Genomic DNA, 72,089 nt, shown 5'->3' with positions numbered 1-72,089 from the left:
TTAGAACCAGGGCTATGTCCACATGAGATACTGAGTATATTTGGGATCTCTTGAGGCTATTGTAGGGGTAAGGTGCTTTATCTTGGGTATATTAGAGTTCAGTTGGGCACCCTAGTACTTGGTATATTACTAGGAGTCAAGCTATTAATAAAAAGGGATTTTCAGTCTCTGATACAGTACAAATGGAAATATCCTAAAAGGCTTCAGGCTGTCTCCACTGATAGGAAACAAGAAGAAGAGTTATCCGATGCCAGATCTGTTAGAAATAATCTTCAGCTGTATTATATACAAAGCTTCAACATATATGTGGCCGCTTCTAAATGCCAGCGCCCTATCTGGGTATACAAACCGCAGCAACAGGAGAATAGCTAACGGCCAGCTCCGGTATTGTAATGGCGGCAGATTCTCTTTTGGAAACGACAGAAGCATGGGCTCCCAGTCTCGATCATCTAATTCGGCTGCTCCTCCAAAATCAAGGGCCAAACACTTATAATGCACCTCAGTTGCCGTGTAGTGCAAATTAGGGCTAGGCGATTGTTGAAATGTTGAGTTTAGTGTAGTCCCCATCAGTGTTGCCATGTAGCTCTCGGCGATCACCCAGTCTGCAGGCCTCTGTATTGTGTGCTCGGTGAAAGGTGGGTGATTTTGGCCATAAAATGTAAGCCCAGGATCAGCATTATAGCCGTTGACAGTGGGAGTCGGTGAGATGGTAGCAGCAGGCGCTTCCGAGGTTGCTCCTTCAGTGTGACTCCGGTCTCCATGTTATCCGGTATATGACTGGTCTCTCCCCTCATTGCCGCTTCTAGAGTATCTGATAGATAAAAAAAAACTGTTATCCAATTGTCGATCCAAATCTTGCAGTAAAGCATAAAGCATCTTATGAGACTCCTCCATGTTGAGTGTAGCTTAGTATTGGGAGTTGGATAGGTAAAAAGTAACTGTTGTACTCGGCGTGCCGGGTGAGGGTGCCGAGAAATCTATGCCCTAAGGCCGTGACAGTCTGGATCAGGGTGTAGACTCAATAAATATCACAAAGCTTGGTATTTTCCTGTCCAGCACACCTTTGTGTAGTTAGCTGAACAAGGTTTTACAATATATGCAGCTTGATTTCTTTGATAATTGAGATATTGAGGGTCTCAGGATAGAGATTGTTGAATTTGCGTCCTCACCCGGTACTGCCTGGACACGCCCCCTTCCTCAAGCATTTTGCTTCTCTGAAATTAGCCTGTTTACATCTTAGCTTATGTCTATCAATTTCTGGATATAATGTTATATTCATATCTCCAGCTATAATTAGATTCTGGCCTAAGAATGGTAATAGTTTTTGTTTCATTTGTTGCCAGAAATCTATTTCTAGCCCATTAGGTCCATATATGTTGCAGATAGTCCAGACTGTATTTTCTACCTTTAATTGTATTATTATATATCTCCCTGTAGTGTCCAGCTCTTGTTTTAAAATATTATAATCCAGATTTTTATTTAAGAGAATAGCCACCCCCCTCTTACGCTTACTACATGGTGTAGCAATAATCTCCACTATCCAGTTTGTTTTTAGTTTGTCTATCTCTGCTTTTTTTAGATGAAGTTCTTGTAAACATATAATATCTGGATTGCCTTTTTTGATCATTCTAAGTACGTTTCTACGTTTAACACGGGAGGTGCCATCATTCTAGCCATTTACACAGGGGGGATGGACAGGAGAGAGAGACGTGGGAAGGAGAGAGAGAGAGAAAAAAAAAAAAAAGGATACTCAGCCCCTCCGCCAAGGCCTCCCCACCCACGTTCTTTGTCACAACTGTCATACCCACACAATCTCTTTGTCTGCTATCCTCTGAAAAAAAATTAAATTCACAAGTAATTTATCTTTCATACTACAATGTTATTTTCTTTGCAAAATGTCTTAGCTTCGTCCACCGAATTTAAAGCTACGGTGCCATCCATACTGAGTACTGTAATTTTTGCCGGATATCTCATTGTTGCTCTTAAAGTGAATGTAAACTCGGGTAGCTCGCAAGAGTTTGGCGAAACAGTTAGGTTTAAATAACATGAGTTTAATTCATGATTTTTTTTTAAACATCATATGTACCGTCATTTTTAATCTTTATATCCTTGCATCTGTCATACGTATCCTCCGCCCGGCATTTTCGATTAATCATTGTCATTTTTAGTCACGCTCCTTACAACCAATAATGTTATTAACCACGGGGGGACCCACCCCCTTTATATGTCATCACGCATCTGTATTGCGCTTGCGTTTGACAGCTCTACCGATCATCTTATATGAAGCTCGTTCACATTTCGCGCATGCGCATTTGCCAACTTCACAGACTTCATTCATTCTCCAAATATTATAGCGCCCGGTAAGTATATTTTGAAATGGGCTCCGTATTCTACAATAAGATAACAATAAATCCAAAAGCTATAAGTTATATATTTATACATTAAAAGATTTATGTTATGATTGGAACAATTTGCAAATATCATCATATATATATATATAAATGATAAAGTTTATTTCATCCCTTTATTATCTAATGAAACGTCTAAATATTATGGAAATTCGGAGGAGATGATTTGCTTCTATAGCCAACAATAGTATTCAGTGAATGTATTCATTCACTGAATACTATGTTGATTGACAGCGGATTTCGGGGTTTGACGCATGCGCAGTGTTGAGCAGAGACGGGAGCGCGCATTGCCACTACGTAAACAGCGGGTGGGACCGCTGTATATGTAATATTGAACAGAGTAAGGAAGTTGAGAGTGGGAGGAGCAGGTATACACAAATAACGATGTTTGCAAATGTATATAAAACTTTTATTATACATCTTATGACAAAATGAAAGTTGCACTTCGTTTAATATACTTATTAGCTATTTACTCATACTTTCTGAACTTAAAAAATTGACATTCACTTTAAGCCTGCTTTGATTAATCCCGTACAGTATGGCGCCATAGCTTTCCGTTTGGTGGAGGTTTCTAGAGAGAAGTCCTGAAATAAATACACCTGCTTCTGTTCTATCATAAGTGGTTGGTTAATCCTATACTGCCACATAATATTTATCTTATCTTGAAAATTTAAATATTTGATTAAAACCATACGTGGACGTGTGTTACCCTCTTGTGGTGCTCTATAGTGTCCAATTCTGTGTGCCCTTTCAACTTGTAGTTTTTCCTCCTGCAACTGCATTCCTATCAGTTTTGGTAGGGATATTGACCCAAATTTTAACAGGTCCTCGAATTCCCTGGTCTCTGGTAGACCCACTATTCTTACGTTGCTACGTCTAGACCTGTCTTCAAGATCTTCTACCTTTAGCTGTAGAGATTAAATCTGGTCTGCCTGTGAACTTATATCCGTTTCTTGTGTATATACTTTGTCCTCTAGGCCAGAAACCCTATTTTCTACCTCAGTCATTCTGGATGAAAATTGTTTTACATCCTGTGCTAGGTCCACTATCTCTCTCTTTATAATCTCGAACTGTGGTAATATCAGATCAGCTAATTGATTTATGGTTAACTGAGTCTCTGTGTTCTTGCCCGTATTTTCTGTGTCTGTTTCTACAATGCTTTCATGCAAAGATTTCAATTTTTTGTCTTTTTTTATCGGCATATTCGGTGACCTATTTTTCATACTTATCATATATTTATCCATATACCAACTACCAGGCAGCTCCAACAAGGGGAGGAGAGCACCGTCAGAAAAAGAACCACCATACAGATTTCCACCTTAACCCTTCAGTGGCTACCGGTCTCTTGTGTCCCTATTAATGGATATTACTCTCTAAGATTGTGTCCCTGTCTATCTACCTTTATCATGAGTGTACTGTTTACATCAAGTAAAGAAATTGCTTCAGTCCCTTCTTCCTACTTATATTCCCCTCTTGGTCATACTACTTTAACCTTTTATAAGTGTTGCGCATGCATATTATACTTTAAATCAAATCAAAACATTCTTAAAATCAAAAAGTTCAAAATTAAACCACTTATACCCTCAGTGAGGAAATCTTTTCTTCTCTATATGTGAACACAGTGCCTACGCAGAGTTTACTTTACTCTGCTATTTTATCTCCTTACTGTGCTGCTTCTACAACCTCCAATGTATTATTCTTTTGTAGTTTTACAACTATCTATACAGCTCTATAATACATCAATACAGTATAATACATCAGGACATTCCTAAAGATCTTATATCATTGTTATACACCATGCATTCCCTATACAAAATATATACATAACCATTCCACAGTACATAAACCCCCCCCCAATGTATGGATAGTGACTCTTTTTGAGGGTTTTTATAAGTACTGTCCAGCTTATGTATATAACGGCTGCTCTTCACTCCCACATTCCTCTTTTTCCACATGCTGCGTATAATAAATTTCAGCAAGGTATTTGGGAGAACCCCCGCAATCCACCTCTATTTGTATATACTGTTACACTTTAATTTTTATTTTGTCCCTTGTGAATAGCTGATAACCAAGCCTTTGTATCTTATGGCTTTTTCTTGCCGTTTGGTAAGGCAAATGCCTAAATATAGATCAGTCTGCAATGTTCCTTTCTCTATGGCAATGTCCCCTTATACGGGCCAATATATCTCTGCAAGCAGGTGGTTTCCAGATATCTTCAACTCAGTCTGCTCCTGAATCTTTCCTACTCCTGTTTTCTGTTTAGAACCCAGGCAATTATATATGCTCTATACGGACTCCTTCATTTTTATGGGCCCATCTATTTCTAATATCTTCTGCCTGTTCTAAAAACCAAAAAAACAGTCCCAGCACAATGTTTGCCTTCTGGCTCCAGCATTTTGAATCTCTAATATGATAGGCTTTATCTCTTTACAACTTCTCTTTCAGTCACTTACTCCAAGCATCCAGTCTCTGCTTGATTTTTAACACAGACACACGCTACACAGCAGTTATATTACAGTGTTACACTTAATGTTACTTGCGATTTTTTTGTGCCTCAGATTTTTCCTTCTGCAGTGTTTTCAGCTCTTTGGCGGTTTCCTTATACTCTAGGTCACTTCACCGTTTGTTACCTTAGACCCACTTCAGTCACGATACCTCATGTCCGTCGTGCGCCTATACCAGGTACTTGTGTTAATACGGGATTATGAAGATTTGCGGCTATCTCCTTGGAGTCACGCCATGCTGCAAACCGCTCCGTTATCCGTGCTGGCTGATTGCTCCTTTTCCGGCACCTTGCTGTGGCGTGTGTCTGGGCCAGTGCCGTCCGGCCACTGTACGGCAATCTGTGGACTTCCGTCTACTCTGCTTACCCGACTGCAAGCCGTTCCCTAGGCAGAGCTGCTGTACCCCGCAAACAGGAATCTGTAGATAAGGCAGAACTTTTCTGGCTTTTTCTTTCACTTGGCTCCACGAGCCGTTCAGCGTCTTGCTGCTTCTCTTGCCATGCCTACCGGAAGTCTAGCCACAGTCTTGTTACAGACGTGTTGTTGATGGAGGACATGCGGAGCTTTTTAACTCCTATGCATTGCCACAGCCCTTCGGGGTCCACCCTCAGAGAACGACTCGACCGACAGGTAGCAGACTACCTCGTCTTAACTGCAGATATCGACACTCTGAGGAGCGAAAAACCCCTTGACTACTGGGTATGCAGGCTTGACGTGTGGCCTGAGCTATCCCAATTTGCGATAGAACTTCTGGCCTGCCCCGCTTCAAGTGTCCTGTCAGAAAGGACCTTCAGTGCAGCAGGAGGTATTGTCACTGAGAAGAGAAGTCACCTAAGTCAATAAAGTCTAGATTACCTCACCTTTATTAAGATGAATGAGGGATGGATCCCGAAAGGACATTGGGCGATACATTAGAGTAAAAAAGGCATGATGAGATGAGCTGCCTTGGGCTAAAAATGATCCACACACTGCTGTATTTTATCTTCAAGTGCCGGATGACTTGCGTGACTTATCCGCCAGCAACTAGGGTTCAAGCCACAATGTTTTAGGGGACTTCTGCCTGGGAAACAACCATCAATTTTTCTGGCCGCTGCTACAGCAGCGGCTGCAACAATACCTAATTTTTCAGGCATGTGTACGTGCCAAATTTTTCTGGCCTCTGGTGCTGCACTGTGGCTTCAAAAACAAAACCAAAAAAAAGACACTTAACAGGATTAAACTGATAGGAATAGTACTACTTAACACACCACTCCTATCTGGTGGCACATTAGATTGCACGCGCAGTGCCCCAAATTTGAAGTAGGAGGACCGACCAAGCATCTTTTTCCATCTCCCGGTTCCTAAAATCCATGCCATATACATCTCCCCCGATAGGGGGAGTAACAGGTATTAAACTGATCAGAATAGTACTGTTTAACACACCACTCATATCTGGTGGCACAGTAGATTGCACGCGCAGTGCCCCAAATTTGAAGTAGGAGGACCGACCAAGCATCTTTTTCCATCTCCCGGTTCCTAAAATCCATGCCATATACACGTCCCCTGGCGCCGCAACTGCCTCTGGGAACCTTACCATGGGTCCCAGACTGCACGTCTTGTAATTCTCTGTCTGGGAAATTTTATATCTATCAAATCTATCTATTTATCTATCAAATCTATCTAACTATCTATCGTATCTATCAAATGTATAGCATCTATTGATCTATGCAATCTATGTATCTATCTATCTCGTGGCCGGACTGTTTTGTGACAGCCACTTGTGTTTCGGCCAAATGTCTGTCGGACAAAAGAGGAAGAGTTGTGGTCACCATCACCACCAGAAACAGCCTTATCAGCATCGCTTGCTGGACCTGCGCCAACGCTGGAAGAGGATTGTGAGGAAGAGGAGTCAGAGGAGGAATGTGGCTTTGAGGAGGAGGAAGACCAACCACAACAGACATCCCCGGGTGCTTGTTGTCACCTATCTGGTACCCGTGGTGTTGTACGTGGCTGGGGGGAAGAAGATACCTTCAGTGAGATCACTGAGGACGAGGAATGTGACATGAGTAGCTCAGCATCCAACCTTGTGCAAATGGGGTCTTTCATGCCTGTTGAGGGACCCTCGTATAAAAAGGCTGAAGGAGAACGACCTGTACTGGGTGTCCACGCTACTAGACCCCCGGTATAAGCATAAAGTGCCTGAAATGTTACCGAATTATCGCAAGTCGGAAAGGATGCAGCAGTTCTAAAATAAATGAAAAAGTATGCTTTACACAGCGTATAAGGGTGATGTCACAGAACAACGGGAATCTAACAGGGGAAGAGGTGAAAGTAATCCTCCTCCTCCCATGACCACGCCGGCAAGGACAGGACGCTTTACAGACGTGTTGTTGATGGAGGACATGTGGAGCTTTTTAAGTCCTACGCATCGCTGCAGCCCTTCGGGGTCCAGCCTCAGAGAACGACTCGACCGACAGGTAGCAGACTACCTCGCCTTAACTGCAGATATCGACACTCTGAGGAGCGATGAACCCCTTGACTACTGGCTGTGCAGGCTTGACCTGTGGCCTGAGCTATCCCAATTTGCGATAGAACTTCTGGCCTGCCCCACTTCAAGTGTCCTGTCAGAAAGGACCTTCAGTGCAGCAGGAAGTATTGTCACTGAGAAGAGAAGTCGCCTAGGTAAAAAAAGTCTAGATTACCTCACCTTTATTAAGATGAATGAGGGATGGATCCCGAAGGGACTGACAGTGGGCGATACATTCGACTAAAAAAGGCCTGATGAGATGAGCTGCCTTGGGCTAAAAATGGTCCATACGCTGCTGTATTTTATCTCTGAATGCCGGATGACTTGCGTGACTTATCCGCCACCAACTAGGGTTCAAGCCGCAATGTTTTAGGGCACTTTCCTCCTGGGAAACAAACATCAATTTTTCTGGCCGATGCTACAGCAGCGGCTGCAACAATACCTAATTTTTCAGGCATGTGTACATGCCTAATTTTTCTGGCCTCTGGTGCTGCACTGTGGCTTCAAAAACTAAACCAAAAAAAAGGCACATAACAGAAATTAAACTGATAGGAATAGTACTACTTAACACACCATTCCTATCTGGTGGCACATTAGATTGCACGCGCAGTGCCCCAAATTTGAAGTAGGAGGTCCGACCAAGCATCTTTTTCCATCTCCCGGTTCCTAAAATCGATGCCATATACACGTCCCCTGATAGGGGACGTAACAGGGATTAAACTGATAGGAATAGTACTACTTAACACACCTTATAAAAATGCAGAGAGAGGCAACGCAGAGAGAGGAGTCTGAAGAAGAGGAGTCAGAGGAGGAAGGTGGCTTTGAGGAGGTGGAAGACCAAACACAGCAGGCGTCCCAGGGGGCTTGTTGTCACCTTTCGGGGACCCTTGGTGTTGTACATGGCTGGGTGGAGGAAGAGACCTTCAATGACATCAGTTAGGACAAGGAACGGGACATGGCTAGCTTGGTATCCAACCTTGTGCAAATGGGGAGTTTGCGGTTGTGCAAATGGACTGTTTGCGATTGTTTGCGGTGCGTTAAAGGGACAGTCTAGGCCAAAATAAACTTTCATGATTCAGATAGAGCATGTAATTTTAAACAATTTTCCAATTTACTTTTATCACCAATTTTGCTTTGTTCTCTTGGTATTCTTAGTTGAAAGCTTAACCTAGGAGGTTCATATGCTAATTTCTTAGACCTTGAAGCCCACCTCTTTCAGATTGCATTTTAACGTTTTTTCACCACTAGAGGGTGTTAGTTCACGTATTTCATATAGATAACACTGTGCTCGTGCACGAGAAGTTATCTGGAAGCAGGCACTGATTGGCTAGACTGCAAGTCTGTCAAAAGAACTGAAAAAAGGGGCAGTTTGCAGAGGCTTAGATACAAGATAATCACAGAGGTTAAAAGTATATTATTATAAATGTGTTAGTTATGCAAAACTGGGAAATGAGTAATAAAGGGATTATCTATCTTTTAAAACAATAAAAATTCTGGTGTAGACTGTCCCTTTAAACAGGGAGTTTGGTCTGTCACTGTGAAGCGGGCGTAACCCTTACACTACCTGATCGATACAACATCATACCTGATGTTTTAAAACACGTTATTTCAAACAATTTAGGAATGCTAGGTGATCTATGCCCTGTATGGCTTAAAACCAGACTCTGCATCAACTATGCAATTTTCCATGGGAGTTTTGCCATGGATCCCCCTCCGGCATGCCACAGTCCAGGTGTTAGTCCCCTTGAAACAACTTTTCCATCACTATTGTGGCCAGAAAGAGTCCCTGTGGGTTTTAAAATTCGCCTGCCTATTGAAGTCTATGGCGGTTCGCCCGTTCGCGAACAGTTGTGGAAGTTCGCGTTCGAGAACCCAAATTTTTATGTTCGCGACATAACTACTGACAGGTGATTTGACTGCTCTCATAGTGCAGAATTAACCCTTTTAAGCAACAATGTTTTACACCCATCCATTTATATGTTGGAAGAAATATTATGTGCATTAAAATATTATTTACTTCTATTAGTTTAGCATTTTAAAAGACATCTCTGCACTTTCTTAGTAATATGTGTCTGTTTATATTTTACATAACTGGTCCGTGAACCCCCATTTGAATAACCCACTGTCTGTTCATAAACCAATCACCAGTACTTTGAGAGAACAATGGAAAATTAACATTTTATTACCTTATCTCTTCTATAACCCACTGGGAGTGTAATTTCTTCTACTGGCTAGTTAACACAGATTGGCCTTGAGGCCAAAAACTTTTAGGATGGGTGGGGATACCACAGGCTAAATCAACTATTTCAAATGCCAATATAAGAGTTATGAAATACTTGTAAACAATTTAATACACTCCAGCAGGTAAAGTGGATAATTGGGAACAAATTAAAGGGGAGAATTTTTTGAGTAAACTGTCCCTTTAAATTGAAAGAATTGGGATCTGTAAAAAAAACAAACAAAAAAAAAAAAAACAGCCACGCTGAAATTTTCTGGTAACAGTTTTTTTTTTTTTTTACCATTTACTTGTAATACCAAATTGTGCACTATTCATAGTGCAGGGCAACAATATTGATATTGCACCCACCGCTATTAGTAGGGCTCCACTAATCTAGACAACTATTTTTATGTGGAGTTATTTGCTGGCTTTTAAAATGCCTGCCATCTGCCTAATAGTGCACTAGTAGAAAACATACTTCTATAATAAATGTTCTATGATGCAAACAAGCAGGTCTATCTGTTGTACATAGATATATTGACCTGCCATCTGTGAGAAACAGTGGGGACAGAAATATTTATTGCAGGATAAAAAAACACAAAAAGGATCTCAGAAATAAAGAGTAAAATGAGGAAAGTGACCTAAAATCTTAGTCTTAGTTACTTATAAATAGGCTTACCATAATTTTTAGAGGTGAAACTGGGACCACCTGGTGCGGTGCCAGTGGGGGTGTGGTCAGGAGCGTGGTCAAGGGGGCGTGGCAATTACCAGTCCTTTTAAAGTAGTAGCTTTTACGTGTGTAATGTTTCGTGGATACGCTACCCTTCTTCAGTCAAACAAGTGAATCACACAGTTTAAATAGACCATAACACCACCCCTAGTGAAAAAGGTACCATTACGTTGTCATGGTAAATAAATCATTAATCTAAATCTCAGATTCTAAATAATGCCAAACATCAAGCATAATTATCAATTTCACAATTTAATATCTGCAGTGTAATATGTGTTTTATGTGTCTAATTAAGGAACAGAGCCAAATACTGATAAGGCATAAATACAACATTGAATGAAAGAAACACGTACCTGCTAACGCTGTTTAAGAGGCTACTCTATACCATAACGCAGGAAGATTATAGCCAAAATGCTATCCTGCATGAAGTAAAGCAAGATCCAGGCCAAAAATCCTGCGTGTCTGTACTTCCTAGTCATACCCATATGATTCCCCTAAAGGTGTATTACCGGCAATATCACCAGGGGTCGGGGGGGGGGGGGGGGTTAAATTCTAAGAAAAATTAACCAAGTAGTACTACAAAATTAAAAAAAAACTATGCTGCTCACTGTATTACTAAATGTAAACTTTGAAGGACACGAATGTTAAGCTAAGCAGGGCTGTATGTAACAAAGTACCAGCATCCAACTATGCTGGAGAGTCACAGTCCAGTCATTTTGTATAATGTGTCTGGGTATCAGGCGGTCTGAAACCCGGACACATGATTTGAAACCTGGAGGTGGCAACCCTACTGGGACAGAATGAACAACTGGGTGGGACACTGGGACAGCACCTCCAAACCGGGACAATCCCAGTAAAAGTGGGACTTCTGGTAAGCCTACTTATAAACATTATATAAGAAAAGGATGCCGAGTGATAAGTTACTAGCTTTTGACCGAAAATGCTATTGTAGCTTAACATACATAACGTCATTATAATTTTTTAACATTTTTTAGGACAAAATAACCATAGCTAAATTAAATACGTCAATTCATAAATCTGAAAACAGCCGGTTCTCTTCACTCACAACACTAACTTCGTGCAATTGTCGTAGTAGAATCCGATGTATTTAGTTTAACATTGCATTTCAGCAAACCCTAATGAGCGATGCACTCGGTATACATCGCAGGAGGTTAAGCAAAGGTTAACGCAACAGTGACCTCTTCACCTTAAGAAATGTTACACTAATTTTGCGCACGCCCTCTTATTTTTTTTAAAAACTGGCAAAACCACGCCCATCTCCGATTTTCTGTTTTGACAGTGCCTTTCGCTCAACCAATAGGCTGTGCTCTTTCCTTTATTAACCTTCTTCCAAAAACCAGCTAGCCCTGGTAACGACCATCCTTAGTAGCTGGAACTGAGAAGGGGCGTGTCATCATGTCATGTCAAGACCTATCATAACGTAGGCACTATGCTTCACAGTTGACATATTTTTTTAAAAAAACACAGGCTAAACCACGTGGGGTGGTGACGTCACCGACACCGACAGGAGAAAGGCGTTTTAGCCGATTATATACAAGAGCACTTTGGTGGCCGTTGGTTGTTCTTATGGTCAGCTGGACACTCACCTGGTGAAAGTGATTTACGCGGACAACCCGTTAGTGCTAAAGGCGGGAAACAAGAGTATATAAGGAGGTGAGTAATCTGAAAATTTCAGTCGCGTCTCTGTTTCCCTTGTGTGAGCATCCTCTGACTGAGAAGAGGATGCACCTGTCAGAGGTTGATTCACGCTGATGCTTGTCCGAATCTCATACTCATAAACAAGCGCAGACTCTTAGGAGCTGCCTGGTATAAACAAATTATTGATACCACCATGGTCTGCTTTCTATTATAGAAATGTTATTAGAAAACGCGATACAATAGGATGCGCTCAGCTACTGAATATATTTCTCGTTTTTTCCCCATTTGTTTCGTATAACTTACTCTTGTATACGGTGATACTGTATGTTGTGTTTTTGAATTGTATGTGCTATATTCAATACGGATGCTTCTTGCTATTTTGATTTTATTAGTTTGCCACTGGTATATTGTGCATGTATTGTTTTATCTGATATGTGGCAATTAATAGCAGCATATAATAACTATTACAGAATTGGTGCAGTCTTATGCCACAGTTGGTCGAATAAGAGTGGTAAAACGATTATATGAACATTGTTTTAGGAGTTATCTTGAGTAAATTCTTCACACATCCAGCATCAATATGTAATATAAGTTGTATAGATGTATTTAATATCATCTTCTAGAACTGTATATATCTAGGGGACACAATCAAAAGTAGAAGAGGGGTCGCTAATAACCACTCATGCACAAAGCATTCACCTGTATCTGTGTTTGTGTATTTACAGCGAACTCAAACGACCAGAACAAAAATGAATCGAATGTTCTAACTTTGCTCTGCAACTTCCTTTAAAGGGACACTGAACCCAAATTTTTTTTCTTTCGTGATTCAGATAGATCATGCCATTTTAAGCAACTTTCTAATGTACTCCTAATTATTTCTTTGTTCTCTTGCTATCTTTATTTGAAAAAGACATCTAAGCGTTTTTTTTTTTTTTGGTTCAGGACTCTGGACAGCACATTTTTATTGGTGGATAAATGTATCCACCGATCAGCAAGGAGAACCCAGGTTGTTCACCAAAAATGGGCTGGCATCTAAACTTATATTCTTGCATTTCAAATAGATACCAAGAGAATAAAGAAAATTTGATAATAGGAGTAAATTAGAAAGTTGCTTAAAATTCCATGCTCTCTCAGTGTTTTTCAACCAGTGTGCCGTGAGAGATCCTCAGGTGTGCCACGGCAGACTGACAACAGTGTGACATATTTTTTAAACTTTGCTTGTTTTTTTACTCCCAGTGCAGGGGTAGTTTGTAGGAGGCATGGCATAACAGCACAATACATACAGTATGTGTGAGTTTGTGTGTGTGTGTGTATATATATATATATATATATATATATATATATATATATATATATATATACATGCTGTATTAGGTTACAATGTGTGATTTTTTTTTTTTTTTTTTTTTTTTTTTTAATTTTGGGATGGTGGTGTGCCACAGGATTTTTTAATGTAAAAAAGTGTGCCACGGCAAAAAAAAAAAAGGTTAAAATCACTGCTCTATCTGAATCATGAGAGAAAAATTTTGGGCTCAGTGTCCCTTTAATGTATAGTGGGCTCTCAAAGGTGAAGCAAGCCCTTTTAATCCCACAAGACCCTACATAACTGCTCTTGAAAGTTGTGAGCACAAGGCAGTCTGAGAATTAAACATCATGCTCCACTGGGTGCCCAGGACTGAATGGAGTCGGCATTAACCCTTTCAGTGCTAATGACGGCTCTGAGCCGTCACAGAGTTTCTCACTCTGGTGCTAATGACGGCTCAGAGCTGTCACTAGCACTCTCCCAACTTGAGGGAGATCTGGGGGCTCCTTACTGCTCCTACCCCGGCGATCATTCCTGTAGAGTGACAGGCATCGCTCCATATGAATCGCGGTGACGTCACGCGCAATTACGTGATAACGTCACCGTGCAACTTTATACTTAACAATGTTAAGTATAGGAGGAGGGGGCATGCTGCTTAGAAGCCTGTATCTCAGGCATCTAAGCAGTTACAGACCCCCATGACCCACTGTTGGAAAGGTAATCACCTAACCTTTCCAACAGTGTAAGTCTTGGGAGTCTGTATAAAAAAAAAAAAAAGTTAAAACATTTTATTTTCAAAAATTAAAAAAAGAAAAAATATTAGCACCCAGGTGGGAAATGGCTTAGCAGCCAAAGGGTTAAAGGGACATGAAACCCACATTTTTCTTTTATGATTTAGAAAGAGAATGCAATTTTAAACATCTTTCTAATTTACTTATTATCTAATTTGTTTTATTCTTTTGATATTCTTTGCTGAAAAGCATATCTAGATATGCTCAGTAGCTGCTGATTGGTTGCTGCACATAGAAACCTCGTGTGATTGGCTCACCATGTGCATTGCTTTTTCTTCAACTAAGGATATCTAAAAAATGAAGCAAAATAAATAATTGAAGTAAATTGTAATGTTTCAATTTCTATTCTCTATCTAAATCATGAAAGAAAGATTTTGGGTTTAGTGGCCCTTTAATATTAATTAATAATTATCTTTTATTTACTGTATTTAAATATTAATATCAAGTAAATACAGGGTTTATAATAGTGTGGGTTATAGAACCTAGTTAGGCCTATTTTTAATAGTAATTCTCAAACAACCAGAAACTACACTTATCCGGAATCTACCAATCCCCATGGGTGCCAGTTAACTGGGAGTTTACTGTGTGTGTATTTACACTTGGAAATATATAATATAGTAAGGGATCACAGTTTCAAGACACACAATGGGATCCATTATACTAGAGATGGTAACACATTTAGTAACAAGGTTTGGGCCACGTAAAAAGGGACATACTACACCAGAATTTTTAGTATTTTTATAGATAGATAATCCGTTTTTCTTAAGATATGGAGAGTCCACAACGTAATCAATTACTAGTGGGAATATCACTCCTGGCCAGCAGGAGGAGGCAAAGAGCACCACAGAAAAGCTGTTAAAGGGACATTAAACCCCAATTTTTTTTTTTCATGATTCAGATAGAGAATACTATTTTAAACAACTTTCTAATTTACTTCATTTATCTAATTTGCTTAATTCTCTTTATTCCTTCCGGAAAAGCTTACCTAGATAGGCTCAGTAGCTTCTGATTGGTGTCTGCACATATTTGCCTCGTGATTGTCTCACCCCTGTGCATTGCTATTTCTTTAGCAAAGGATATCTAAAGAATGGAAGCAAATTAGATAATAGAAGTAAATTGGAATGTTATTTAAAATTGTATTCTTTGTCTGAATCATGAAAGAAAATGTCTGGGTTTAATGTCTCTTTAAGTATCACTCCCCTACCCACAATCCCCAGTCATTCTCTTTACCTTTGTCAATGGAGGAGGTGAAGTTTGATGTCTGAAGAAAATTTGATTTCCTTTCGCTACAAGCAATATTTTTGGGTATAGCTGTAGTCCACGTCAATCTCTGCAGTAGAGTAATGGTGCCTTTAAAGCAGTTAGAAAGTTTTGAGGTACTCCTTGCTTGGGTTTTCTAACCTATTTGCTGCCCATGGTATAGAAAGCCAGAATAGGTTTACGCTGTTCTTTCTTTTTCTACAGGTCTCTGTAAGGGGTGTGTCCTTTCATGCCTTGTGAGCGGTCTACAAGCCGGACAGCTAGATTGCAGGTAAGTGCTTTTGTCTTCTAGGTGAAGAGACTTGCACTTCAGAGTTTTTTAAATGAAAGAAATATAGCTCTCTGTATTTTATTATTGGGACAAAAAAGGAATCCTTAGTTGAGGATTATTTTTCTGGCAGTATGCAGGCACTTTCTATTGTATGTGACAATAGACTTAGAGTTAATTCCCTTTATGGGTATGAAGGGGTTAACTTCTTCTTCAGGCTCATTTGTTTATACTTAAAAAGTAAAAGTACCCTGGTTATCTTTGAATTTTTTAACTCTGTGGGGAATGGGGTTCTGTCAGTTTTTTATTGTCACTGTTGTTAATTTTTGTAGCTTCGATCTCAGTTAAACGGCTCATATTAGACTGAGTGCTTAGTTTCTTTCTGAGCCGGATTGGAAGCGCGTGCTTTACTTAATGGCGCAGCTTCTTTCAACCCGGTCATGTGACCTCCCTCTTAAACTTCGGAGCGGTGTCGGCTGCATCCGTGAGAGGATTCTGTGATTTAGTGCCGCAAGTAGCTTGCTGATTAGAGCGTAATATTGCTGCTGGTCTATGTTTTAATTCAAGTTAACAAATTTCAACGTAACAGCAGTTTTCTGTAAATAGCAGAAAGTGGCCGGTTAGCATGTTTCCTCTCCAATTGCATTGCAATAAAAGATACTTGAATCCGGATTAGCTGCCAGATTTTTATCAGAGGGGCAGGTAGGCACCTCACTCTAATGCTGAGGTACAGAGGTCTTTAGTAGGAGTGGATTGGCTATATTGCTCTGAATGGCATTTATTTCTCAGTCTCAATTAAAGTGACAAATTTAAAGGGCCAGTAACAACTATACATTTTTTAATTTGTCTTCATTTTGCCATGGAGCAGGAGTCTCCTATGATTACATGTTTGCTGTGCCTAGATAACCTGATCGTATTGCAATGCTATTTTGTACCTCATGTCTAAATTAGTCTTTAAAATGTAAAAATTACATTTTTTATTTTTGAGCCTAATGTAGCTCAGAACGATGCTGTTCAGGCTATGCCACAGTTTTCTCCTCAAACGTCCGAAGCCTCATTTGTGTCAGATGCAGTTCCTCTCAGACTCCAAGTGGAGTTTTTGTCTGTAGAAAATGCTGCACAGGCATCTTCTATATCTGAGAGAGAGATATATATATATATATATATATATATATATATATATATATATATATATATATATATATATATATATATATATATATATATATATATATATATATAAAATTTTCCCCCCCCTTTGTTGGGAAAATGCAAGAGGAAAATTAGAGATTCAGATAGTAAGGTTTCTGTTGCTTCACAGGTTACCCTTCCTCATAAGTCTGATAAGGATACGTCAGTAGCCTCTGAGGGTGAAATCTCAGATTCGGACAGTATAATTCCTTCATCTGATGCTGAAGTATCCTTCAGATTTAAGCTTGAACACCTTCATGTATTGTTAAAGGAGGTTTTGGCTACTTTGGACGACTCCGATACTCTTGTCGTTGTCAACCCTAGGAAGTCTATCAAACTTTATAAATACTATGATGTTCCTTCTTCCTTTGAAGTGTTTTTAGACCATGCAACAGAGATTATTCACAGGAATGGGAGAAGCCAGGGATACCTTTCTCCCCGTCTCCGGTCTTTAAAAAGATGTTTACGGTCGCCTTCTCCATTAAAGATTATGGTGCACAGTGCCTTAAGTAGAAGGGGGCCATTTCTATTCCGGCTAAGAGAACTATGATCCCTATAGAGGATAGCTGCTCCTTTTAAGGATCCCATGGACAAGAAGCTTGGAGGCTTATTTGTCAATGATGTATGTTCATCAAGGTTTTCAATGGCAACCTGCAGTTTGTATTGCCGCTGTATCAAGTGCGGCATCTTATTGGTGCAACGCCTTGTCTGAATCTATTTTGGTAGAGACCCCTTTGGAGGAGATCCAGGCCAGGATTAAGGCTCTCAAACTAGCCAATCACATTATTTCTGATGCTTCCATGCAAGTTATTAGACTGGGCGCCAAGATACCTGGCTTCACTGTCCTAGCCCGTAGGGCGTTGTGGCTGAAATTGTGATCAGCTGATGTTACCTCTAACTCCAAGCTTCTGGCGCTTCCTTACAAGGGTAAGACCTTGTTTGGGCCTGGTCTGGCTGAAATTTATTTCTGTCATTACGGGTGGAAAAGGGTCTTTTCTACCACAAGACAAGAACAGACTCAAAGGACGCCAAGTTAATTTTCGTCCCTTTCATAACTTAAGAGGACTTCCAAGCAGGAACAGTCAAGTTTTCTTGGAAAACCAATCAGTCTTGGAACAAGGGGAAGCACTCAAAGAAGCCCGCAGCTGAGTCTAAGTCAGCATGATGGGTTTGCCCCTGGTCTGGGATCGGATCAAGTGGGAGACAGACTTTCTCTATTGGGCATGGATACAAGATGTCCCAGATCCTTGGGCTGTGGACATAGTATTCCAGAGTTTCCAAATAGAATTCAAAACTTTTCCTCCCAGGCGCAGGTTCCGCCTCAGGATTATCTGCAGTCCAGATAAGGAGAGAGGCATTATTTTAAATGTGTTCAGTATCTTTTCTCCCTGGGAGTGATAGTTCATCCTGGAGAATGGGCTCTCCATCCGGAGGTGTTCTCCAGGTTAACCCTCAAATGGGGGGGTGCTGGAGTTGGATCTGATGGCGTCATGGCAGAACGCCAAGCTTCCAAGGTACGGTTTTAGGTCGAGATTCGCAGGCCACCATGACAGATGTTCTGGCGGTTCCTTTGGGATTTCAGTCTAGCATTCCTTTTTCCTCCGTTTTGCTTTCCTTTAAGTTATTGCTCGTATCAAACAGGAGAGAGCATCAGTAATTCTAATGGCTCCTGCATGGCCTCGCAGGATCTGGTATGCAGACCTAGTGAAGATGTATTCTCTTCCACCTTGAAGGTTACCTCTGAGGAAGGACCTTCTAATTCGGGGGTCCATTGCTTCATCCAAATCTTGTTTCTCTGAAGCTGACTGCTTGGAGAATGTACGCTTAGTTCTGTCTAAGCGTAGTTTTTCTATGTTAGTCATTGAGACCATGATCTAGGCTCACAAGCCTGTTTCTGGATTTTTTTTTTTCTCCATGAGGTATGGCGTAAATACACTTTTTTTTTTTTTTTTTTTTATTGGTGTAAATACAAAGGCTACTCTTGGAGTAGGGTCTGGATTCCTAGGATTTTGTCCTTTCTCCAGGAAGGTCTGGAGAAAGGATTGCCATTCGGTTCTCTGAAGGGTCAGATTTCTGTATTATCTTTTATTACATAAGCGTCTGGTGGATGTGCCAGATGTTCAATATTTTTGTCAGGCCCTTGTCAGAATTAGGCCTGTACTTAAATCTGTTGCTCCTCCTTGGAGTCTTAACCTTGTTAAAGTTTTGCAGCAGGTTCCGTTTGAACCATTGCATTCCATAGATATTAAGTTATCTTGGAAGGTTTTTTTTTTTTGTTTATTGCTATCTCTTCTGCTTGGAGGGTCTCGGAACGTTAGGTTTGCATTGTGATTCACCTTACCTTATCTTTCATGCTAATGAGGCGGTTCTTCGTACTAGGTTGAGAAGTTAATTTGTTTTGCTTATGAGACTGCTGGTCAACAGCCTCCTGAGAGAATTACAGCTCATTCCACAAGGGCTGTCTCCTCTTCTTGGGCTTTTAAAAATAAAGCTTCTGTGGAACAGATTTGCAAGGCTGCAACTTGGTCCTCTCTGCATACTTTTTCCAAAATTTTCATATTTGATTCTTTTGCCTCGACTGAGGCTTATTTTGGTAGACAGGTTCTTCAAGCAGCGGTGCTTTCTTTTTAGGTCGTCCTGTCTTGTTTTCCCTAGTCATCTGTGTGTCCTCTAGCTTGGGTATTGGTTCCCACTAGTAATTGATGTCGTGGACTCTCCATATCTTGGGAAAGAAAACAAAATTATGCTTACCTGATAAATTTCTTTCTTTCCGGATATGGAGAGTCCACATCCCCACCCTTTTATTTAAGACAGGTATTTTTGACTAAACCTCTGGCACCTCTACACCTTTGTGTTATTCCTTTTTCCATTTCCCTTCGGTCAAATGACTTGGGATTATGGGTAGGGGAATGACACTTAACAACTTTGCTGTGGTGCTCTTTGCCTCCTCCTGCTGGCCAGGAGTGATATTCCTACTAGTAATTGATGACGTTGTGGGCTCTCCATATCCGGAAAGAATGACATTTATCAGGTAAGCATACATTTTATTACCCATTCCCCCAGTTTTGCATAACCAACAGTTTTATTAATATACTATTTACTTCTGTGATTACCTTGTATCTAAGCATCTTCTGACAGCCCCCTGATCACATGACTTTTTATTTATTATCTATTAACTTGCATTTTAGCCATTTAGTGCAGTGTCGGCCACAAACCATGGGTGTGAGCACAATTTTATCTATATGGCAAACATGAACTAGCAGTAGTCTGTTGTGAAAAACAAATAAAAAGCATGTGATAAGAGGCTGTCGTAGTGGTTTAGAAACAGGCAGAAATTTTATAAAGTAAATTAATATAACAATGTGGGTTTTGCAAAGCTGGGGAATGGGTAGTAAAGGAGTTATCTATCTTTTTTTTTTTTTTTTTAAACAATAACAATTATGGTGTAGACTGTCCCTTTACGTTTTGCATAGTTTTCCACATGCAAAAATGTATTAAAAGGGCAGTTTACCCCCCAAAAAATCTTCCCAATGATCCATTTTACCTGCTGGAGTGTATTAAATAGTTTTACAAGTAGCTCATTTACCTTTATTTTTGAATTTGAAATAGCTGATTTGGATAGAGCATGTGATTTTAAACAACTTTCTAATTTACTTCTATAAATTTTTCTTTGTACTCTTTCTATCTTTTTGTTGAAAAGCACAGACGTGTCCTTACGAGCTGACCTATTTCTGGAGCACTATATGCCAGCAATTTTGCAAGAATGTTATCCATTTGCAAGAGCACTAGATGGTAGCACTATTTTCTGCCATGAAGTGCTCCAGATGACTTTCTAGGTATCTCCAACACAGAATAGCATGGGAACTAAGCACATTTGATAAAATAAAATAGTATGCTCTGTCTGAATCACAAAACAATTTTTTTTTTTTTAGGTTTCATATCCCTTTAAAAGTATAGGCTTAAATGAATGCTGTGTATACACAGACAGAAGAAATTGTACACCCAGTGGGGCATAGAAGACATAAGTGATAACATGTTAATTTTCCATCGTTCTCTCGAAGGGCCCAATGATCTAAAGGTCTCTGGGCTGGCGAGATTATTAAAGAATGTTCTCCAGTACTTCTATTTCCCTGGTGGAATGATCTAGGGTTACTTTTTCCATAAAAACCAGGGTGTCTTACTAAGGGCGTATACTGCATTTTCATATAGGGGAGGAGATGCATACACTACAAAAGTGCACAATAAAATCTGCATTTTAAAAATCTTACAAATTAATGAGCCATTCACTCAAAATACACAGGAAAAAATTGTATTGTTAAAGTGCATAAAAAAATCGTACCAAAATTCTTAAAAAAAAAAAGTAAAATTTGTATGTAAATTGCCCAGCAATAAATCGTATGAAATATGCACAGCGTAAATCATAATTTAAGTACATTGGATGTGCAAAAATCACTTAGAAATTTGTACTTCTAAATACAAAACGCAAAGCATAATTCTTTTTATTTTTTGTGTAAAATGAGCTGAATATGGGCGTTTATGAAATCGTCTCTAATACCAGCATAATTGAATTCTGTAAAGATTTTCACACTACAGATGTTTTTTTTTTCTCACAAACTAAAAGGCAACAAGCTTTTCTCAATACACCGAAAATACTTATAATCCTAATAGAAAAAAAATGCATACACAAATATAGATGATTGTAAGATACTATACGCAGAAAGCAGCGTAATGCGATTTTTTTTTTTTTTTTTTTTTCCCCCCCCCTTCTTCTTCATTGGCTGCATGATTTAATTTTTAAAGTTTGCTCACTGCTAACTTCATGCCACAGTGCAAAGTTTCCCCATTCAGAGAGCTCCATTACTTTCAGTAGGAGACCAGGGCAGCCCCTGAGAGGTTCAGCGTGAAAAACCATGTCTGGGCTTGCAAGGTTTAGATCATAGGCCCCTAAGTATTGGGCTTTGGTTTACAGACAGATATTAAGGTAGCATGTATCTGTACACAAGGATAAAATAATTAGAACTTATTTTATCTGCCAGCTCAACCCATTTTAATAGGTTGTGGTTTCAAAGCTATTTTATATACACAAATAAGCCTGAAAATGCAATTTCTCAAAACATTTTATACTTTGCAGCTGGTATAACAAGTCATTGGAAATATATTAAATTTGGTGTTTACTGTCCCTTTAATGTGGTAATACAGTACTATAAAGAATAATATGCACAGATACTGATCTAAAAATCCAGTATAAAACCTTTTAAAAACTTACTTAGAAGCTCCCAGTTTAGAATTGTTGATGAGTGGTATACTGCGACACCCACTGAAAGGGGCTGGGTAAACAAAAAGAGCAGACACTCCCCCCTTCCCTGCATACGAAAAGACAGATATCATATACAGGAGCCTGTAAACGCGCGTATTCATATGACACTGTGGGGCTTGGTTAGGATTCTGAAAATCAGCACATAGTTCTCGAAAAATAAGCAAAACTATATATTGTTTATAAAAACATTACCAGATGGGCTATATGAATGGATCTTCTACAAAACATTTATGCAAAGTAAAATCTAGTGAACAATGTCCATTTAAGGGAAAAACTATTTTACAGTATTCTGTCCCTTTAAAGGGCCATTAATGTAAAAAACTGACATGCTCTAATCCGTTAGAGCATCTAATTTTAAGATTATCGACCCTAGACTACTGTGTGTTTAACCCCAGAAAACAGGTTAAACACACAGTGGAAATACCACTTTTCGTCCGGCAGTGCTCTGATCCATTCAGCAGCGCTAATTCCACATCTGAGTTGTGCAACTAGCCCTGCTGATTGGATCAGTGGTGTACTCTGCGAGTCCCAAGTGGTATTTCTTCTGTTCGTTTAACGCTTTTGCAGGGGTTAACCACACAGTAGTCTAGGGTCGATTGTCTTAAAATTACATGCTCTAACAGATTAGAGAAAGTATTTTTTTTTTAACTATAATAGCCCTTTAAGTATAATTAAAAGTTAAGCTTTAAATATTTAATTATTTCATGGCATTTAGAGAGAGCGTGGTAGCCTTGTAGTGTAAGGTTAAAGGGCTATTATAGTGATAAAATGACATGCTTTAATAAACAGCTGGGTCATGTAAGTAGCGCTGCCGATTGGATATGTGAGTTTTTGCTTGAGAGTTGGTGCCAGCAGTACTCTGCGAGGCCTAAGTAGTACTTTGTTTAACCATTTTGCTACTGCTCTAGTAATAAAATGACATGCTTTAAAAAAAAAAAAATTAGATATTTGCTTAATATATGGAGAGTCCACAGCATCATTCCTTACTGTTAGGAAATACTGAACCTGGCCACCAGGAAGAGGCAAAGACACCCCAGCCAAAGGCTTACATAATAATGGAATGCACAGGTTTTTACTTTCACTTTGAGTTCTGCGCAGCTTATAGCTTTTCGTGCTTTTTCTCATAGGCGGTCCTGCCTTGTGCACCATGTGACTGGGAGTGGTCTTGTATTTACTTCCTCTTTCCTGACCAAGCTGGCTGCCGGAGAAGACGCTATTTCTCTGTATTGTCTGGGTCTAGGAGGTGGTGAGTGCCCCAACCATTGGGAATATAAAGGTGCTGTTTTAGAAAAATAAAGATCGTTTATTTTCTGTGTCCTGCTGTTAGGTTAAAGGGACACTGACCCCACATTTTTTCTTTTGTGATTCAGATAGAGCATATTTTAAGCAACTTTCTAATTTACTCCTATTATCAAATTTTCTTCATTCTCTTGGTATCTTTATTTGAAATGTAAGTTTAGATTCCGGCCCATTTTTGGGGAACAACCTGGGTTGTTCGTGCTGATTGGTGGATAAATTAATCCACCAATAAAAAAGTGCTGTCCATAGTTCTGAAACAAAAAAGCTTAGATGCCTTCTTTTTCAAATAAAGATAGCAAGAGAACGAAGAAAAATTGATAATAGGAGTAAATTAGAAAGTTGCTTAAAATTACATGCTCTATCTTAATCACGAATAAAGAAAATATTTGGGTTTAGTGTTCCTTTAAGCTATGGAGAATTCTGATATATTAGAGGGTACTCCCTCTGTTCCAAATAGTAATACCTGTCTATATTGTGAGGAGGCTTTGGTATGCCTGCCCTCTCAGTTATGGTCCACATGCCTTGACAACGTTATTCGTTCAAAGAAGGTTAACCCTTTTAGTACCACTGAGCCATCCACCTCTGAGGATTCGCCGTCCCGTGAGGTGCATACCCAACATACATCTCCTTCTACACACGCAGCCTAATCCTCCATCTGGAGGGGGCCTTTTATCACCAGATTTTACCGTGCAGTTACAAACAGCGGTGTCTGCGGCCCTTGACGGGCGATCTGGCTGAAGTTCTGGTCTGAGGATATGACTTCTAAGTCCAGACTTCTTTCTCTCCCCTTTAAGGGAAAGATTTTATTTGGTCCAGGCCTGGACTCCATTATCTCCACGGTTACAGGGGGCAAGGGTGCTTTCCTACCGCAAGATAAAAAGAACAAGTCTAAGGGACAAGTTTCTAATTTTCGTTCCTTTTGTTCTGATAAAGTCCAACGCCAGCAGTCCTCCGCTAAGCCATAGCAAACCAAGAGTACTTCGAAGCCGGCTCAGTACTGGAATAAGTCCAAGCAGAGCAAGAAGCCCTCCGAGACTAAATCAGCATGAAGGAGCGGCCCCCGATTCGGCTCTGGATCGTGTAGGGGGCAGGCTGTCAGTCTTTTCAGACGCTTGGTTCGGGGACGTGCAGGATCTATGAGCCCTGGAGGTCATATCTCAGGGATACAAGATAGGTTTCAAGTCTCATCCACCCAAGGGCAGATTTCTCCTCTCAATCCTGTCTTCCAGACCAGAAAAGAGTCAAGCCTTTCTGGGCTGCGTGCAGGATCTGTTCTCCTTAGGAGTCATTGTCCTGGTGCCTATCGCAGAAAGAGGTTTGGGATACTATTCAAACCTTCTCGTGGTCCCAAAGAAGGAGGGAACTTTCCGCCTGATTCTGGACCTAAAGTGCTTAAACAAATTCTAAATGTCCCCTCGTTCAAGATGAAGGCGATAAGGTCCATTCTTCCCTTAGTTCAGGAAGGAAAATTCATGACTTCTATAGATATGAAGGATGCTTACCTTCACGTTCCAATCCACAAGGAACGTGTCAAGTTCCTAAGGTTTGCATTCCTGGACCAGCACTTCCAGTTTATTGTACTTCCGTTTAATCTAGCTACTGCTCCAAGAATTTTTACGAAGGTTCTAGGAGCTCTTCTAGCCGTTGCCAAAACCCGGGGTATAGCAGTAGCTCCCTACTTGGACGATATTCTGGTGCAAGCACCATCTTTTCGTCTGGCTGAGGACCATTCAGAATCTCTTCTCTTCTTCAAACTCATGGATGGAAAATAAACCTAGAAAAGAGTTCTTTTATACCAAGCACCAGGGTGGAATTCCTGGGTACTATAATAGACTCCATATCCATGAGGATATTTCTAACAGACCAGAGATGTTGCAAGCTAGCTTCGGCATGTCTTGCCCTCCGGACCTCCTTAAGGCCCTCTGTGGCTCAGTGTATGGAGGTGATTTGATCTCATGGTGTCCAGCATGGACATCATTCCCTTTGCCAGGTTCTGTCTTAGACCGTTGCAACTGTGTATGCTGAGGCAGTGAAATGGTGATCATTCGGATCTGTCTCAATAGGTTTCTCTGGACAACCGGTTGAGAGAATCGCTCTCTTGGTTGTTCTGTTCAGATCATCTCTGCCGAGGGACATCCTTCTTAAGACCATCCTGAGAGATTGTGACTACGGACGCAAGGATGGGGAGCTGTTTGGGGTGCCAAGAAGGCACAGGGTTGATCTCCCGATCAACATTCTGGAATTTCGGCAATCTTCAATGATCTAAAGGCTTGGCCCCTTCTGGGTTCTTCCTCCTTTTTTTTTTTTTTTTTTTTTTTTTTTTTTTAGATTCCAATCAGACAATATAACTTCGGTGGCTTACATCAACCATCAGGGTGGAACGAGAAGCTCCCTAGCAATGAGGGAAGTATCTAGGATTCTGGAGTGGGCGGAGGCCCACAGCTGTTCGCTGTCAGCGATCCACATTCTGGGTGTGTACAACTGGGAAGTGGATTTTTTTTCAGCAGACAATGCTTTCATCCGGGGGAATGGTCTCTCCATCCCGATATGTTTGTGGAGCTATGCAACAGTTGGGGGACGCCGGAGATGGATCTTATGGCATCCCGTCTCAATACCAAGCTACCCAGATATGGGTCGAGGTCCAGGGATTCTCAGGCAGAGCTAATAGATGCATTAGCAGGGCCTTAGAGGTTCAGTCTAATTTTACCTTTTACCACTCCTTCCTCGTGTAGTAGCCCGCATCAGTGATACTGATTGCTCCATCGTGACCGCGAAGGATGTGGTTCGCGGATCTGGTGGGGATGTCATCTCCTCCGTGGAAGTTACCTTGTCGCAGGGATCTGCTGGAACAAGGTCCTTTTGTTCATCAAAATCTAGATTCTCTGAGGCTGACTGAGTGGAGATTGAACGCTTAGTCCTATCCAAGAGAGGTTTTTCTGAAAGAGTTATTGATACTCTCATTCAAGCTCGTAAACCTTTTACTCGTCGCATCTATCATAAGGTGTGGAGAACCTATTTATTCTGGTGTGAAGAGCGTGGAATTTCCTGGCATAAAGTTAAGGTTGCCAGGATTCTATCTATTCTTTCTGCCAGTTCCCTGAGGAGACAGATTTCGGCCCTGTCTGTTTTACTGCACAAGAGGCTCGTGGAACTTCCAGATGTACAGCTCTTTGTTAAAGCTCTGACTAGGATCAGACCTGTGTTTAGATTTAATGCTCCTCCTTGGAGTCTAAATCTTAAGGTTTTGCAACGGGCTCTGTTTGAGCCTATGCATGAAGTTGACATTAAATTGTTGTCCTGGAAGGTTCTTTTTCTACTGACTATTGCTTCTGAGATTGCTGCCTTGCAACGTGAGCCTCCTTATCTGGTGTTCCATTCTGATAAGTCTGTCCTAAATTACTAAATTAGGTTTTCTTCCTAAAGTCATGTCAGACCGCAACATCAATCAAGAGATTGTGGTTCCTTCCTTGTGTCCCAATCCTTCTTCGAAGGAATGTTTGTTTCATAATTTGGACGTGGTTCGCGCCTTGAAGTTCTATCTTCAGGCTACTAAGGATTTTAGACAAACTTCTTCCTTGTTTGTTGCCTATTCCGGGAAGCGTAAGGGTCAGAAGGTCTCTTTGACTTCCTTATCTTTTTGGTTAAGAAGTGTTATCCGCTTAGCTTATGAGACAGCGGGACATAAACCTCCTCAGAGGATTACGGCTCATTCTACTAGAGCAGTGGCTTCCTCTTGGGCCTTTAAGAACGAGACCTCTATGGATAAGATCTGTAAGGTGGCTACCTGGTCCTCCTTACATACTTTTTCTAAATTTTACAAGTTTGATGTTTTTGCTTCGGCTGAAGCAGCTTTCAGGAGAAAGATTTGGCAGGCTGTGGTGCCCTCAGATTAGGGTCCGCCTCTCTTTTTGTCGCTCCCGTTATCATTTAGTGTCCTCTAGAGCTTAGGTATAGTTTTCCCAACAGTAAGGAATGATGCCGTGGACTCTCCTTATATTAAAAAGGAAAACATAAATTATGCTTACCAGATAATTTAATTTCCTTCTGTATAAGGAGAGTCCACGGCCTCCGCCTGTATTCTCCGATGGGCGGCCCTCTAAATTATGTTTTTCTTCTGGCACTATTTTATACCCTGATATTTATCCTACTGTTCCTTGTTCCCTCGGCAGAATGACTGGGGGATGGGGGAAGTGGGAGAGGTATTTAAGCCTTTGGCTGGGGTGTCTTTGCCTCTTCCTGGTGGCCAGGTTCTGTATTTCCCAACAGTAAGGAATGATGCTGTGGACTCTACTTATACAGTAGGAAATGAAATTATCTGGTAAGCATAATTTATGTTTTTCATTTTATCAATCATTACATATTGTCTGGTATTTTGTCATAGCTTACCGTCTGTCTGAACCATGTCAGTTTAGTTAGGACTACATTGTTAATAATTTTTTTTGGGCAAATCACTGTCTTTTTGTGGCTGGTACCTAAAATAATTGTTACTTAAAATGTTTAAGCTTAAATTCTCACATGCTAGTTTCGTATGATGACAATAAATCTACTTTTAACTACTACAAATGCATTCTAGTTTTTAGTACTTGCAGTACAATAATATAATTTTTACACCTTTATGTTATAATATGTGCACTGCAAAGTTTATAAAATGTATTTTCTTCCCAGGTATCAGCCCCCAAATCTGCCACTGTTCTACCTTGATAGCCTGTTTGTCAGTAAAATATTTATTTTCCTAAGGCACATGATAGAATGGTACAGCCAGAGAAGTAAGAGTATAAGAAGTTTCCTAACAATTTAAACCCTTAGCTGCCACACCATTTCACACCCGTGTGCTAAACCGGTTTTGAGGCTTTTAGTTGTTTACATGTAAATGTCACTGCAATTCGTATTTCAGCAGGAAGCCCGCACAAATTTTATTTTGTTGTTTTTCCCTTGCATAATCAAGATATATATATATATATATATATATATACACACACAGCAAGAAAAAGCGCACTCTCACTTGAAAGGCATCCACCAGGGTGCAGGCAAAAAATAGCATAGAAAAGAAGAAGCTTGCACTCACTGGATTTTTGAAAAAACATAATTTATGCTTACCTGATAAATTTATTTCTCTTGTAGTGTATCCAGTCCACGGATCATCCATTACTTATGGGATATTAACTCCTCCCCAACAGGAAGTGCAAGAGGATTCACCCAGCAGAGCTGCTATATAGCTCCTCCCCTAACTGCCATTACCAGTCATTCGACCGAAAACATGCAGAGAAAGGAAAACCATAGGGTACAGTGGTGACTGTAGTTTAATGGAAAAATTACCTGCCTTAAAGTGACAGGGCGGGCCGTGGACTGGATACACTACAAGAGAAATAAATTTATCAGGTAAGCATAAATTATGTTTTCTCTTGTTAAGTGTATCCAGTCCACGGATCATCCATTACTTATGGGATACAAATACCAAAACTAAAGTACATGGATGACGGGAGGGACAGGCAGGCTCTTTATACGGAAGGAACCACTGCCTGAAGAACCTTTCTCCCAAAAACAGCCTCCGAAGAAGCAAAAGTGTCAAATTTGTAAAATTTGGAAAAAGTATGAAAAGACCAAGTTGCAGCCTTGCAAATCTGTTCAACAGAAGCCTCGTTCTTAAAGGCCCAAGTGGAAGCCACAGCTCTAGTAGAATGTGCTGTAATTCTTTCAGGAGGCTGCTGTCCAGCAGTCTCATAGGCTAACCGTATTATGCTACGAAGCCAAAAGGAGAGAGAGGTAGCCGAAGCTTTTTGACCTCTCCTCTGACCAGAATAAACGACAAACAGGGAAGACGTTTGTCGAAAATCCTTAGTTGCCTGTAGATAAAATTTCAGGGCACGGACTACATCTAGATTGTGTAGCAGACGTTCCTTTTTCGAAGAAGGATTAGGACACAAAGATGGAACCACAATCTCTTGATTGATATTCCTGTTAGTGACCACCTTAGGTAGGAACCCAGGTTTAGTACGCAGAACTACCTTGTCTGAATGAAAAATCAGATAAGGAGAATCACAATGTAAGGCAGATAACTCAGAGACTCTTCGAGCCGAGTAAATCGCCATTAAAAACAGATCTTTCAAAGATAACAACTTGATATCAATGGAATGAAGGGGTTCAAACGGAACCCCCTGTAAAACATTAAGAACTAAGTTCGAACTCCATGGTGGAGCAACAGTTTTAAACACAGGCTTGATCCTAGCTAAAGCCTGACAAAAAGCTTGAACGTCCGGAACTTCTGACAGACGTTTGTGTAAAAGAATGGACAGAGCTGAAATCTGTCCCTTTAAGTAACTAGCGGATAAACCCTTTTCTAAACCTTCTTGTAGAAAAGACAATATCCTCGGAATCCTAACCTTACTCCATGAGTAACTCTTGGATTCGCACCAATATAAGTATTTGCGCCATATCTTATGGTAAATCTTTCTGGTAACAGGCTTCCTAGCCTGTATTAAGGTATCAATAACTGACTCAGAAAAACCACGTTTTGATAAAATCAAGCGTTCAATTTCCAAGCAGTCAGCTTCAGAGAAATTAGATTTTGATGTTTGAAGGGACCCTGGATCAGAAGGTTCTGTTTCAGAGGTAGCGACCAAGGTGGACAGGATGACATGTCCACTAGATCTGCATACCAAGTCCTGCGTGGCCATGCAGGCGCTATTAGAATCACTGATGCTCTCTCCTGTTTGATTCTGGCAATCAATCGAGGAAGCATCGGGAAGGGTGGAAACACATAAGCCATCCCGAAGGTCCAAGGTGCTGTCAAAGCATCTATCAGAACCGCTCCTGGATCTGGACCCGTAACGAGGAAGCTTGGCGTTCTGTCGAGACGCCATGAGATCTATCTCTGGTTTGCCCCAACGTCTAAGTATTTGGGCAAAGACCTCCGGATGAAGTTCCCACTCCCCCGGATGAAAAGTCTGACGACTTAAGAAATCCGCCTCCCAGTTCTCCACTCCCGGGATGTGGATTGCTGACAGGTGGCAAGAGTGAGACTCTGCCCAGCGAATTATCTTTGATACTTCCATCATTGCTAGGGAGCTTCTTGTCCCTCCCTGATGGTTGATGTAAGCTACAGTCGTGATGTTGTCCGACTGAAACCTGATGAACCCCCGAGTTGTTAACTGGGGCCAAGCCAGAAGGGCATTGAGAACTGCTCTCAATTCCAGAATGTTTATTGGTAGGAGACTCTCCTCCTGATTCCAATGTCCCTGAGCCTTCAGAGAATTCCAGACAGCGCCCCAACCTAGTAGGCTGGCGTCTGTTGTTACAATTGTCCAGTCCGGCCTGCTGAATGGCATCCCCCTGGACAGATGTGGCCGAGAAAGCCACCATAGAAGAGAATTTCTGGTCTCTTGATCCAGATTCAGAGTAGGGGACAAGTCTGAGTAATCCCCATTCCACTGACTTAGCATGCACAATTGCAGCGGTCTGAGATGTAGACGTGCAAAGGGTACTATGTCCATTGCTGCTACCATTAAGCCGATCACCTCCATGCATTGAGCTACTGACGGGTGTTGAATGGAATGAAGGACACGGCATGCATTTTGAAGCTTTGTTAACCTGTCTTCTGTCAGGTAAATCTTCATTTCTACAGAATCTATAAGAGTCCCCAAGAAGGGAACTCTTGTGAGTGGAAAGAGAGAACTCTTCTTTTCGTTCACCTTCCATCCATGCAACCTTAGAAATACCAGTACTAACTCTGTATGAGACTTGGCAGTTTGAAAGCTTGAAGCTTGTATCAGAATGTCGTCTAGGTACGGAGCTACCGCAATTCCTCGCGGTCTTAGTACCGCCAGAAGAGCACCCAGAACCTTTGTGAAGATTCTCGGAGCCGTAGCCAATCCGAATGGAAGAGCTACAAACTGGTAATGCCTGTCTAGAAAGGCAAACCTTAGATACCGGTAATGATCTTTGTGAATCGGTATGTGAAGGTAAGCATCCTTTAAATCCACTGTGGTCATGTACTGACCCTTTTGGATCATGGGTAAAATTGTCCGAATAGTTTCCATTTTGAACGATGGAACTCTTAGGAATTTGTTTAGGATCTTTAAATCCAAGATTGGCCTGAAAGTTCCCTCTTTTGGGAACCACAAACAGATTTGAGTAAAACCCTTGTCCTTGTTCCGACCGCGGAACCGGATGGATCACTCCCATTAATAAAAGATCTTGTACGCAGCGTAGAAACGCCTCTTTCTTTATTTGGTTTGTTGACCACCTTGACAGATGAAATCTCCCTCTTGGGGGAGAGAATTTGAAGTCTAGAAGGTATCCCTCAGATATGATCTCTAACGCCCAGGGATCCTTGACATCTCTTGCCCAAGCCTGGGCGAAGAGAGAAAGTCTGCCCCTCACTAGATCCGTTCCCGGATCGGGGGCCCTCGATTCATGCTGTCTTAGGGGCAGCAGCAGGTTTCCTGGCCTGCTTTCCCTTGTTCCAGGACTGGTTAGGTCTCCAGCCTTGTCTGTAGCGAGCAACAGCTCCTTCCTGTTTTGGTGCAGAGGAAGTTGATGCTGCTCCTGCTTTGAAATTACGAAAGGAACGAAAATTAGACTGTCTAGCCTTAGGTTTGGCTCTGTCTTGAGGCAGGGCATGGCCTTTACCTCCTGTAATGTCAGCGATAATTTCTTTCAACCCGGGCCCGAATAAGGTCTGCCCTTTGAAAGGTATATTAAGCAATTTAGATTTAGAAGTAACGTCAGCTGACCAGGATTTTAGCCACAGTGCTCTGCGTGCCTGAATGGCGAATCCGGAATTCTTAGCCGTAAGTTTAGTTAAATGTACTACGGCATCTGAAATAAATGAGTTAGCTAACTTAAGGGCTTTAAGCTTGTGTGTAATCTCATCTAATGGAGCTGATTCAAGTGTCTCTTCCAGAGACTCAAACCAAAATGCTGCTGCAGCCGTGACAAGCGCAATGCATGCAAGAGGTTGCAATATAAAACCTTGTTGAACAAACATTTTCTTAAGGTAACCCTCTAACTTTTTATCCATTGAATCTGAAAAGGCACAGCTATCCTCCACCGGGATAGTGGTACGCTTAGCTAAAGTAGAAACTGCTCCCTCCACCTTAGGGACCGTTTGCCATAAGTCCCGTGTGGTGGCGTCTATTGGAAACATCTTTCTAAATATCGGAGGGGGTGAGAACGGCACACCGGGTCTATCCCACTCCTTAGTAACAATTTCAGTGAGTCTCTTAGGTATAGGAAAAACGTCAGTACTCGCCGGTACCGCAAAATATTTATCCAACCTACACATTTTCTCTGGTATTGCAACTGTGTTACAATCATTCAGAGCCGCTAACACCTCCCCTAGTAATACACGGAGGTTTTCCAGCTTAAATTTAAAATTTGAAATATCTGAATCCAGTTTGTTTGGATCAGAACCGTCACCCGCAGAATGAAGCTCTCCGTCCTCATGTTCTGCAAATTGTGACGCAGTGTCTGACATGGCCCTAATATTATCAGCGCACTCTGTTCTCACCCCAGAGTGATCACGCTTACCTCTTAGTTCTGGTAATTTAGCCAAAACTTCAGTCATAACAGTAGCCATATCCTGTAATGTGATTTGTAATGGCCGCCCAGATGTACTCGGCGCTACAATATCACGCACCTCCCGAGCGGGAGATGCAGGTACTGACACGTGAGGCGAGTTAGTCGGCATAACTCTCCCCTCGTTGTTTGGTGAAATATGTTCAATTTGTACAGATTGACTTTTATTTAAAGTAGCATCAATACAGTTAGTACATAAATTTCTATTGGGCTCCACTTTGGCTTTAGCACATATAGCACAGATATCTTCCTCTGAATCAGACATGTTTAACACACTAGCAAATAAACTAGCAACTTGGAAATACTTTTCAAGTAATTTACTATAATATGAAAACGTACTGTGCCTATAAGAAGCACAGAAAAAGTTATGACAGTTGAAAATTAATAAACTGAAAAGTTATAGCATCAAATCTTTGTAAAAAAACACAATTTTAGCAAAGGATTGCTCCCATTAGCAAAGGATAACTAACCCTGATAGCAGAAAAAAAAAAAATATACAGAAATAAACGTTTTTTTTTTATCACAGTCAACTACAATCTCACAGCTCTGCTGTGAGTGATTACCTCCCTCAAAACAAGTTTTGAAGACCCCTGAGTTCTGTAGAGATGAACCGGATCATGCAGGGAAGACAAACTTCTGACTGAATTTTTTGATGCGTAGCAAAAGCACCAAAAAAGGCCCCTCCCCCTCACACATAACAGTGAGAGAGATCAGTAAACTGTCATAAATTAAATAAAACGACTGCCAAGTGGAAAAAAATAGTGCCCAAAACATTTTTTCACCCAGTACCTCAGAAAATTAAACGATTTTACATGCCAGCAAAAAACGTTTAACATTAATAAATTGAGTGTTATTAAAAAGCCTGTTGCTAGTCCCTGCAAATTAGGCTAAAGTTTTATGCATACAGTATAATTCCAGTGAAGTGCCATTCCCCAGAATACTGAAGTGTAAAATATACATACATGACAGCCTGATACCAGTTGCTGCTACTGCATTTAAGGCTGAGTTTACATTATATCGGTATGGCAGAATTTTCTCATCAATTCCATTGTCAGAAAATAATAAGCTGCTACATACCTCTTTGCAGATTAATCTGCCCGCTGTCCCCTGATCTGAAGTTTACCTCTCCTCAGATGGCCGAGAAACAGCAATATGATCTTAACTACTCCGGCTAAAATCATAGAAAAACTCAGGTAGAATATTCTTCAAATTCTACCAGAGAAGGAATAACACACTCCGGTGCTATTATAAAATAACAAACTTTTGATTGAAGGTATGAAACTAAGTATAATCACCACAGTCCTCTCACACATCCTATCTATTCGTTGGGTGCAAGAGAATGACTGGTAATGGCAGTTAGGGGAGGAGCTATATAGCAGCTCTGCTGGGTGAATCCTCTTGCACTTCCTGTTGGGGAGGAGTTAATATCCCATAAGTAATGGATGATCCGTGGACTGGATACACTTAACAAGAGAAAGGTGCTTTATTTAGCACAAAAAATGTGACGTTTCGGGGATCAATCACCCCTTCATCAGACCAAATTTTTATATTTATACTTTGAGTCACCAACTCCTACTGAGCATGTGCAAGAATTCACAGCATATACGTATATGCATTTGTGATTGGCTGATGACTGTCACATGATACAGGGGGAGTGGAAATAGACGTAACTCTGCAATTTATTTAACAAAAATCTACTACTCATTTGAAGTTCAGAGTAAGTTCTATTGCATTGTCTTCTTATCATGTATTTGTTGTTTATGCAAATCTACAGTGTTGACTGCTCCTTTAACTATCCCCTTGCACCGATTGCCTGTATGTAATTTAAACACAGGTAATTGTACTTACCCCCTAATGGGAAATACTGGTGTATGCTGACAACAAAATTTCTCTCTCCTATAACAAAAAAGTGTTTTTTTTTTTCTTAGAGGGATAGGAAGGTAAAAAAAAAAAATGAAATGTACATGGGTGCATTTCAATCTGAAATAGAAACATTTTTGCAATATACTTCCACTAGCAAAAATGTTTCTAATAAAAATGATTACTATTTTTCTGTGGCAAACGCACATATCCTGTGAGAGCCTGTGCACCAGTATTCAAACACTGCACCTTCTTAACACAAATGAAGCAATACAGAAGCAATACACACCGCTGTCAGCTCTCTGAACAGGCATGGGCCCTCGCAGGATATGTGCGTATGCCACAGAAAACCAGTAATAACATTTAATAGATACATTTTTGCTAATGGAAGTATATTGCAACAATGTTTCTATTTCAAATTGAAATGCACCTAATCACATTTCATTTTTGACCTTTCTATCCCTTTAAGGTTTAGTGAAGAAAATTGTAAATCAGTAACGGCCAACTTCATAACACTTGCGGCTGCAGATCAATATTGTAGCTATTAAATGCACAAATAATAAAATGGAAATGTCCAGTGGCTCTGAGACAGATTTAGGTAAGGTTGCAGGGTACCCTCTATCTGCTGTTCTCCCCAGAGTTGTTGCCACTTTGTTTGCCTACCCACCAGAAGACCCCAAAGTTTAGTTCTGCTTTCTCCTTGGGTCACAAAAACTATGGCACACATTCTTAGTTCTGTTTTTTTGTGAACTATGGAGAGGGCTGCATGTGGCCCATGGGCAGCCAGTTGACAATCTGTTTTAAATATTTCTTAAATTGACATAAACCCCAAATGTTTTCTTTCATGATTCGGACAAAGCAGGTGATTTTACACAACTTTCCAATTTACTTCTATTATCTAATTTTGTTTTGTTTCCTTGATATATTATTTGTTTAGAAGGATACCTAGGTAGACTAAGGAGCTGCTGATTGGTTGCTTCACACAAATGCCTCATTTTATTGGCCCACCCAATGCATTAACTAGCTCCCAGTTGTGCACTGCTGCTTCTTCATCAGATGATACCAAGAGAATGAAGCAAATAAGATGATACAAGTAAATTGGAAAGTTGTTTAAAATTATATTTATCTGAATCATGTCCTTTTAATTCCTACTGTTAAACAATTTTTGGTTCTATAACTGTATTAGGTAACGTTTTCTAAAATATGAAGACATGGAGAATAATTCAGTCTGTTTTAACTTCAAATTGCTATTTATTTCTAAAAAGCATGCAATTTAAAAATCATAGAGGGCTACTAAACAATTTTTGGTGTTTGTCTGAATAAAGAATTTTCTGAGAAAAAAAATCTCCCAGAATTACATCATACCAGTGTTATCCTCAGAACAAAATAACATTTTATACCTTATTTCATAACCCTGGCTTTCCAAAGAAAGTTGATGTACTTTTAAATAGATTATACATTTTTTTTTCTCTTCAAAAACCAAGATATGTCTGAGCCAAAAAAGTTATAGCAAATCAAAACATGGTAAATTATATCAAAAAGGAAAACAGGTGCAACACCTCTAAGTGCAATATGTATGTAAAAACAAAACATTTATTAACACATCTACAGTTGAAAACTCACAAGGATGACCTCAACATAAATGAGGTATGATTAAAGCGCTTGGGAACCATCCAGGTCTCTCAGACAAAATCACTTTGTGTCCGATCAGCTCCAAACCAGGTACATCGATAGCGTGTCCAGATATTATACACACCAAACAAATGTGCTAGCTGTTCCCAGGGTCACCATACACTATATCCAGTTCGTAAGGTATGGGCTCTAAAACCAACACAAAAAGTAGGTATTATACAACAATACTTAATACGAATGTGCTAACTATGTGAAAGCAGAAAATATGGTTAGGTATTTGAAGTTCAACTTAAAATTGAGCTCTTGTGCTCTTTAGATACATAAATCTTAACTTTTTTTTAAAAAAATCATTAGACAAAGTTTATTCAATGTTAAGTGATCTTTTGATACACCAAACCTCTTCTCAAGATTAAAATTTCAGCATATCTGAATATGCATAATTTATTTTAACACATGCTGCAATGTAGGATACCAGTATGACTTTTTCAGAATGTTAGAATGGCCTATATAAATTGTAGAATTCACTTGTGAAGTAGAAAATAGTTTAGAATTTTTATTTTCCTTGGCTTTGTCAGGAGAATGCAAGTTGTTTTTTTTTTTTTTTTAGGAATAATGTACAATTTTAAATACGGAGAATTGGATATCCATTTACTTACTCTGGTAAGGGACAACACATAAAGAGGCAGAATTTAACTGCATGCAAACAAAAGAGCCGTATTCTAAAAATGATCCCTTATTTGCATATTATTTATTGAATGACTGACTAGGCTTGAAGACATAATACGCAATCAGGAGTTATAGCTCATTACATGCAGTTTTATTTTAGTATACACACACCAATGACACTATGATAATGGTATATATCACTATCGAGCATCAAATCTTTGTGGGAGGAGGATTGGACTTTTAATTATTTGAGTATACACATGAGAGTTTCTGTACGTTTGGGTTAGTGTTTTTGTTGTCACTCTGTAATCAAGGCAACAGTTTTTGGCGCAATTTTGTGTGTGAGGTTGGAGGTAGGGCTCTGTGGTCTATGTAAACCTGGGTTTTTGGGTCACTCTTGTTTGGCCTGAGGAAGGGGTTACGCACATCAAAACGTCACAAGAAGGATTATGGATTAAAAATTGTTATACTTTTTCTTTGCAAATTCAGTGAGTGCAGTCTCGCTCTTTTGGTTTATATTCTAATGTTTTTGGACCTGGCACCCAGGCCGCAGACTCTGTGGAAGTGAGAGTGTAGCTACCCTTCACTTCGTTTGGTGTGTGTGTATATGTATGTGTCAATTAGCCGGTGGCCCAGCACTCCAACCTTTGTGGTGTAATACCGCCCTGGGTGCAATCCTCAAAAGACTTGTATATATATTTCTTCTGTTAAGTGTGATCAGTCCACGGGTCATCATTACTTCTGGGATATTACTCCTCCCCAACAGGAAGTGCAAGAGGATTCACCCAGCAGAGCTGCATATAGCTCCTCCCCTCTACGTCACTCCCAGTCATTCTCTTGCACCCAACGACTAGATAGGATGTGTGAGAGGACTATGGTGATTATACTTAGTTTTATATCTTCAATCAAAAGTTTGTTATTTTAAAATAGCACCGGAGTGTGTTATTACCTCTCTGGCAGAGTTTGAAGAAGAATCTACCAGAGTTTTGCTATGATTTTAGCCGGAGTAGTTAAGATCATATTGCTGTTCTCGGCCATCTGAGGAGTGAGGTAAACTTCAGATCAGGGGACAGCGGGCAGATGAATCTGCATAGAGGTATGTAGCAGTTTTTATTTTCTGACAATGGAATTGATGAGAAAATCCTGCCATACCGATATAATGTCATGTATGTATACTTTACACTTCAGTATTCTGGGGAATGGTACTTCACTAGAATTACACTGTAAGAAATACATAAAGCTGGAATGTAAAATCGTTTTCATTTGCTGAGGTACTGTGTGAATAAATGTTTGGGCACTATTTTTCCACTTGGCAGTTGCTTAATCTGTTTTTCTGACAGTTTCTGTTCTCCCTCACTGCTGTGTGTGAGGGGGAGGGGCCGTTTTTTGGCGCTTTTTCTATGCATCAAATATTTCAGTCAGCAACTCATTGTATTCCCTGCATGATCCGGTTCATCTCTACAGAGCTCAGGGGTCTTCAAAACTTATTTTGAGGGAGGTAATTTCTCTCAGCAGAGCTGTGAGAATTATAGTTTGACTGAGATAAAAAACGTTTATTCTGTAATTTGTTTCCTGCTTTCAGAATTTGTTATCTTTGCTAATGGGATTAAACCTTTGCTAAAGTTGTGTTGTTTACAAGGATTGAGGCTATAACTGTTTCAATTTATTAATTTTCAACTGTCATAGATCTTCTGTGCTTCTTAAAGGCACAGTACTTTTTAATATTATTCTAATTGAATTGTATTTCCAAGTTGCAAGTTTATTTGCTAGTGTGTTAAACATGTCTGATTCAGAGGATGATACCTGTGTCATTTGTTGCAATGCCAAAGTGGAGCCCAATAGAAATTTATGTACTAACTGTATTGATGCTACTTTAAATAAAAGTCAATCTGTACAAATTGAACAAATTTCACCAAACAACGAGGGGAGAGTTATGCCGACTAACTCGCCTCACGTGTCAGTACCTACATCTCCCGCTCAGAGGGAGGTGCGTGATATTTCTACGCTGCGTACAAGAGCTCTTGTTAATGGGAGTAATCCATCCAGTTCCACGATCGGAACAGGGACAGGGGTTTTACTCAAATCTGTTTGTGGTTCCCAAAAAAGAGGGAACTTTCAGACCAATCCTGGACTTAAAGATCCTAAACAAATTCCTAAGAGTTCCATCGTTCAAGATGGAGACTATTCGGACAATTTTACCTATGATCCAAGAGGGTCAATACATGACCACTGTAGATTTAAAGGATGCTTACCTTCACATACCGATTCACAAGGATCATTATCGGTACCTAAGGTTTGCCTTCCTAGACAGGCATTACCAGTTTGTGGCTCTTCCATTCGGATTGGCTACAGCTCCAAGAATCTTCACAAAGGTTCTGGGTGCTCTTCTGGCGGTACTAAGACCGCGGGGAATCTCGGTAGCTCCATACCTAGACGACATTCTGATACAAGCTTCAAGCTTTCAAACTGCCAAGTCTCATACAGAGTTAGTGCTGGCATTTCTAAGGTCACATGGATGGAAGGTGAACGAAAAGAAAAGTTCACTCGTTCCACTCACAAGAGTTCCCTTCCTGGGGACTCTTATAGATTCTGTAGAAATGAAGATTTACCTGACAGAGGACAGGCTAACAAGACTTCAAAGTGCTTGCCGCACCCTTCATTCCATTCAACACCCGTCAGTGGCTCAATGCATGGAGGTAATCGGCTTAATGGTAGCGGCAATGGACATAGTACCCTTTGCACGCTTACACCTCAGACCACTGCAACTGTGCATGCTAAGTCAGTGGAATGGGGATTACTCAGACTTATCCCCTTCTCTGAATCTGGATCAAGAGACCAGAAATTCTCTTCTATGGTGGCTTTCTCGGCCACATCTGTCCAGGGGGATGCCATTCAGCAGACCAGACTGGACAATTGTAACAACAGACGCCAGCCTTCTAGGTTGGGGTGCCGTCTGGAATTCTCTGAAGGCTCAGGGACAATGGAGTCAGGAGGAGAGTCTCCTGCCAATAAACATTCTGGAATTGAGAGCAGTTCTCAATGCCCTCCTGGCTTGGCCCCAGTTGACAACTCGGGGGTTCATCAGGTTTCAGTCGGACAACATCACGACTGTAGCTTACATCAACCATCAGGGAGGGACAAGAAGCTCCCTAGCTATGATGGAAGTATCAAAGATAATTTGCTGGGCAGAGTCTCACTCTTGCCACCTGTCAGCAATCCACATCCCGGGAGTGGAGAACTGGGAGGCGGATTTCTTAAGTCGTCAGACTTTTCATCCGGGGGAGTGGGAACTTCATCCGGAGGTCTTTGCCCAAATACTTCGACGTTGGGGCAAACCAGAGATAGATCTCATGGCGTCTCGACAGAACGCCAAGCTTCCTCGTTACGGGTCCAGATCCAGGGATCCAGGAGCAGTCCTGATAGATGCTCTGACAGCACCTTGGGACTTCAGGATGGCTTACGTGTTTCCACCCTTCCCGTTGCTTCCTCGATTGATTGCCAGAATCAAACAAGAGAGAGCATCAGTGATTCTAATAGCACCTGCGTGGCCACGCAGGACTTGGTATGCAGACCTGGTGGACATGTCATCCTGTCCACCTTGGTCTCTACCTCTGAAACAGGACCTTCTGATACAGGGTCCCTTCAAACATCAAAATCTAACTTCTCTGAAGCTGACTGCTTGGAAATTGAACGCTTGATTTTATCAAGACGTGGATTTTCTGAGTCAGTTATTGATACCTTAATACAGGCTAGGAAACCTGTTACCAGAAAGATTTACCATAAGATATGGCGTAAATACCTATATTGGTGTGAATCCAAAGGTTACTCTTGGAGTAAGGTTAGGATTCCTAGGATATTGTCTTTTCTACAAGAAGGTTTAGAAAAGGGTTTATCTGCTAGTTCATTAAAGGGACAGATCTCAGCTCTGTCCATTCTGTTACACAAACGTCTGTCAGAAGTTCCTGACGTCCAGGCTTTTTGTCAGGCTTTGGCCAGAATTAAGCCTGTGTTTAAAACTGTTGCTCCACCATGGAGTTTAAACCTTGTTCTTAATGTTTTACAGGGCGTTCCGTTTGAACCCCTTCATTCCATTGATATAAAGTTGTTATCTTGGAAATTTCTATTTTTAATGGCTATTTCCTCGGCTCGAAGAGTCTCTGAATTATCAGCCTTACATTGTGATTCTCCTTATTTGATTTTTCATTCGGATAAGGTAGTCCTGCGTACTAAACCTGGGTTCTTACCTAAGGTAGTTACTAACAGGAATATCAATCAAGAGATTGTTGTTCCTTCTTTATGCCCAAATCCTTCTTCAAAGAAGGAACGTCTACTGCACAACCTGGATGTAGTCCGTGCTCTAAAATTTTACTTACAGGCAACTAAGGAATTTCGACAAACGTCTTCTCTGTTTGTCATTTACTCTGGGCAGAGGAGAGGTCAAAAAGCTTCCGCTACCTCTCTTTCTTTTTGGCTTCGTAGCATAATTCGTTTAGCTTATGAGACTGCTGGACAGCAGCCTCCTGAAAGAATTACAGCTCATTCTACTAGAGCTGTGGCTTCCACTTGGGCCTTCAAGAATGAGGCCTCTGTTGAACAGATTTGCAAGGCTGCAACTTGGTCTTCGCTTCATACTTTTTCCAAATTTTACAAATTTGACACTTTTGCTTCATCGGAGGCTATTTTTGGGAGAAAGGTTCTTCAGGCAGTGGTTCCTTCTGTATAAAGAGCCTGCCTATCCCTCCCGTCATCCGTGTACTTTTGCTTTGGTATTGGTATCCCAGAAGTAATGATGACCCGTGGACTGATCACACTTAACAGAAGAAAACATAATTTATGCTTACCTGATAAATTCCTTTCTTCTGTAGTGTGATCAGTCCACGGCCCGCCCTGTTTTTAAGGCAGGTAAATATTTTTTAATTTATACTCCAGTCACCACTTCACCCTTGGCTTTTCCTTTCTCGTTGGTCCTTGGTCGAATGACTGGGAGTGACGTAGAGGGGAGGAGCTATATGCAGCTCTGCTGGGTGAATCCTCTTGCACTTCCTGTTGGGGAGGAGTAATATCCCAGAAGTAATGATGACCCGTGGACTGATCACACTACAGAAGAAAGGAATTTATCAGGTAAGCATAAATTATGTTTTATTGCAAAGAAGGGCACTCTCAGGAATTTTATTTCAACAACTACTTGTGTTTATTCTGAATACATCAGAGTTTGCGTATGAATAATCATAGTTGACGTTTCGGCTCCTCACTGAGCCTTCTTCAAAACAAATATCTATAAAAGAAAAACATGAACAAAAAACTTGCATAGTACATAACAAGTGACAACATACAACAGAAACACCCCAAACCACATATACTCTTTATACAATTAAAAACAATTAGATTATCTGATTGTTTTTAATTGTATAAAGAGTATATGTGGTGTGGGGTGTTTCTGTTGTATGTCGTCACTTATTATGTACTATTCAAATTTTTTTGTTCATATTTTTCTTTTATAGATAATATTTGTCTTGAAGAAGGCTCAGTGAGGAGCCGAAACGTCAACTATGATTATTCATACGCAAACTCTGATGTATTCAGAATACATACAAGCAGTTGTTAAAATAAAATTCCTGAGTACCCTTCTTTGCAATATATATCCTGGCCAAAAGTTTTGAGAATGACACAAATCTTAATTTTCACAGTCTCCTGCCTTAGTTTTTATGATGGCAATATGCATATACTCCAAAATGTTATGAAGAGGGATTGGATGCCCTATTTGCCATGAAAATGAACTTAATCCCCCAAAAAACCTTTCCACTGCATTTCATCCCTGCCACAAAAGGACCACGTGACATCATGCCAGTGACTCTCTTGTTAACACAGGTGTCAGTGACTACAACGACAAGGCTGGAGACCACTCTGTCATGCAGATTGAGTTAGAATAACAGACTGGAAGCTTTAAAAGGAGGGTGGTGGTGTAGGGCGGAGCTTACAGCCGAAGCAGCAAGTCATGTTTGTGAGGAGCTCCTGACTCTATTTTACATTATTACGGCTATTTTGATAATTTTGGGGGAAATTCCTATACACTCTACCCTATTGCAACTCCAGGATATTATACCTTCCAAGATATTAGGGTTTGGATGCTTGTTGCATATGCTAGCAGCTTGATTAGGTTTGAAAGCTAAGCCACGTGGCTGAGACCTATACGGAGATCTGCTTAACATCACGGCAATACCTACTTCAATCTCACAATATGCCAACCTATATTAGACTTATAGCTGCAGTTGACGCATTAGAGGCCGGATTACAGGACACCCTGCATCATCATTTCACTGAGCTGATAAAAATGCTCCAACAAGCCTGTGCTTTGCCGGACATACCTCCCCTCGACACTGGGGACAGCGCTAAGGAGGCGGATGAGACAGCCACTGCTTCGTTATCAGGTACACTCTTACCAGACCTGACCCCACTTACCAGAGACTATGCATGTAACGAGCTCCGGTTCTGTGACGCTGCACATGTGGTTTGGGGGAGAACATATGTCGCTGAAGTGGATCGATCGGGTCAAGATGGCCGTTCCCTGCCTACACTGATTTCTGCTCGGCCCTCGACTAATCCTACTAAGACAGTTAGGGGGAACTTCCAAGCTGCGCAACAGGAGACTTCGGCATCTGTGGGGCAACATCTAACATGGAGGAGACAAGCGGGCCTGATCGGACAGAAGAATAGACATACTAGTCAGACATGGAAACTTTCTGCGCACTGTGAGAGACTGTCAGTGGTTAACATGGAGCAGAATGTGGCTCTAAATATTGGCGCGATAACTTACTCCAATGCAGTGCATCTGTCCCACACTCTACAACGCATCTGCTATGCTTCTTTATATGGGCTAGACTTTGTGTGCTGTCTCTGCCTGCTGATACCTAACAGTTATATCGCAGATGACAAGGTCCCATAATTACTAGACTCTGGCTTGTATGACATTCTATACTGTTCCCCAAATATACCTATTACCACTGAGAGACCTGGGCATTTACCATATGTTTATTGTTGCTCATATTACGTCTTCAGAGTGACTTCATCATTTTCTTTATACATACGGGAGAACTTTGCAAGCGATGGGAACCTCTCTTCACGATTTTATTAAATACGGCAAATCCGGAGTTGGGTAATATGTTATCCACTTTCTGCGGACAGTTTACAGCTGGACATTACATTCCGGACTAAACTATATTTTTAGTAGCCCCAAGATACCTAACAAGGTTTATTGAAAGATATGAATGGTTTGTCACCAATTATATGTTATGTGTGCCCCTAGTATACTTTTCTCCTGCTTATTTATAATGATATAGTACGGCCTCATGGAGCTGTGTATATGTATATATGAACACATTCCTCAAACGTAGCTTTACAGGTTATGCAGGTTATGTGATGTTTATTAGTCTTACAGTTGGTTAGTTTATTTTCTCCTATCCTCTACATTGATAGTTACTCTGATGCACCATCAGAGACATGTCTGTATATATTGATCACTCATAGTGATAATCTGTGTGTGTAATAATTTAAGTTTCATTATTACTGTAAGAGTTTACATAGTGGGTCTCCCTTATATGATCTAATAACATCACTTTTCTTACGGAGATATATGTTTGCTGATAATGGTACTTCATTGATGACATGTGTTCACCTTGCTCTAGACTACAATATATTAAGTGTTGTAATTTTAAACTAGGTATGCTTATATCCACATATTCATAATATCTAAGAAAGTCTGAGGGGGTATATTGTGGTTCTTAGTAAATTACTGCTCAGCTATAACTCTCACACAGTACACACTACTATAATGACCCTTGCACTTAAGTTGCATTGTTTTAGTTCTGTATATATTTTTCAGCTCCTCTTTTTTCCTGTATAGGTCATATCTTTATATTATAGACTAGGGAGCTACACATTTTGCTCTTGGCCCGGGGATATAGGGCCCATGCCCCTGGGTCAGTGCCCTAATGTATCGTATGCCAAACAATTCCTTAACTGTTATGCTACTAGTAACATTCCCAATGGACAACATAAGCTTGGGGCTAAGGTTATGCTTGAGCTGCAAATAATAATAATTTTTTTTTCTATTTTTATTTTTTTTCTTCAATAGATCTAAATGCTTAACACCACTTAGTGTACAATAGTGGACTTTAGACTTTGTAACCTATATCATGCCAAATTGTTGTTCATTATTGTACCTAGCTAACTGAGTACGAGGAATGGTAGAACCCCCATGTGTCCATGACTAGTAGATTTCTACTCTGAAGGAGGTACTTATATCATTTATTCTATGCTTTTGCACAAGGTTATGGTCCACTATATATGCCCATCTATACCTTACTTGACTAGTCCTAGCAGACTTGCAAACGTGATTTATATAACAATCATTCCGCCCCCCCCCCCCCTAAATTTTTTGTTTATTTAATAAACATAGGAACACAGATTCCCAAAGAAACTCCCCATCTATCATCAAAATATAGCATTTTACCTATAAGAAGCAGATATTTGTACTGAGCAGTTAGGTTGAGTTGAGACAATTTAGCAGCATTTAACCTAGATCATTGTTTCAGCACAGGTTGTGTATTATCACTATCAGATTCGAAGATAACTTTATCTAGTGTATATTATTTCCTATGCTCTCATTTGATCAGACCATTGTATGTTTTAATATTGACAAGCTTCTTGTTTTTGATATTACCCCTCCCTTATGTTTGTTCATATTATGTGCTCCCTGTCCTGGTGGTATATGCTAGGAGAGAGAGTACTATGCTTTGAAAAGCTTCATAAAGATCCTAAATGGGATCTTATAATGTAAAAACCCTCCTGTTATTCTTTATAACAATCTCATTGGAGGTCTTAAATTGGCCTCATTTCTCTTAGGGAGGTGGAAAATCAGGGTTGAAAAGTTGATATTCTCTATTCCTTCACACTCTCTTACAGGTATATTCCAGATTATTGACTATAATTTGGTACTTCATTACTTTTACGCTTTTGTATTACGTTGATCATATGTTACATTTTGTTGCGGCACTGGATGCCTGATGTGTTCACGTTACTGTATACTGGATTTCCTGTATGTTGTTTTATTTCACCCTCAATAAAAACCATTTAAAAAAAAAAAAAAAAAAAGGAGGGTGGTGCTTTAAATCATTGTTCTTCCTCTGTTAACAGTGGTTACCTACATGGAAACACGTGTAGTTATCATTGCTTTGCGCAAAAAGGGATTCACAGGCATGGATATTAATGCTACTAAGATTGTACCTAAATCAACCATTTATTGGATCATCAAGAACTTCAAGTAGAGAGCTTCAATTGTTGCAAAGAAGGCTTCAGGGCACCCAAGAAAGTCCAGCAAGTGCCAGAACCATCTTCTAAAGTTGATTCAGCTGCATGATCGGGGCACCACCAGTGCAGAGCTTGATCAGGAATGGCAGCAGGCAGGTTTAAGTGCATCTGCACGCACAGTGAGGCGGAGACTTTTGGAAGATGGCCTGGTGTCAAGAAGGGCAGCAAAGAAGGTCACTTCTCTCCAGGAAAAATACCAGGGACAGACTGATATTCTGCAAAAGGTACAGGGATTGGACTGCTGAGGACTGGGGTAAAGTCATTTTCTCTGATAAATCCCCTTTCTGATTGTTTGGGGCATCCGGAAAAAACCTTGTCCGGAGAAGAAGAGGTGAACTCTACCATCCGTCCTGTGTCATGCCAACAGTAAAGCATCCTGAGACCATTCATGTGTGGGGTTGCTTCTCAGCCAAGGGAGTGGACTCACTCACAATTTTGACTGAGAACACAGCCATGAATAAAGAATGGTGCAAAAACATCCTCCAAGAACAACTTCTCCCAACCATCCAAGAACAGTTTCGTGATAAACAATGTCTTTTCCAGCATGATAGAGAACCTTGCCATAAGGCAAAAGTAATAACTAAGTCGCTTGGGGAACAAAACATTGACATTTTGGATCCATGGCCAGAAAACTCCCCAGACCTTAATCCCATTGAAAACTTGTAGTCTGTCCTCAAGAGGTGGGTGAACACCCCCCCCCCCCACCCCCACACACACACACACAAATTCTGACGTACTCCAAGCATTGATTATGCAAGAATGGGCTGCTATCAGTCAGGATATGGCCCAGAAGTTGATTGACAGCATGCCAGGGCGAATTGCAGAGGTCTTTAAAAAGAAGCGTCAACACTGCAAATATTGACACTGCATAAACTTAAAATGAAAGTAAAGTTAGCTGCTTCGCTATCCTCAGTTACATAGTTTTTTTTGTTTTTTTTTATTATTAATAGGACTTTCATTCATGGTTTTTAACAAAGTTAGATGTAAATCCAGTTTTCGCCGCAATGAAAGTATATTTTATTCTACAAACAATTCAACCCTTTTTTTTTTTTTTTTTAACTTCCTGATCTTTTTTTTTAATTTACCAATTTACTATCTGGCCACTAGGCGGCCGTCAAGGAACGTCATCCGCCTATTTATTGCTTTCCGCATGCGGCAAATATTTTTTCGGCACGATTATGTTGGATGTGTGTTCCTGATTTGCACATGCGCATAACATTTTTTTAGCAACTGAGACGAGAACGTCATCTGTTTTGACTACGGCTCCGCAACATAGAACCTGCTCTGTTTCGCAAATAGTATAGTACTGAATGAATACATTATTGTTATTCATCGAGTACTATGTTTCCAACGAGATTGACGCATGCGCGTGATCACAGAATTGCATGTGCATTGAAGGAACAATCGATGATTCGCACATGCGCAATGCGCTCGGTTTTTGTGAACGCGCATTTGTGATACGTATAGAGCAGGTGGGACCGCTCTATACATCAACACACACAAATATAGGAAGTTGAAAATGGGAGGAGCATGAATGATAACTGTATGAAAATAATATCTTAAAAAAAATTAAAAGAATTATACCAAAAAATGTAGCGATCTTAATATGTTAATGTTATACAATACATTGATGTGTTGTAAAGCTACAAAATTTACTTTCACTTTAATGTAATTGTTAAGAAAAGCATTTGACACTTATGAAATGCTTGTAATTATTCTTCAGTATACCATAGAAACATCTGACGAAAAGATCTAAAAACACTAAAGCAGCAGACTTTGGGAAAAATTATATTTGTGTAATTCTCAAAACTTTTGGCCAGGACTGTATATAAACACTCACTGGCCACTTTATTAGGGACACCTGTTCAATTGCTTGGTAACACAAATTGCTAATCAGCCGATCACATGGCAGCAACTCAATGCATTTAGGCATCTAGACGTAGTGAAGACGACTTGCTGAAGTTCAAACTGAGCATCAGAATGCGGAAGAAAGGGGATTTAAGTGACTTTGAACGTGGCATGGTTGTTGGTGCCAGACGGGCTGGTCTGAGTATTAAAAAAAACTGCTGATTTACTGGGATTTCTCTTGTAAGATGTATCGAGTCCACAGATTAATCCTTTACTTGTGGGATATTCTCCTTCCCAACAGGAAGTGGCAAAGAGAGCACACAGCAGAGCTGTCCATATAGCTCCTCCTCTAGCTTCACCCCCCAGTCATTCTCTTTGCCGGCTCTAAGCAATCGGAAGGGTAAAGTGAATGTGGTGTTAGATATGTAGTTTTTATTTTCTACAAGCAAAAGTTTGTTATTTTAAATGGTACCGGTGTGTACTATTTACTCTCTAGCAGAAAGGAGATGAAGATTTCTGCAGGGAGGAAGATGATTTTAGCATGTTGTAACTAAAATCCACTGCTGTTCCCACAGAGGACTGAGGAGTGCAAGAAAACTTCAGTTGGGGGGAACGGTTTGCAGGTTAGGCTGCAATAAGGTATGTTCAGTCATTTATTTCTAGACAAGACTGTGATAATGCTAGAAAAGACTGATAATATCCCCATGAGGGAAGGGTAAGCTGTATTCAGAGACTAAGTATGGAATTTCAAGCTTACATAACAGGGCTAGTTTATGCAGGTTGACACTGCTTTCATGACAAACAGTTTTTATTGAAAATTTTGTTTTTTTGAGACACTTTGAAGGTTCCTTTGGGTTTCTTTCAGGGGTTGTTACCCACATGGCTATTATTAAAACCCTTGGGAGTGTTTCTTTAGGCCTTACAAGCACCATAGTGAGGTGGAAGGGGCCTAATTTCACGCCTCAGATGCGCAGTTATATTTGACTAGAAGTTCAGGCTGTTTCACATGGAGGGTCCAGCTGCAGTTTGAGGGCCTATAAGAAGTTTATTCCCCACAAATCTGGTTCCTAAGGGCAGGTAGGGCCACAGCAGAGCTGTGGCAGGGTGCTGAACGTTTTTTAACCGGTTTTCTGGCTTACTGTCGATCCGGTTTGGGCATTAATCGTTTTTATTGCTAGTGGTGCAATCTTACTAATGCTTTAGGTACATGCTGTAAAAATTTCGAAAAGTTTGCTGCATTTTTCACTGTTTTGCTAAATTGTGTGCCTTTTTTATCTCTTAAAGGCACAGTAACGTTTTTTTCAAAGTGTGTTTTTATTTGATTTAAGTGATTTCCAAGCCTGTTCGTCTTACTACTAGTCTGTTAAACATGTCTGACACCAAGGAAAATCCTTGTTCAATGTGTTTAGAAGCCATGGTGGAACCCCCTCTCAGAATGTGTCCCACTTGTACTGGTATGTCTATACACTTTAAAGAACATATTGTTGCACTTAAGAATGTGGCTCAAGATGATTCTCAGACAGAAGGTAATGAGGTTAGCCCGTCAACCTCTCCCCAAGTGTTACAACCAGTTACACCCGCTCAAGCGACGCCTAGCACCTCTAGTGCGTCTAACTCTTTTACCTTGCAAGACTTGGCGGCAGTTATGAATAATATTCTCTCAGTGTTTTTATCTAAACTGCCCGTGTTACCTGCAAAGCGTGATAGCTCCGTTTTAAGAACAGATTCTGAGCATTCTGAAGCTTTAGTAGCCGTATCCGATATACCCTCACAACGCTCTGAAGTGGGGGCGAGGGATGTGCTGTCTGAGGGAGAAATTTCCGATTCGTGAAAGGTTGCTCCTCAGACGGATTCAGATACGTTGGCTTTTAAATTTAAACTAGAACACCTCCGCTTTTTGCTCAGGGAGGTATTAGTTACTCTGGATGACTGCGACCCTATGGTGGTTCCAGAGAAATTGTGTAAAATGGACAAGTACCTAGAAGTTCCTGTTTACACTGATGTGTTCTCGGTCCCTAAGAGGATTGCGGATATTGTTACTAGGGAGTGGGATAGACCAGGTATTCCCTTTGTTCCCCCTCCTGTTTTTAAGAAATTGTTCCCCATATCTGACCCCATGCGGGACTCATGGCAGACGGTCCCTGAGGTGGAGGGGGCTATTTCTTCACTTGCTAAACGCACAACCATACCAATTGAAGACAGTTGTGCTTTAAAAGACCCTATGGATAAAAAATTAGAGAGTTTACTTAAGAAAATTTTTGTTCAACAAGGTTTTCTTCTCCAACCTATTGCGTGCATTATTCCTGTAACTACTTCAGCTGCTTTCTGGTTCGAGGCGCTGGAAGATGCGCTCCAGGCGGAGACCTCATATGAGGACATTATGGACAGAATTAAGGCTCTTAAGCTGGCTAATTCTTTTATCACAGATGCCGCTTTCCAACTAGCTAAGTGAGCGGCAAAGAATTCAGGTTTCGCCATTTTAGCACGCAGAGCGCTATGGCTAAAATCCTGGTCGGCCGATGTGTCGTCAAAATCCAAACTCTTGAACATCCCTTTCAAAGGAAAGACCCTCTTCGGGCCTGAATTGAAAGAGATTATTTCAGAAATCACTGGGGGAAAAGGCCATGCTCTCCCTCAGGACAAGTCCTTTAAGATAAAGAACAAACAAAATAATTTTCTTTCCTTTCGGAATTTCAGGAGCGGTCTCGCTTCATCCTCCCCTGCTACAAAGCAAGAGGGTAATGCTTCGCAACCCAGGTCAGCCTGGAAACCTTACCAGGGCTGGAACAAGGGTAAACAGGCCAAGAAGCCTGCAGCTGCCTCCAAGACATCATGATGGGGTAGCCCCAGATCCGGGACCGGATCTAGTAGGGGGCAGACTCTCTCTCTTCGCTCAGGCCTGGGCAAGAGATGTACACGATCCCTGGGCCTTAGAGATTGTATCCCAGGGATATCTTCTGGAATTCAAGGACTCCCCTCCAAGGGGAAGGTTCCACATTTCTCGTCTGTCTACAGACATGACAAAGAAAGAGGCGTTCTTACGCTGTGTAGAAGACCTACATACAATGGGAGTGATCCACCCAGTACCAATTGCGGAACAAGGGCTGGGTTTTTACTCAAACCTGTTTGTGGTTCCCAAGAAAGAAGGAACTTTCAGACCAATCCTGGATCTCAAAATTCTAAACAAATTCCTCAGAGTCCCATTATTCAAGATGGAGACCATTCGGACAATCTTACCAATGATCCAGGAGGGTCAATATATGACTACCGTGGATCTAAAGGATGCGTATCTGCACATTCCTATCCACAAAGATCATCACCAGTTTCTCAGGTTCGCCTTTCTGGACAAGCATTATCAGTTTGTGGCTCTTCCTTTTGGCCACTGCTCCCAGAATTTTTACAAAGGTGCTAGGGTCCCTCCTGGCGGTTCTAAGACCGCGGGGCATAGCAGTGGCGCCTTATCTAGACGACATCTTAATTCAGGCGTCGACTTTCCAAAGAGCCAAGACTCACACGGAAATTGTATTGGCCTTTCTGAGGTCTCACGGGTGGAAGGTGAACATCAAAAAGAGTTCTCTCTCCCCCTCACAAGAGTTTCCTTCCTAGGAACCCTAATAGACTCGGTGGAAATGAAAATATTTCTGACGGAGGTCAGAAAGTTAAAACTCTTAACTACTTGCCGAGCTCTTCATTCCATTCCTCGGCCATCTGTAGCTCAGTGCATGGAGACAATCGGACTAATGGTAGCGGCAATGGACATAGTCCCTTTTGCACGGATACATCTCAGACCACTGCAACTATGCATGCTCAAACAGTGGAATGGGGATTATGCAGATTTGTCTCCTCAAATACAGTTGGACCAGGGGACCAGAGATTCTCTTCTCTGGTGGTTGTCTCAGGATCACCTGTCTCAGGGAATGTGTTTCCGCAGACCAGAGTGGATCATCGTAACGACCGACGCCAGTCTGTTGGGCTGGGGTGCAGTCTGGGACTCCCTGAAAGCTCAGGGCTTATGGTCTCGGGAAGAAGCTCTTCTCCCAATAAACATTCTGGAACTGAGGGCGTTATTCAACGCGCTTCAGGCATGGCCTCAGCTAGCTGCGGCCAAATTCATCAGATTTCAGTCGGACAACATCACGACTGTAGCTTACGTCAATCATCAAGGGGGAACAAGGAGTTCCCTAGCAATGATGGAAGTAACCAAAATAATCAGGTGGGCGGAGGATCACTCTTGCCATCTCTCAGCAATTCACATCCCAGGAGTAGACAACTGGGAGGCGGATTTTCTAAGTCGTCAGACTTTTCACCCGGGGGAGTGGGAACTCCACCCGGAGGTATTTGCTCAGCTGACTTAGCTATGGGGCACTCCAGAATTGGATCTGATGGCGTCCCGTCAGAACACCAAGCTTCCTCTTTACGGGTCCAGATCCCGGGATCCCCAGGCGGTGCTGATAGATGCTCTAGCAGCGCCTTGGTCCTTCAATCTGGCCTATGTTTTTCCACCATTTCCTCTCCTCCCTCGTCTCGTTGCCAGAATCAAGCAGGAGAGGGCTTCGGTGATTCTAATAGCGTCTGCGTGGCCACGCAGGACCTGGTATGCAGACCTAGTGGACATGTCATCTGTTCCACCATGGACACTACCAATGAGGCAGGACCTTCTAATACAAGGTCCTTTCAAACATCCAAATCTAATTTCTCTGCGTCTGACTGCTTGGAGATTGAACGCCTAATTCTATCAAAGCGTGGTTTCTCTGGGTCGATTATTGATACCCTGATTCAGGCTAGAAAGCCTGTCACCAGGAAAATCTACCATAAGATTTGGCGAAAATATCTTTTTTGGTGCGAATCCAAGGGTTACTCATGGAGTAAGATTAGGATTCCCAGGATATTGTCCTTTCTCCAAGAAGGATTGGAGAAAGGATTATCAGCTAGTTCCTTAAAAGGACAGATATCTGCTTTGTCTATTCTTTTACACAAACGTCTGGCAGAGGTACCAGACGTTCAAGCGTTTAGTCAGGCTTTAGTCAGAATCAAGCCTGTTTATAGACCTGTGGCTCCGCCATGGAGTCTTAATTTAGTTCTTTCAGTTCTGCAAGGGGTTCCGTTTGAACCTTTACATGCCATAGATATTAAACTTTTATCTTGGAAAGTTTTGTTTTTGGTAGCTATCTCTTCTGCTCGAAGAGTTTCAGAGTTATCTGCTTTACAGTGTGATTAACCTTACCTGGTTTTCCATGCAGATAAGGTAGTTTTGCGTACCAAACCCGGTTTTCTTCCTAAGGTTGTGTCTAATAAGAATATTAATCAGGAAATTGTTGTTCCTTCTCTGTGTCCTAATCCTTCTTCGAAGAAGGAACGTCTGTTACACAATCTTGATGTGGTTCGTGCTTTAAAGTTCTATTTACAAGCAACTAAGGATTTCAGACAAACAACTTCATTGTTTGTTATCTATTCTGGTAAGAGGAGAGGTCAGAAGGCGACTGCTACCTCTTTCCTTTTGGCTGAAAAGCATCATCCGTTTGGCCTATGAGACTGCTGGCCAGCAGCCTCCCGAAACAATTACTGCTCATTCTACCAGAGCAGTGGCTTCCACATGGGCTTTTAAAAATGAGGCTTCTGTTGAACAGATTTGCAAGGCAGCGACTTGGTCTTCGCTGCATACTTTTTCCAAATTTTACAAATTCGATACTTTTGCTTCTTCGGAGGCTATTTTTGGGAGAAAGGTTTTACAAGCAGTGGTGCCTTCCTTTTAAGGTACCTGTCTTGTTCCCTCCCTTCATCCGTGTCCTAAAGCTTTGGTATTGGTATCCCACAAGTAAAGGATGAATCCGTGGACTCGATACATCTTACAAGAGAAAACAGAATTTATGCTTACCTGATATATTACTTTCTCTTGTGATGTATCGAGTCCACGGCCCGCCCTGGCTATTAAGTCAGGTAGTTTTTTTGCTTAAACTACAGTCACCACTGCACCCTATGGTTTCTCCTTTTTCTTCCTAACCTTCGTTCGAATGACTGGGGGGGTGGAGCTACAGGGGGAGCTATATGGACAGCTCTGCTGTGTGCTCTCTTTGCCACTTTCTGTTGGGAAGGAGAATATCTCACAAGTAAAGGATGAATCCGTGGACTCGATACACCACAAGAGAAAGTAATTTATCAGGTAAGCATAAATTCTGTTTTTCACTTCACACACAACCATCTCTATGGTTTACAGACAATGGTCAGAAAAGGAGAAAATATCCATTGAGCGGCAGTTGTGTGAATGAAAGTGCCTTGTTAATGTCAGAGGAGAATGGGCAGACTAGTTCGAGATGATAGAAAGGCAACACTAACTCAAATAACAGCTCGTTACAACCAAGTTATACAGAATACTATCTCTGAACGCACAACACGTTGAACCTTGAAGCAGATGGGCTACAGCAGCAGAAGACAACACCGGGTGCCACTCCTGTCAACTAAGTACAGGAAACTGAGGCTACAATTCACACAGGCTCACCAAAATTGTACAATTGAAGATTGGAAAAACATTGCCTGGTCTGATGAGTCTCGATTTCAGCTGCGACATTCAGATGGTAGGGTCAGAATTTGGCGTAAACAACATGAAAGCATGGATCCATCTAGTCTTGTATCAACGGTTCAGGCTGCTGGTGGTGGTGTAATGGTGTGGGGGATATTTTCTTAGCACACTTTGGTCCCTTTAGTACAAATTGAGCATCGTTTGAACTCCAAAGCCTACCTGAGTATTGTTGCTGACCATGTCCATCCCTTTATGACTACAGTGTACCCATCTTCGGATGTCTACTGCCAGCAGGATAATGCACCATGTCACAAAGCTCAAATAATCTCAAACTGATTTCTTGAACATGACAATTATTTCACTGTACTCCAATGGCCTCCACAGTCACCAGATCTCAATCCAATAGAATACCTTTGTGATGTGGTGGAACGGGAGATTCGCATCATGGATGTGCAGCCGACAAATCTGCAGCAACTGCGTGATGCTATCATGTCAATATGGACCAAAATGTCTGAAGAATGTTTCCAACACCTTGTTATATATATAATATTTAGACATTTATGTAGAATAGTATGCAAACTTTGGAACCATAACTACAATTTTAGGAATTAAGCTTTGAGGCACTCTTTGCTTTGCCATAGGATGCAGACTCTTTTAGCTCATTTGTGTCAAACACAAATCAGAAAGGTGTATTGCATTATATCTACATATCCTCACCAAAAAAAAAAAATTAAATTAGGCAAGTATTAGACCATTTTATGGACAAGAGACAAATCTGTCTAAAGCTGAACATATTGAATCACCCACTTTGCTAATGAGTCAGTTATATATATTCTTTTTTTCAAGTGTAAATTTTATAAAGGAGTGAATGCAGAATAGTGCACAAAGTTAGAAACAAGAGCTAGAATTTTAGGAGCCACAGCAACTTGATTGATTTTGTCAAACCATGTTAAAAGTATTGACCCATTTCAGTTGCATTATTAGTTTTAGGATGCAAGTTTTACTAGATCCAAACTTTAGTAGTGTAATAGACTGATTATTACCATACCTCTATTATACGTGTTTCTCAAGGCGCTAGGTCACTTTTGCCTATAGTGTACAGTTTGCTAGGCACATTTGTTTCTGTATTCTATTGTATTAGAGACTACCTTTGCATAATGGAACATGTCTGTAAGTCAAGTTTGTACACCTACTGTTACCTATCATTGTCTCAAAACCAGTTTATGTAGTTCATTAATAATCTCTACCTATCTTTCCTTCTCCTTTTCTCTCCCGTTATCACTTTTATTCTTGTTTGTGGGAATGCCCCTCTTTTCCCCTTCTTGTCCTTTGCCTTTATACAGACAACTAAAAAATAACTTACTCAGAAGAGAGATAAGATATTTGCAACCTCTGGCGCTGCAAAACAATTTTTGCTGCTAAAATTGATGTGTAGAGAATTGTGATATAACCTATTTTATACAAGAAAATCTCATAGGAATTCCCAAAAATACTTTGGTCTCAATAATAAACGTGTATTAAATTGTAAAAAGCATATATTTATTAAACATAGAATAAAAAATAATTTAAAATTGCTGATCAGCAGATATGAACGAAAAATATGCTTTTTACAATTTAATACACGTTTATTATTGACACCAAAGTATTTTTGGAAATTCCTATGAGATTTTCTTGTATAAAGTAGGTTATATCACAATTCTCTACATATCAATTTTAGCAGCAAAAATTGTTTTGCAGCGCCAGAGGTTGCAAATATCTTATCTCTCTTCTGAGTAAGTTATTTTTTAGTTGTCTGTATATTTGTGGAGAAAGGGGTTCTCCATTACCTACTGGTATATTGATATCTGAGAAAATCTTGAGCAGGGTAACACATTATTCATTCTAACCCTTTGCCTTTATAACACTTGTAATTGTGTGTGTGTATGTATATATATGTATGTATGTGTATATATATATATATATATATATATATATATATATATATATATATATATGTATATATATATATATATATATACATTAGATGTACCTCCTTCTCTTTTCTCTATTTTTAATTCCTCAGATTTACTTTACTTTTATCTCATCTGCTGTCTCCTATTAGGCCACCTTTTACCTCATACCCCCATGTTGCTCCAAGAGACAAGTGCTGGCGACCGCCTGACACGAGCTGCAGCTCAAGGTGATCTGGCAGAGGTGAAGCGGCTTCTTCACCAGGAATTAATACATCCGGACTGTCTCAACCAATTTGGAAAGACTGCCCTTCAGGTGAGTTAAAACTTCTACTCTAATATTTATAAAGAGACAGTAGAAGAGAAATCATTAGGAAAGGGAATCATCCATCTAGAATAGGCAAGATACAGATATACAAAAAAAGGAAACGCTTGGCAGAAGGGAATCCAATGATGCCTAGCTTGCACTACAGTAAGAATACAACTGACCAATAGAATCATTATCTGTAAAATAAAGAGAAGGAAACATTGGTTAAACAGAGTATTACTTTTTATATATGGCTGCACAGTAGTGCTGTGCTACAGTGATTTCTTTATTGAGATGTTTCATTTGAATTTTCAAATTGTTGTAACTTTTTATTGTAATAGTGAATGTGTCAGAAATGTGGTATTTCAGTAGTGATTTGTAATCATTACACTGTGGAAAATATATACATAAAAATAAGCTATATTAAAGATATTTTAAATGCAGATGATCATATCTTGAAATACAGTGAATTCAGGATATTGATTTAATTCTTTGTAATTGAGACTCATTCAGAGAAGATCATTTTTATCAAGAGTTTGTTTGGGTATACATTTAATGTGTGGGATGAGTGCCATTGTTAGTAAATAGAAAACTACCACAAAATTATCAACGGCATGATAGCAAGTGATGTGGTTTTTAGTCCTAATAAAAGCATTTGATTTCCATCTTAATGGGAGGAGAGTCACGGCTTCATTCATTACTTGTGGGAATTAAGAACCTGGCCACCAGGAGGAGGCAAAGACACTCCAACCAAAGGCTTAAATACCTCCCCCACTCCCCTCATCCCCCAGTCATTCTTTGCCTTTTGTCACAGGAGGTTGGCAGAGAAGTGTTAGAAGATTTGGAGTAGTCTCTTATGGAGGGTAGTACTCTTCAGAATGGGACTGAAGTTTTAAGTAGTCCTGTCAGCCTCTCAGTGAGAGCTTGGATGAAAGTTAGAGTCCGGAAATGCAGGGAGAGTCTTTCAGCGAAACCATCCCGACATAGATTAACAGCTACATAAGCAATCGGCGTTGACGAGTTTTGCTGCCTGCTTTCTGCCCTCAAGTCCATGTCAGGAGCGATGCTATTACCCTGTCACACTTGAAAGGCCGTGCTCCTGTTCCATGGCGTAGATTCTGGTAAGATCGTTTCATTTATACACATATAATAACGCAAGAAGACAGGGTCACAGTGTGTCTCCTTTTATCTGTATAGAATCAAGGGTTAATATCCTCAGAAGGAGGGTTATTGAACAAGTGGGGGGATTATGCATAATATTCTTTATTGTGTTTATTGCTGTGACATGTGTGAGATGGGGCTCTGTCAATGTGTGAACAGTCAGTTTCCTTTGGGAGATATCGACGCAGCCTTTTTTGGCGCGTTTGTGTCTCTTCAGTGCACGGGCGTTCCCGCATGGCACTCCATGTGACAGGGTGTGGCCTCTTTAACTTCCTCTTTCTTGACCGGTGGTTGCAGGAGACGAATCGGTTTCTCTGTGGTCCGGGTCATAGGAGGTGGTAAGTGCCTTTGGTGTATAAAGGTGCCATTTAATTCGATCTAGTCTGTAATAAAGGCTCAAGCTGTGGAGGACTCTGATATGCTGGAGGGTACTCCCTCTTTATCCAAATCTAATAACTGTGTTTATTGTGAGGAGGTTCCGGTTTATCCGCTTGCACAACTATGTTCCACATGCTTTGATAAGATTGCAATATCTAAAAAGAATAAGATATTTAGTACAAATGAGCTGTCCACCTCTGAGGGTTCTCCGTCCTGCGAGGTGCGTTCCCTGCATTCATCTCCGATTACACATGCAGCTTCTCAGGGCACTACTAATCCTCCGACGGGAGGAGCCCTTTGGCCACCAGACTTTGCTGATAAGTTACAGACGGCGGTTTCTGCGGCCTTCAACGCCTTGTCACGCCCTGCTAAACCCAAGCGAAAGGTGAAACATAGCTATCCATCCCAGGGGTCATCTACTCCATTGGATATCTCTGACAGATTATCCGCTGATGAGAATGACTCTGACTCATCGGAGGACGCTATTTCTGGGTCGGAATCTGCGACATCTAGACCTCCGGTTGCGGTTAAACCAGACTTTTAAGTTTAAGATGGAGCGTTTGCGCTTTCTGCTGAAAGAGGTGCTTGCTACGTTAGAGGTTCCAGAACCGAAACTGACGGAGGAACCTTCTATCCCTAAACTAGATAGGGTTTACGAGGACAGGGTGGTGCCTCAGACCTTCCCGGTCCCCGTTAAGATGTCTAATATTATCAAGAATGAATGGGAGAAACTAGGCTCGTCCTTTTCCCCCTCTACTTCTTTTAAAAAACTTTTCCCCATACCAGACTCTCAGCTTGAGCTGTGGGAGGCCATCCCTAAGGTGGATGGTTCTATATCCACGCTCGCTAAGCTCACTACTATCCCGCTCAAAGATAGCTCTTAGTTCAAGGAGACCATTGATAAAAAAAAATTGGATTCCATGTTGATAAAGATGTTTCAGCTCACAGGGTTCGTTTTTCAACCGGCAGTGGCGGTCGCTGCGGTGGCTGGAGCTGCTATCTACTGGTGTGACGCTCTGTCAGCTATGGTATGGTATAATACAGGAACAGATTAAGGCCTTAAGGGTAGCTAATTCATTCATCTGTGATGCAAATATGCAGATTATTCGCCTGAATGCCAAGACATCAGGTTTTTCTGTTCTAGCCCGTAGGGCTCTGTGGTTAAAGTCGTGGTCTGCTGACATGACTTCCAGACCTCCTCAAGGCCATCTTTGGCCAGGTGTATGGAGGTGATTCGGCTTATGGTATCCAGCATAGATGTCATTACATACGCCAGCTTCCATCTCAGACCTCTTCAGCTGTGCATGTTGAGACAATGGAGCGGCGATCACTCAGATCTATCCCAACAGATCTCTTTGGACAACCGAACAAGGGAATCCCTCTCTTGGTGGATTAGCCGGGACAACTGTCCCAGGGGACATCCTTCTTGAGACCATCCTGGGAGATTGTGACCATGGACGCAAGTCTGTCAGGATGGGATCTGTTTGGGGTGCCAGAAATGCACAGGGCAGGTGGACTCGAGAGGAGTCTCTTCTCCCGATCAATATTCTGGAATTTCGAGCGATCTTCAACATTCTAAAAGGGTTGGCCCCTCCTGGGGTCGTCCCGATTTCATCAGATTCCAGTCAGACAACATTACCTCGGTGGCTTACATCAACTATCAGGGAGGAAAAAGAAGCTTCCTAGCCATGTGGGAAGTATCTCGGATTCTGGAATGGGCGGAGACCCATAGGTTTTTGCTATCGACGATCCACATTCCGGGTGTGGACAACTGGGAATCAGATTTTCTCAGCAGACAATTGTTTAATCTGTGGGAATGGTCTCTCCATCCCGAGGTGTTTGCGGAGATCTGCATCAGATGGGCGACGCCAGAGATAGATCTCATGGCGTCCACACTCAAATTCAAGCTTCCCAGATACGGGTCGCGGTCCAGGGATCCCCAGGCAGAGCTGATAAGTGACTTGGGAGTTCAACCTAGTCTACATATTTCCACTGTTGCCACGTCTACCTCGAGTAGTGGCCCGCATCAAGCAGGAGCAAGCTTCGGCTATTCTGATGGGGATGTCATTGTCTCCTCCATGGAGGTTACCTTGTCGCAGAGATCTGCTGGATCAGGGTCCCTTTCTACATCAAAATCTAGATTCTCTGAGGCTGACGGCATGGAGATTGAATGCTTAGTCTTAGCCAAGATAGGTTTTTCTGAGAGAGTGTTTGATACTCTCATTCAAGCCAGGAAACCGGTCACTCGTCGCATCTATAGTAAGGTGTGGAGGAGCGTGGATATCCCTGGCAATAAGGTTAGGGTATCCAGGATCCTGTCCTTCCTCCAGGATGGGTTTTAGAAGGGACTTGCCGCCAGTTCCTTTTAAAGGGACAGATTTCGGCCTTGTCTGTACTGTTACACAAGAAACTCACGGAGCTTCCTGATATTCAGTTTTTTGTTCAGGCTCTGTCTAGGATCAGGCCTGTCTTTAGAATTTCCGCTCCCCCTTGGAGCTTAAACTTGGTTCTTAAGATTTTGCAGAGAGCTCCGTTTGAGCCTATGCATTCGCTTGACATTAAACTTTTTTTCCTGGAAGGTTCTATTCCTACTGGCTATTGCATCGGCACGCAAAGTCTCTGAGTTGGCGACCTTGCAATGTGAGTCTGCTTACCTGTTTTTTCACACCGATAAAGCTGTTCTTCACACTGGGTTAGGATTTCTTCCCAAGGTTGTGTCGAATCTTAACATCAATCAGGAAATAGTAGTTCCTTCCTTGTGTCCTAACCCTTCTTCTTCAAAGGAAAGGTTGCTTCATAATTTGGATGTGGTTCAAGCCTTGAAGTTCTATCTTCAGACCACGAAATAATTCAGACAGACTTCATCTTTATTTGTTGTATATTTGGGGAAGTGCAAGGGGCAGAGGGCCTCTTCCACTTCCTTATATTTTTGGAGCATTTGAGGAGCATTATCCGCTTGGCCTATAAGATAGCGGGAAATAAGCCTCCTCAGAGGATTACGGCTTACTCAACTAGGGCTGTGGCCTCTTCATGGGCCTTTAAGAAAGAGGCATCTACTGTATAGAGCAGATTTGTAAGGCGGCTACTTGATCCTCCTTACATACTTTTGCTAAATTTTACAAATTTGATGTCTTTGCTTCGGCGGAAGCAGCTTTTGGGAGAAAGGTTTTGCAAGCTGTGGTGCCCTCAGATTAGGGTCCGCCTCCTTTTTGCCCTCACGTTTTTTTCATTCAGTGTCCTCTAGAGCTTGGGTATTTGTTTCCCCACAAGTAATGAATGAAGCCATGGAGTCTCCTCCCATTAAGATGGAAAACATAAATTAGGCTTAGAAGGAGGTGTGGAGTGTGTGGGGGACCTCTATCCTCTTAGGAAGAAGAGAGGTAGAGAAACACACCACACACACCAGGATTGGCGCTGTGTGTGAAGTTAGCTATAATGTTGGTGGGGAATCCTGTATGAGCAGCTATATATCTCAGAGAATGGAGAGATGTCCCACCTGAGGGAGGTGAGAGTATCTCTACAGAAGAAAATGGGAGGAAAAGGATAAGAGAAGCGCTAAACAAGGATCAGATCCCAAAAATACTAGTTGTGGATAGTCTGTATAAATATGTTTGTATTTGTATATGCAGTTTTCTCCAAGAACCCCTTAATAATAATAATAGTGATTAGAAAGAGATCTGTGGTAGGGATTAGTATTTAAACCACATACAATGATAAATTATTAATCAAAGTCCTATAAAGTATAATTAGAAGGATTTTTGTTAAATAGCAATTAAAACAAATGTTAAAAAGTCCATTCAAAGTATATATTAATGGAAGAGTTAATAAATAATTAATTGGTTTATCACACTCTGATATCCGGTAGGTATTGTACTTACTAGAACAAACCTCAATCATATGAGGTAAGTTGCCGCCTCTGTAAGTAGGAATCTTCCGAAGATCTGCAGTGGCAAAGTAGACTTGGCCTTGTCTTTATTCTTCTCCTCTCAGAGTATGGAGTTGGAATCCAGATTGAGGACTGGTTGTAAATTTTCTCCAAAGTTCCAGCAGATTTATGCAGAATGAAAATCAGAAGAAAAATACATAGTGTAAAACTGTTTATTTAAATGAAAAAATATATTAAAACAGACAAATGGCCACTCACATTAAAAGTCCTCAAACATATGAGGTATGTAAAACACACTTAGCAGTAGCCTGTGATTCACGAACTGTGTATGTAGGAAACCGGAGATGCTGTGTCTCAATCAGAAGAGAACAGTTCCTCCCATAAGCAGATTATAGTTCCGTGATTAAACACAAACCCAAATAAGTGATTCAAATTTGCAAATATTTTGCACAGTCCAAAATATATAGGTTGTATAAAAGCACTCCAAATTGAGCAATAAGTAGTCCCTTATTTGTAAGGCGGCTACTTGATCCTCCTTACATACTTTTGCTAAATTTTTAAAAATTTGATGTCTTTGCTTCGGCGGAAGCAGCTTTTGGGAGAAAGGTTTTGCAAGTTGTGGTGCCCTCAGATTAGGGTCCGCCTCCTTTTTGCCCTCACGTTTTTTTCATTCAGTGTCCTCTAGAGCTTGGGTATTTGTTTCCCCACAAGTAATGAATGAAGCCATGGACTCTCCTCCCATTAAGATAGAAAACATAAATTAGGCTTACCTGATAATTTCATTTCCATTTGTGGGAGGAGAGTCCACAGCTCCCGCCCGTTTCTCCGGTGGGCGGACCTAAACTTATTTTGTTCTTCTGGCACCATTTATACCCTAATATTTCTCCTACTGTTCCTTGTTCCCTTGGCAGAATGACTGGGGAATGAGGGGAGTCGGGGAGGTATTTAAGCCTTTGGCAGGGGTGTCTTTGTCTCCTACTGGTGGCCAGGTTCTTAATTCCCACAAGTAATGAATGAAGCCGTGGACTCTCCTCCCACAGATGGAAATGAAATTATCAGGTAAGCATAATTTATTGGGTTTTTTCAATGTAAATGTTATTCTAAAAACATGGAAATCATGTTGCATAAAAGTTACCTGTCTTTGGTTGAATATGTTCTTGATTGAAATCCATTTAACCTTTGGTTTCAACAAACTGCCTTGTAGCCAAGGGATTATGGTACTATGTCACACTGTACTTTGTCCAGCGTACTGTGTTGACGTAGTACCTTCGTCCAACACTCTGGCGCATGCTGTGTTGCAAAAGGCACCTGCCTTCATATGGTAAGGAAGAACTGATCGTTCTCCCATTACCATATAAAATGCAGATCACCAATACTGACAGTGACTTGGGTGGTGAGGGAGGCAGGTGGGCAGCACATCGCAGGATGGGGAGGGTTTCCAACACTACTGCAAAGGATTTGTGAAGGGAGGGTTCCCCATGCTACAGAAAAGAGTTATGACGGGGGGGGGGGTTGTATATCGCTTGGCGGGTGAGGGGGGATACCTACACTACTGAAAAACATTTTATTCATAAACACAGGTGGGATCATAGTATCTACACTATAATAATATTATGCTTGCTTGATAACTAATCCCTTCACTTTCCGAAAATATTAGAAGTGTGACGCACAACTGCATTTAGCAACCTTATAATTACCAAAAGCAATGGCAGCCATGCACGTCTATTATTTCTGAACAAAGGGGATCCCAGAGAAGCTTTTACAACCATTTGTGTTATGACAGCACAGGCAGTATGTAAATATTACAGTGAGGAACCCAACGGTTGTGAAAAAGTTAACACATTTTTTAATTGCGTATGGTGGCAAAATGGTAGCATGAAATATACCAAAATGGGCTTAGATCTATACCTTGGGTTGTCTACTAAAAAAACTATATATAGTTTTGATAGGTAAATAAAAACAAAACAAGGGTCTGTTTCATTTTAAATGGAGCGATAGCTAAAAACCCTAAAATGTCTGCAGTATTTTGGCCAAGTTTTCCCTGATATTCCCGGTAGCAAAGGGTTTAAACAGCTTTGTTGGCTGCTATAAATTAAAAATATAAGAAATTCAGTGTTTATGTATTAAGTGCTAAATTAAATACTTAATACTTTTTGGGGGTTGTGTTACCTACAGTATATATAAAATTAAATGGCAAAGCTCACAGTTAACATTAACCCTCAAATCAATGTTAAAAAGAAAAAAGCATGCAGTTTTAAACAACTTTCCAATTTACTTCTATTATCTAATTTACTTTGTTCTCTTGATATCCTTTGTTGAAAAGCATATCTAGATAGGTTCAGTAGTTGCTGATTGGTGGCTGCACATAGATGCCTTGTGTGATTGCCTTACCTATGTGTATTGCTATTTATTCAACAAAAGATATCTAAAGAATGAAGCAAATTAGATAATAGAAGTAAATTGGAATGTTGTTTAAATTTGTATTCTCTATCTGAATCATAAAAGAAACATTTTGAGTTTCATGTCCCTTTATGTTAAGAGGCATTAAACACCTTTTAAATTGCAATAAAAAACAGATATGTAGTGTGAAAATGTTTACAGAATTACACTGGGATTTGAGAGTCAATTTCATACGTGCCCATGAAACGCCCATTTTACATAAAAAACAATAATTACGATTTTCAATGTGTTTTTTCCATACCCAGTGTACTTAAAGTGAAGGTCAGTTTTGATAAATTAGTGCCCGGTTTTTAATAATCCTATTAAAAACAAGGGCACTTTAATTCATTAAATTTGACATTTCACCCGTTTTCTTCAAAAACTTACCTTTTAATCCTGGCAGCTGCTCCAGCACTTCCTCCGCTTGTCACAAGCCGTCTTCGCGGGTCCAAAATGACGAATCCGGCTTCCTCCAATCACAGCGTTGCATCAGGCCAAGATTCCCCCGGGGGGAAGCCGTGATTGGAGAAGGCCGGATTCGTCATTTCTGACGTCTGCAGAGGCTTCCGACAGCCGGGGGAATCGCTGGAGCGGCTGCCAGGATTAAAAGGTAAGTTTTTGAAGAAAACTAGTGAAATGTCAATTTTGATGAATTAAAGTGAAAATAAATCCTAGCGTTTTACAAACGCTAGGCTTTACTATTGAAACAAATAAAGGGCACTTTTTTATTTATGAAGTATAAGATGTAGAAAGCTCCTTTATTTTATTCAATTGATCGCCGCTCTTAGCTCCTACAGCAGAGCACGGCTAAAAAAAATTTTGGCTAAGAGGTGACGTTTTCACCTCTTAGCCAATAGCAGTGCCGTAAATCTGGCTCCCATGGGCGCCAAGTCGGATTTACCGTACGGCTATTGGCTTAGAGATGAAATTTTGTTTAGCCATGGGCTGCTGTAGCAGCTAAAAACGGTGATAGATTGAATCAAATAAAGGAGCTTTCTACATGAAGTATCTTATACTTCATGAATGAAAGTGCCCTTTATTTGTTTCAATAATAAATCCTAGCGTTTGTAAAACGCTAGGATTTACTTTCACTTTAAAGTGCCCTTGTTTTTAATAGGATTATTAAAAACCGGGGACTAATTTATCAAAATTGACATTCACTTTAAATTACGATTTACGCTGTGCATATTTAATATGATTTATTCCTAAAGGAGAAGGTCCTTTAGTGCAGGCCCTGTGAGCCGCTGCGCTAAGCCTCCTATTAGCTCAGCCGGGGTTCTGTGAAGAGGTGAGCAGGTTTGCACAACTGTCCAAAAAAAATTAAGTATAAAGCTACTGGTGAATTTTTTCACCTGTAGCTTTGGAACATTTACATTCATGTAACAAAAACTAATTAGAGCTGCAGAATCTTTTGGCACTCTACAACTAACCGATAATAATAATAATGTAAATGTTTTACGAATATTCATTTAGTTTAAAACAAAACAAATACCGAATAGTGCAGCCAACGAATATTTGGATTTGTCAGTATATGTTTGGGTTTTTAGAGGCAAATGCAGTTATTTCAAATGACAAAGATAAAATAGCTATTTAATGCTCTTCAACAGGTACATAGTAGCATAGTAGATGAGGCTGAAAAAAGACAGAAGTCCATAGAGTTCAACCTACACAAATCTTAATATACTTACAAAAAAAGCTCCAGTTTAGGTTAAATGAATTCCATTAAAAAGGTGACCCATTTAACACAAGCAATCATATCCCTGAATTCTGTTTCTAACCAGAAATGTATCAAAACCATTTTTAAATGTATCTTAGGTATTGTCATTTACTACCTCCTCATGTAATGAGTTCCACAATTTGATTGCTCTTACAGTGAAAAAACATTTGCGTTGTAGGAGATTACATTTCCTTTCCTCCAACCAATTTTATTGGAAGAAACAGAGCTTCTGCCATCTCTGTATAGGGGCCTTGAATATATTTATACAAAGTAATCATGTCACCTCCCAAGTGCATTTTTTCTAGAGAAAACAGACCCAGGGCTCCATGTACTCAGCAGTCAGTGAGCTACCCGCAACAAATCTCGCGTCAAAATTCGCAAACTGATATGTACAAAGCCGTCAATTATGTTAAAACTCGCATCTTTAAAATTGCGAGCGTACTTATCCGCCAAACCTCGCTACCGCTCCATTTTTCACTGTAATTAGACACATTTGACCACCAACTCGCCAAAAACGAATGTACTAAAAAATCTATTTGTCCGCTCGCTACAATTTCCGCTCCCACCTCGTTATTTTTGCCTCGCCACCTTTTAGGTGGCGGGCAAGGTACAAAACAATAGGAAAGTCAATCTAGACGCCAGTCTAGACATATATAAAAGGCAGTAATATCAGCATTGTACAGCATAACTGGCGTCTAATTTGTCTCTCATTTCCATGTACATAAATTGCGCCAAATTTGTCGACTGTAATTAAAGAGTAATCTATATTTTAAATTTGTATTGTATAGTTGTCAATCTTTATAATTATTTTTATATTAATATTTATATATTATCAGATCCAGATGAAGCCATATCCAAATTGTAAATAAATATTACAAAAATAACGCTCTGTTATCACTCTTCAAAAAATTTAGAACAATAATAAAGTTGTTTAGATAAGTTGAACTTTTATAGGAGCAAAATTCTATTCCCGCGACTACTATGATGTTCGTGACACCTTGCATGTCACGTGTTAATAATTGGCCAGACAATTCAACTGAAAGTTAAAAGTACATCAGCTTAGTCGCGGCGAGCGAGACGTCAAATTTATCAATAATCCGCCACTGCTCGCGGCGGGCTAGACTTGTCTATTTATTGGGGGATTATTAGTACATAGTGACAGCGGACACCATTTCGCCCGCGGCGAGTAACGGCGAGTTTATCCGCGTCTAAAATGACGGATGAATTGACGGCTTAGTACATGGAGCCTCCAGTGTGACTAACTTCTCTTCATAGCTTAAATTCTCCATTCCCCTTATTAGAGTTGTGGCCCTTCTTTGAACTTTTTCTAAGTCTTTTTTTTTTAGATTGGTCCATAGAACTGCACTCCATACTCAAGGCGAGGTCTTACCAGGGATTTATATAGTTGCAGAATTATGTTTTCCTCCTTTGCATCAATGCCTCTTTAAATACATGCTAGTATCTTAAAATTGATCCTTAGACCCCATTAAATAGAGAATATTTTACAGTAAATATCCCTTTAATTTATAAATAAATTTCTGTTAAATTATCTTCTGTAAGCTTTAGAATTTAAAAAGAAATGCACTCATGCAATCCAAAGTTACAACTACCTGCAAAACAGTGCTTCCATGGACAGTAAAGTCATAATTAAACATTCATGGTTTAGACAGAGCATACAATTTTAAGCAACTTCCCAATTGACTTCTATTATTTAATTTGCTTCCTTCTCTTGTTATCCTTTGCTGAAATGTTTATCTATGAAAGCTCAGGAGCAGCAACGAACCTAGGTTCTAGCTTCTGATTGGTGGCTGCATATATAAATCATGAAAGAAATCATGAATGAAAAAGTTTGGGTTTCATGTTCCTTTAATATTGAAAGGGTTGTCACATTCAAATATGTTTAGTGTGTGTGTGGGAATTTATATATAAAATATCTTCATTGCTTCTTAATTTTGAAAAAAAAAACTAAAGAAAAAAATCTCCTGACCTTATTGAAGTTGTTTGATTTCCCTCAGGGTGAGGCAGCCCTATTATTTGGCTTGTCCTTCATCTGTTGGTTAAATCCATTGTTGTCAGAACACTCCCAACTCTTTGGGTGTGGGTATAATTATCAGAGAATCACAATCACACCCAGCAAGCAGGTGGCAATTAATTCTAGTATATATGTTGTATATGCAGGTATACTCTTGCATGTAACAGCGTTTGTTGTCTATTTTTTTTCTTTTTGCTCCCAGTCCTGTATTTTAACTTTATCCTTTTTTTTGTCATATTTGTACATCCTCTGTTTACTCCTTCACCTTTCCTTCACATCTTATATTCAATATTCATGTTTTTTTTGTTTTGTTTTTTTAGTCCTACTTATTTTCTTTTTATCTACATATTTGTTTACTGTTCCCCTCTATCTCTTTTCAGGTAATGATGTTTGGCAGTACACCAGTAGCATCAGAACTCTTGAAACAAGGTGCTGCTCCTAATATTCAGGATGCATATGGCACATCACCTGCTCATGATGCTGCCCGATCAGGATTCCTTGATACCTTGCAGCTTTTAATACAGTATGGAGCAGATGTAAACATTCCAGATACCTCGGGATCGCTCCCGATCCATCTAGCACTTCGTGAAGGGCACATTCCTGTTATCACTTACCTTGCACCACGCTCTAATCTCCAGCATCGTGACAAAGAGGGATACACGCCATTACAGTTAGCAACCATATTAAATCCTCACCTGGCTTCCATCTTGGCTTGGAGTACGTAGGGAAAACATAGATATGGTTTATTATTGGCCACTTGAACAACTGCTGTGATGCTTGGTTTTATGTTGTTTCTGTAAATTGTTATATAGATCATAAATATGCTTATTTATTACCCATGTGTAAAGGTACTCTTATTTTACAGAACTGTTTTAATACCTCTGCCCTCATTTTCTTTGGGTATAAACAAATAAAACAGCAATTGCTTAGCATTCAGTTTAGATGAAGAAAGCAAAATATAGCTTAAAGAGATATGAAACCCAATTTTTTTATTTTATGATTCACATAGAGCAGTCCATTTTAATAGGAGTAAATTAGAAAGTTGCTTAAAATTGCATGCTCTATCTGAAACATGAAAGAAAAAATGTGGGCTTCATATCCCTTTAATAATTATAACATGATTGTTGGGTTTGGAGTGAAAAAAATGTTTTTTTTTTGTGCACCGATCTGTAAATATTTGGTGGGTTATGTGCAGTTTTTTATTATTAATGCTCAGGTCATGTTTATCTGTGTACTTAAATTTTCTTGATTTCTAGTACAACGTATCTTGTGTCTCCACAGCCTTTTGCAATGCATGTGCAGTTAGGGTTGCCACCTCGGCCATGGTTTCCTGGACACTTATGAGTTACACATGCTGCAGGGTGGGTAGAAAAATAGTGATCCAGGACAGCATTATTCATGTTCCTCCCTGCACACCCTGCAGCATGTGTAACTCATAAGTGTCCAGGAAAACATGGCCGAGGTGGCAACCCGATGTGCAGTATGCGCTATACATATTTCTGAATGTGTTTAAATTTGTGTGTATAGATATTTATATTGATGTTATTGGGTGTGTATATAAGGATACACTTTCAATCTTACAAATTGAAATGTATTTGTCATTTAATTGCAATCTCTATTTACTATATTTAGTAAAATAGATTCAAAATATGTTGTTTATGTTATGAAAGTAATATTGATCCTTTATATATTTTCTGTGATAAATATGAAGCACTCATATCTGGTGTTTCTGTATGATTATTCCACGCATAAATATTCCCCTTGGGATTCAGCCAGAAGGTTGGAAACAAAAAGTTTTAATGGGTGAGCTTCATACAAGGAATTTTTATATTGCCTCCCACTTGATGCCATTGTGAAATCTGCTGTCACAGCCACTATTCAGTTGTCTGAAATTCAAAATTCTTGAGGTGCGTGGGTGCAAAATGTGATGACTACTTATGGTACAATATCAGAGGAGTATTAGATTAGACAATGAAATCACCAATGAACTGTTCATTGCATCCTTTGGTAGAGAAAGAGTTAAAGGTTCTTCCTCATTTTCCTGTGCACACTCTACAATGAAGAGTGCATGTATGTAACGTTTATGTAAATTATTGTCGTTAATATACAATGAAATAGAATATCCATTGTATTCATACAACTTTGACATACTGAACAAAAGATGAAAAATCCCAACATTGATGCAATTACGGTCAATAAACTCTGTCCTCTGTTATGGTTTAAGGGAAGCACCTGATGTATTAAAATGAATGAGGTCATTAGATATTGATCAATGAAAGTAATCTCATGGTAGTCTGGGGTATCACACAGGGCTGCTATAGGATTTCTGGATAACCTGCATTTCCCTATGACGGTGTAAATGGGTGTCTCATGGGACATAGTCACCTGCAAGTGAAATATACAATTGTATACTGATAAAATATACCTAAATACCCTATTTTTTTTAACTATTTATTTTAAAATTTAACTTGGAGTAGATTACTATTGTGCCTTTTTATGTCAGTAACTTTTTTTTAGTATGTGGACTTGAATCTAATCTCTGTTGAAATGGTGATGGCTGAGCATCTTTATAGCATGGTACTATGTGTGTATATGTATATACATATGTATGTATTTATGATATGTATGTATATGTGTGTATGTATATATATATATATATATATATGTGTGTATATATGTATGTATGTGTGTGTGTATATATATATATATATATATATATATATATATATATATATATATATATATATATATATATATATATATATATAAAAATTGGGATGTGTCATGTTAATAAATTGTGGCCATCTCTCTAATATGATTTATCTTGCAAATGTTGAATTTAATAATAATTATCCCATAACTATTATTCACTTATATGAAATAAGTGTAAACCACTGCATTATTGTTCATTAAGCTGTTAATTTACTATATAAAATTTACATGTTACATAAATATAGATACAGAACAAATTATAAAGCCTTTTACATGTTTCCAAAATACATTTTCTCTTTATAGCTGTTTTTAAAATATGAACTATGATATATTTATTAAGAGTTTGAAGGAACTGTTAATCCAATTTTCTGTTTTTAACTATTAAATTAATATTTGTGGGTTTTAATGTTTGCTTTTTTTTGTATGTTATGTATTGATGTTTAATTTATAGATAAATGTCCGTTAAATTCTCCTGTACGTTTCAGAATTGTCTGAACTGTTTAAATATGACTTTAAAAAAGAAATAAATCGCATTTGAACAAAAATGTTATTACTTTTTAATTCCACAAATTCACCCAGTGAATATATT

At 40.2% G+C, this 72,089-nt stretch overlaps 1 protein-coding gene across 2 annotated transcripts; it reads left to right on the top strand.

The window, feature by feature from the left end:
• The first annotated feature begins 11,883 nt into the window (after positions 1-11,883).
• CDKN2D (cyclin dependent kinase inhibitor 2D) lies at positions 11,884-71,438 on the top strand. Of its 2 annotated transcripts, XM_053716056.1 has the most exons (4): positions 11,884-12,040; positions 37,130-37,182; positions 57,021-57,184; positions 69,169-71,438. In XM_053716056.1, exons 3-4 carry the CDS (start codon positions 57,044-57,046, stop codon positions 69,511-69,513), a joined length of 486 nt encoding a protein of 161 aa, XP_053572031.1. In that variant the 5' UTR covers positions 11,884-12,040; positions 37,130-37,182; positions 57,021-57,043; the 3' UTR covers positions 69,514-71,438. The 2 variants fall into 2 exon arrangements, with proteins under 2 accessions (XP_053572031.1, XP_053572030.1); XM_053716055.1 differs by lacking the exon at positions 37,130-37,182.
• The last annotated feature ends 651 nt before the right edge of the window (positions 71,439-72,089 follow it).

The sequence above is a fragment of the Bombina bombina genome, chromosome 6 (assembly GCF_027579735.1).
Source record: "Bombina bombina isolate aBomBom1 chromosome 6, aBomBom1.pri, whole genome shotgun sequence".
In the NCBI taxonomy this organism is placed as follows: domain Eukaryota; kingdom Metazoa; phylum Chordata; class Amphibia; order Anura; family Bombinatoridae; genus Bombina; species Bombina bombina.
The sequence above is the reverse complement of the archived record's forward strand: the minus strand, read 5'-3'. Positions and strand labels throughout refer to the sequence as shown.

What these genes read in the sequence shown, in the direction of transcription:
- CDKN2D (XM_053716055.1), top strand. Translation starts at nt 57,044, where the DNA reads ATGTTGCTCCAAGAGACAAGTGCTGGCGACCGCCTGACACGAGCTGCA. An exon ending in TTGGAAAGACTGCCCTTCAG is followed by an intron (nt 57,185 to 69,168) that starts GTGAGTTAAAAC and finishes ATCTCTTTTCAG; the next exon opens with GTAATGATGTTTGGCAGTAC.